Consider the following 72,089-nt stretch of genomic DNA (forward strand, 5'->3'; position numbering starts at 1 on the left):
CAAAAATTTCCACCATCTATAATGATTAAGAGGAATCTAGAGAAACGTAGAAAAATTTCCCTTTTTGAAAATAAAATCCAATTTGTAAACTCTAAAATTAATCATATCACTAATGTCACAACAATACCATATAAACATATTCAAATCAAAGAGATACAGGCTAAAAGTAATCTTACCTCAAGAATCAAGACAAAGGAACTAGGTTTTGGAGGAACTTTCCGTAAAATCCAAATCCAATTTGTAGAATCCAAGATCTCCAAGTGAACTTCACTTTTTGCAAGAGCCTTTAGCTTGAATCTTAGTGTAATAAGAGATTTTTAGAGAGATATAGCTAGGGTTTTAGGGGAGAGAGAGAGAGAGAGAAGAGAAGAGAAAAAAGAAAAGAAAAGTGAAAAGAATGATATAAAAAGCAACTTTTTAAGTTGTTGAAATTGTGCAGACCGCTCGAGCGGTCTTTTCACCACTCAAGCGATGAACTTAAACTCTCAACATATCAGCCTATAAAACAAGATTCTAGGAGACCCCTCTTCTTCGCTCGAGCATTCCTCCTTTCCACCTAACCCGCAAAACCAGCTACTGGAAGTCTCACATCTCCGCTCAAGCGATCTCTTCACCACTCGAGCGGTCACTTGGAATGAATTGTTACAATAGCATTGCTGCTATTGGTAGAGTGAACAACCATTTTTATAATGGTAAATTTAGACCTATCAGAAGGAAACACAATAATGTGAGATCCTATTTGAGTAATGGCATTATAAATGTAAATTATGTAAAATCTTGTGATAATATTGTGGATCCACTAACCAAGGCCTTGGCGAGAGATAGGGTCTGGAATACATTAAGAAGAGGTATGGGTTTGAAGCCTATAAAATCATAAACCATGTATGAGGACACCTAAGCTGGGGACCAGAGATCCTGTAACTAAGTTCAATGGGAAAAACGAATTATATGGTGGTTGTAAGAAATGCACTCTTTAATATATTGTTGTCCATCCCTATAATGTAAGTGTATTTGTCCTATAATGTTAGAGGGTTGAATCTTTATATTCTTAATGAAATTCTGTAGCTCTTGTTGAGTGGGGTGTGTAAATTATGGAAGTGGGGCCGCTTTCAATGCAAACAAGGCTTATTCTCAAATATACTTATGAAAACTGGGACTAGCACAAGGTCGTAATGTGTTGGTTGTTTAAAGCTCATGTCAACACCTGGATTATTATGTGTGAGTAGTGGTACTTTATTTCCCCTAAACAGTGATAGTTCAAGTCAGAGACCACTACTGACTTTGGAGTAGAGGTTGATGTTTCACTAATAAAGGTTCAATGCAGAGCACACCTTTATGATACATACTAGTCTATCTTTGTTTGGTAATCTCTCTTGTCCTTATTAATATTAAAATGAGTGGGGGATTGTTGGACCATTTTAATATTATTTTTTTTTCATTATTTGTTTTATTTTGTGACCTTTTATCTTGTCCATGAATGAGAATTATTGGACAGTCATGGGCAATGGTGGTGAGTTAGTATTTGGAGGTTATGAGACTCTTCCTTTTCTGTAGTTTAATGAATCCTTATTTTTTGGTGTACTTTGTGAGGTCCATGTAGCCTATAAATTGTTCCTCTCTCATCTACTCATTTCTACACCAACATTTTCTAGAGATTACTAGCCAAAGAAGGGTGTTTTTCTTGGTGGAGCTTTGGGTTCACCATCTTGTGCAGAGTTGGCCTGAACTATACAACATGTGGTCGGGTTGTTGTATCTTGGAGGGGACAAATCAAAATTTAGTGACTGCTGCATTGGTGTTTGGATCCTTTCTACCACAGTAAGCTTGATCTCCTTAAATAAAACAAGATATCCGTGTCTCAGCGTAATCTATTTGTAACTCATTTTCTTTGTATTATTTATCGATAAAATATAATTTTTCTAGTATTTTTACCAACCACAATTATCAAAATATCACATAATCTTACTAAAATATATGTACTAAGTTAAGAAAACCCCTACCTCAGGAGTTAAGAGTGGAAAGGAAGAAAACGCAAAATTTCAAGTTCGCCAGAATTTTGATCATTTTGGTCAAAATGATGATCTTAACAGGCTTTTTTTCACTTTCTTCCAAAGAACTAGAGTCAAATTCCTTTTTGATTTGCTTGGATTGTAGAATTTATGAGGGTTAGTGTATATTTTAGAGAGAAAGAAGAGAAAAGAGATTTAAAGAGAGAAGGTGAAAAGAAATGAAAGAGAAAGAGAGAAGATCAACCAAAAGAAATGAGAGAAACATGAATGTGGGACCCCTCTACCGTACATACAGTTTATTGCAGAAGGTTTTCACCTAATGCCTCGCTTCACCACGCGTGCGGAGCCCTTCACCCCACACACGAACACCCTCACCGCAAGTTCGGAGCTCTTACTTAGAACCCACATATTCACTGCACTAAACCGCATGTGTGGGCTCTACTTGTTGCACGTGTGGGAATGCTTGGTGGTCCAAACTTTCACCAAGGCATTACCACACCTCACCATTTCGTCTTTACGCCCAAACCTCAAAAATCTGACTCACCAAAACATTAAGAATTAAGACATGGCTCTAACCACAATTACTAAACATTCATCAATGCGCAAGGGCTCCAAAAACGAGATGATAAGTCAGAAAATACAACTTCAAGTCAGATTAAGACCACAATAGAGGTCTGTTGCAACCTTCTTTTTTATCTCAGCCATTTGGTGGAGGGAATGGGCCTTGAATGGTTGCAAAATGTCCTTCTGTCAAAGGGCACCCTTAAATATAGGTATTCTTGGGGAGATTTGAACCCTGACCATTGGATGAATAGATAATAGAGGCTCTTAAAGCTCAAATGGATGCCATTTGTCCCACCTTCTATAGTTTAATAAACACACACACACACACACACACACACACACACATAATAGATGGATAGGCGTATCCCTAGAAAATATAAATCACATTAGTCATGGGATGTGATCCCCCATGATTACTCTCTATCCGTTAAACCTAGGGACGGTTGAGCAGTCTCAAAAGGTTTGATACAATGCTTCATTTTACATCACAATTTCCCACATTTTACCCTTCTACTAGTTGTCAAATTTGGTCCATACAATATCCATTTTTAATTTTATTTGATTTGCTATTTTATTTCTTCATTGGAATAGAATTTGTGGAAAGACTTATTTAGTTAGACTTGCTTTAACTCCCATATTTGTTTGGACTTGTAAGAGAACTATTTAACTGTTAGGAATTGACCTTCCTAGCCAAGATCGGTGAGACATGAAATAACAAACAAAGAAGAAAAAACGAATCAAGAAATCACACACACATGAACACAAGGATTTACGTGGTTTACCCCAGAATAGGGCTACGTCCACGGCTGTTGTAGTTTTCACTATGATAAAAAAAAATACAACTCTCTTAACCTAAAAAAGGCACCCCCACAAATTAGGATTACACGGAAGCAACATGAGAATTACGAAAGTACCCAAAAATACCCCCTGGACCCCTCCCCCCTTTGGGGGGAGGCCCCCCCAAACTCCCATTAGACCCAGTGTTTGAGTGAACAGTAGAATTGAGTGAACAGTACTTATTAGGGTCCACTGACCCAACAATCTCCCACTTGGAACCTGATAACACAAGCTCTTCATCATCTTTATCACATAGAGGAACGTCGTAACAACTCGATCTTCCTGCATCAATCTTGAAGGCCAACTGAAGTTGCACACAACTTCAATTTGTCAATGGTGACTGTCTTGGTCAACATATTTGTTGGATTCTTACTGCCTTGGATCTTCTGAAAAGACAAGACTCCATCATCTACAAGTGAACGAATGAAATGGTATCGCAGCTGAATATGTTTCGTCCTAGAATGAAAAGCTAATTCTTTACAAGATGAATAGCACCCTGAGTGTCACTATGCAAAATACTCATTTTTTGCATCTTACCCAACTCTGCTAGGAAATTCTGTAACCAAGTCATCTCCTTCTCAGCTTCCGTAATAGCAACATACTCAGCCTTTGTTGTAGAAAGGACCACAATCTTCTGTAACTGTGAAATTCAACTCACTGTTGTACCACCCAATGTGTAAACATAATCAGTAATACTCTTTTTGTTATCCATATCACTAGCCAAGTCTGCATCAACATAACCATATAACCTGTTGTCGATTCGTTTGAACAAAGTGCAATGCCTGTAGTACCACACAAGTATCTAAGGATCCATTTCATTGCCCCCAAATGCTACTTGCCTGGATTACTCATGTACCTACTAACCACTCCCACTGCATGTGCAATGTCTGGTCTAGTACAAACCATAACATACATTATGCTACCGATAGCTGAAGCATATGGAACACGTTCCATGTAAGCCTACTCTTCTTCGATCTTCAAAGACTGCTCTTTGGTAAGTCTGAAGTGGCTAGCGAATGGAGTGCTCACTGGTTTTGCATCATCTATGCTAAACCGCTTGAGAACTTTCTTGACATACTTAGCCTGTGACAACTTCAAAGCACCATTTACCTTGTCCCTGTGAATCCTCATACCAAGGATTTTAAGATCCTTTATCTCAAATTGGTTGGACAAAAGTTTCTTCAATCTTGTTATCTCTTCAATGCTAGATCCTACGATAAGCATATCATCAACATATAAGAGCAAAATAATATAACTTTTGTCAAACCTCTTGAAATAACAGCAATGATCTGCTTGACATCTTGTAAAACCGCTGCTACACATAAACCCATCAAACTTCTTGTACCATTACCTTGGGGCCTGTTTCAAACCATACAAGCTTTTTCGAAGTTTGCATACAAACTCCTCTTTGCCACATGCCAAGAAACCTTATGGTTGGTTCATATAAATTTCCTCCTCCAAATGACCATGGAGAAAAGCCGTCTTCACATCCATCTGCTCAAGATACAAATCTTCAGCAGCCACAATTCCTAGCACCAATCTGATAGTGGTCAACTTCACAACTAAAGACAAACATTCAGTGTAGTCAACCCCTTCCTTTTATTGAAATCCCTTTGCAACCAATCTAGACTTGTAGCGTTTGCTTCCATCCTGTTCCTGTTTGACCCTGTAAACCCATTTGTTGTGCAAAGCTTTCTTATCTACTAGTAATTCAGTCAACTCCCATGTCTGGTTTGCCATGAGTGAATCCATTTCATCTTGCATAGCTGACTCTCACTTAATTGAATCATCAACCTGCAAAGCCTCGTCATAACTTTCGAGTTCACCCTCATCAGACAACAACAAATAATGTAAAGATGGAGACCAAAACTGTGTAGGTTTAAACTCTCTTTTTGACCGTCTCAACTTAGGAGTAAGAGTATGTGGCTCAGTTTGTGGAATAAGATTTTCAGGATTATTCTAAATCCTACTATTCAAATCACTCTCACTAATCTCCTCTAACTCAACATGCTTATGACAAGTAACAGATTCAGATTCAGATGCAAACTTATCCCTATCTTTATACATTACTTTCTCATTAAATATGACATCTCTACTTCTGATTATTTTCTGATTTTTATCATCCCAAAACCGATAACCAAATTGATCAATGCCATACCCAATAAAAGTACATTTAATAGATTTCAGATCAAGTTTACTTCTATCAACAGAATCTATATACACATATGAAACACAACCAAATACCTTCAAAAAAGAAAGATTTACCTCTTTACCACTCTAAGCTTCTTCTGGCAACTCTCCATCCAATAGAACAGATGGACCATAGTTAATCAGATATGCTACAGTGTTAATTGCATCTGCCCAAAACATCTTTGGTAATCCGGCATGTATCCTCATACTTCTAGCACATTCATTCAAAGTTCTATTCATGCATTCTACAACACCATTCTGTTAAGGTGTCTTTTGAACAGTGTTCTCCATTCTAATTCCACTTTCTACACAATATTTCTTGAACTCATTGTCCTCAGATTCCCCTTCATTATCTGATCTCAAGCACTTAATTTTCAAATCTGTTTCAGTCTTTACCAAGGCTTTCCACTTGTTAAAAGTAGTATAAACTTCATATTTATGTTTCAAAAAATAAATCCATATCTTTCTCGTTGAGTCATCGACAAAGGTAACATAGTATGATGATCCTCCAAGAAATGAAACTGGTGCAAGTCCCCACATATCTGTATGAACCAACTCCAACTTTTCTGACTTTGGTTTCCTATCATCCTTTGAAAAACTTACCCTCTTTTGTTTGCCAAAGATGCAATCCTCACAAAAGTCAATGTCCACCAATTTCAAATCTAACAGTTTCCCCTTAGATACAAGTACCTTCATCCATTTTTGACTCATATGCCCAAGCCTTTGGTGCCATAGATTTGATTCTTCCTTCTCACCTGCAACTACTACTGCATCCCTATTATTCGTAGTCATGTAAAGGATGCTTTCTCTTTGACCACAAGCAACAACCATGGCTCCTTTGGTGATTTTCCATAAACTATCCATGAAAGTTATAACATGACCTTCATCAACAAGTTGTCAAATAGAAATTAAGTTTCTTTTCAAACCAGGCACATGTCTAACATTTTGTATCTTCCAAACAGATCCGTTTGGCAACCTAATTATTACATCCCCGTTACCCACAATCTTCAAAGGTTTATCATCAACCAGATAAACCTTCCCGAAATCACCACCAGTGTAATGCTCCATGATTTCGCTCTGTGAATTAGAATGGAATGATGCCCTAGAATCTAAAATCCAAGATTCAAGAGGGCTGTCAATACTCAAGATCAAAGCATCATAAATCTCCTTCGTTGCAGCATTAGCAAACTTCTAATTTTGATCACCTTTGTTCTTATTCAATGTCGGACAATCTCCTTTTAGATGTCCCTTCTTTCTACAGTTCCAGCAACTCCGTCCCTCTCCAGTTCTTGACTTGCTTCTGTGTTTGGATTTTGATCTATTGCAGTTCGTGTTTTGTAGACACCCCATTTTTGATTGCCCTTAAGACTTGGGCGCCACCGATTGATCACCTTATGATGAATTTATACGCTTGTCAAATGCTCGATTTCCTTAGCAGGAAGCCTCAGATTTGAGCCTCAATAAGCCTACAAACCTTGCACCATTTTTGGACCAAAAATGGCAGTTTTCCAAGCCTAACCAAGCCTGACCACCCAGGGGCTTGTAGACCACTTGGTGGCCAGTCAACCACAAATGAGTGTACATCCACCTAATGGCCGACCGACTACTTGTGTCAAAAAACCAGATATTTTTTCCAGTTGTGCCAGTTGTCTCCATAGGTGCATGCACTGCACCAGCTGTTCCTATGTTGATATTTTCGAGAGCCTAACACGTGTTTCTATATATACTTGACCCCCTCTCATAAAACTAGGTTAGAAAATTTTGGTGAAGCAAAATTCTTGGAAAAAAAATCTCTATTTTCCTTGCAACCTATACACATCGATAAACACCTCACCTAGGCTCCTTAAACCAAACTTCTTGGGGGTTCTTGGCTAAGGTTATTGAGCTCTTGAGGGTGAGAAAGTGGTGGTTTATAACTCAAGGTATTATCCCTCTTCAAGAGGTATAATTCCAAGCTTCTTTCCCTTATTTATTTACCATCATTTATTGTTGTTTTTGTACTATTTTTCATCTGTGTTCATGGGTTGAAACTTGTTGTTTAAGGCCATTAAAGGTAGAGTGGTTGACCACCCTTCCATGAACCTTGCTTCCTAGGCTTTTACCCTTGTGTTTCCTATCTTTTCATCAACTTTTTTTGAGCTTTTTACCACTGAATTTCAGAGTCCAAAAAATGGAGGGGTTAACCTCCCCTCCTTGTGCTTGTTTCCTAGCTTAATTTCCTCAATATTGCACCTTACCTTTTCAAGCCTTTCCATGTGAATTTCAGTGCTTTTTTTTTTCTTTTTTTCTTTTTTTAGTATTTTAGACCATACATTTCATTCATGCTTCGTATAGTATGCTTGTAGTGTAATGGTCCTCATGGGTTTGGTGTTCTAGGCATTAGACATTAACCTATTTCAGTTGATAGCATTTATTTAGTGCTTTCCATACTTGTGTTCACCTCTAATCACCTTTGCAAACTCCCTCTTTTCTTGGTTTTTTCTTTGCTTTGAGAGTTGTTTCAAATGGGTATTATTTAAGCTTGAGGTAGAGATCCTTGTGCTTAATGGTTTAATCTCTTCAGAAGTTCATTACCAAAGTCATGACATCTCTCTCATGCCCAAAACAATCATTTGTTTGACACTTTCCTCCATTAGTGGACTTAATCTGCATTATTGGACTAAAATGCTTAATGAATGGAAAGGTAATTATAAGGGGTAATCAATTGGACTAAGAGGTAACAAGATAATAAAATGGTTTGGGGTTCAATCGAACATTAATTGACCCCATTGAGTCTTGAGTCGTTTCATACTTGTTAGTGATGAAAACGGTTCAAGAGTCGATGTCAACCACTTCCCTTGATCAATACCATAATAGAGAGGAGGTTGTGAGTCTTTTTCTTGTCATATATTGAGATTGTATCCCTTGGTTCTTAAGTCATCGCATAATAAAATTGCGTTGATTGATGGCCCGCGAATCAAGCCTACCCCTCATTTGACCTGTTTGATGATAAGGAGAGACAGGGTGGACAAACATCTCCTGAAAATACTCTGTTTGTGCTCTATTTCTTATCTGTTACAGCAGGGTAGTACCAAACATTAGTGGCCACCCGGCCACCTTTACTGTATGGCTGTCCACTTCTTCTGGCCGACTGGCCACCTTCTTCAGCCAAGCAATGTCTATTTTTCTGCAGAACAAAGCAGAGGCTAAGGGGAAAAAATAGTGCAATTTTCTAACTGTGTAACAGAGGCATTCTGGCAGCAGAACAGAGAGCATTTTCGGGTGAAAATCTGCATCCATGCATGAACCATCTCTCGTTTCTTGAGGCCCGTTAAAATAATGCTTAAAGTAGTGGACTTGTAATAATTAATTCTTTAGTTAATTAATTCCATTTGTAACTAATTAGTTAGTTTCATTCTAATTTGTATTAATTAGTTAGAATAGTTAGTTCTTGTTTTATAGTGTACTTAATTAATTAACTAGAGTAGTTAGTTAATTTGTGGCGTTGTAATAATTAGCTTAGTTAGCTAGGACATTTATTCGGATCCTCTTGTGCGAGGGCCAATATGTAATAATGCGTGTATTTCTTCCAACCTCACGTCTTTCTCCATTTTATTTATTTGCTTATAATGGATAGTTTAGAGCACCACATGTCGTTTAGCATTTCTCATGATTTGCATCCATTGTCTTGCATGCATTAGGCTCGGCGCATCATTCTAACTCACATTGTTATTTATTACTTTTTTGAAAACGTGCTCAAACCGCATGCTATCAAATTGATCCACATGCCATGTTAGTAGCCAAGCCAATTTAAATTACACATCGCATGTGTTGCATTAGTTAGGAGCATGCATGTTTTCTAATTTTTTTGTTTTGTTTGGCTTGCCTTAGAGTACTAGGTGAGCACTTATTGCTTTAGCATATTGCATGCGTGTAATTGTTTCCATATCTAGCATATTCTCCATGAGGCTAATTGCTTAATTGATATACCTGTTTGAATGCATGTGGATGAAGGCTAATTGCTTAAGTTGGGATAATTTGAGTAATGTACATATGAGATCACCTTTTCAAGTGGTACATATTCAAAACAATTTTCAAACAAACATGAAATCAAAGTGTTCCAAATTTTGCAAATTAATCTATACTTATGTGCGTCACATAGTAATGTTAGCCTAATAATCAAAACAAGAGCATATAATGTAAATAAGAATCACATCATGATTAGTAGAGGTCGATCTTTGATCGGGCGAGTGGGGTGCTCAATTCATGACCTTTCCCTCTCATACCAAAGTTTCCAAGCCGAGACACTTTGGTGATAACGGATAAGTGGCCTTTGGCACGAGTCTCGAGTTTCCTAAATTTCCCAAAAACAATTAGGTGACGACTCTATAATCTAGCATAGTAATCCATTTCTGGCTTTTTTTATTCAAAATCGATTTTCCAAATGATTTGTCGGATTTGGACTCATTTGTGTTTATCTATTTCGCATTGTACTTGTGAAATCAAATTCAGAACCACGGGAGTCCGAACTGTAGGGCTATCATATCCAAAAGGAGCATGAAAAACAAGCTACAGGTTTCTTCCTACTGATCTTCCTCTGGCTTCTGTATTCAGGGCAGAACCTGATGTTTCCCGTAATTCTCTCCTACGAATTTCTTCACTTAAAATTAAATCTCGAATATCATTGTAATTCAAATTTTCTTTTCCCGAAGAATTACTCATTGTCGTTACAATACCATTCCAACTTTCTGGCAAACTAGATAGAATAATCAAAGCGCTAACCTCATCCTCAAATTCGATAGATACATAACTCAATTGTGTTACCATAATATTGAATTTGTTTTTATGCTCAACCACCAAAGCACCTTCTATCATCCTCAGATTAAACAATCTATGAATCAAATAAACTTTATTTGAGGCAAAGGGTTTTTCGTACATGTTTGAGAGTGCTGCCGTGAGACCCATTGTAGTCTTCTCTGTTGCTATGTTAAATGCAACGTTACGAGACAATGTTAGCCGAATAACACCTAGTGCTTGGCGATCAAAAAGAGTCCACTCATTATCCTTCATATTTTCTGGTTTCGTCCTTGAAAGGGGCTCAGACAATTTTTTTTGATACAAATAGTCTTCAATCTGCATCTTCCAAAGTCCGAAATCGGTGCCATTGAATTTATCGATTCTAACCTTTTCGTCTGTAGCTATCGCTCTCACTCGAACCAATGCTCTGATACCAATTGTTAGGAATTAACCATTCCTAACCAAGATCGGTGAGACACGAAATAACAAACAATGAAGAAAAAATGAATCAAACAAATCACACACACAAGAACACAAGGATTTGCATGGTTCACCACATAATATGGCTACGTCTAAGTATCGATCCACAGGAACAAATGGGAAATTAAACTAATTTAATTGTTAAATTCTTAAATTACTTTTGATAAAAAGATTGAGGAATCATAAACTAGTAATAACTAAATTAAACTAAGAGATTAAACTAGCAATTATAAATAAAATTAGAATTGTTGATTTTTGGAAAAAAAAACCTAGGGTAATGAGTCCACCACTAGTTGCATAAATAAGGCTTTAATTTGAGATTCAATTATGTTACGGTTCGAACTAAATAATACTTCGCAACTACAAGCTCGAAGCATTTATCAAGAAAATTAACACGTTCAATGTATAGGCACGAACCATCTCAAGTAGTACGAGTCGTTCGCTCTAAACTAGGGTAGCAACATGACTCGTCTCTCGTAGTATGGCTTGTCTCATACCTTAAACATGAAAGAGTAGAAAACTATTGCATGGAAAGCATTCAACAATCACAGAAAGCTGAATACTCGAAGAAATAATGGAATATATATTTGAAACTTCTTAAACACCATACAATTTGTTCAAACCACTACATAAAAGAAAACCAAAAAGAAATCTATTTACATGGCTAGGGTTTCATCAAAACCCTAGAAAGATGAGCCTAGCCAGTCATTGAGGAGTGGAAAGAAGTGAAAGAAGAAGAACCATCCATGGAATAGTAAGCTTGAGAACCCTTTCTTCCAAACCCTAGCCTCTTCTCTATCTTGGAATTTTTTAGAACCCTCTTCCAGTCTCTTTTTCTTCTCTTTATACCTCTGTTGTCTTTCATACAGGTTTAAAACAGTAGCATGGTTTCCGAGGTATGCGGGAAAAGCCCTCGACACGTGCTGGAAGCTTAGGCCTTGTTTGGCTACGAGGTAAAGGCCGCATGTACGGGGATGGGAATCTGCACATGCGGGAAGCAATTTTATGCTCATTTTCTACTCATTTTAAGATATCCTAATTAACGGCCTCAATGTTGCACAATTCGACCTTAATTAACGGCTACTACAGTTTTCACTATGATTAGAAAAAATACAATTCTCTTAACCTAAAAGAGGTGCCCCCTCATCTATTTATATGTATAGAATTAGGGTTACATGGAAGCAACTTGGGAATTACGAAAGTACCCCCTCCCATTTGGGGAGAGGCCCCCCCAACCCCCCATTGGACCCAGTGTTTGAGTGAACAGTAGGGTTGAGTGAACAGTACGTATCAGGGTCCACTGACCCAACATTAACTTAGTTTGTACATCCTAAAGCTTTGAATTTAGTTTTTCCTAATTAGCTTTGGATTGAATTGAAAATTATTTAGCTATACATATGTGGAGACTCTCAGTTTTTTATAGGACTTTTTAGTTCATTGAGAGTCCACAAGGAGGGCTTATTAGAAGGCCTTCAGGTCATCAATGGAATTTTTGAAATTCCTTACAATCTCTCTTTTGAGAGAGGACATTGACTTTTTTGAAGGTATTGTAGGAGGTTTCTCCTTACTTGATAATCCTTCATTGATTCACATGCATTGGTCTTGTTACATGTTCGTTTGTTTGAAATAGATCTTGAATCATTGTTTGGCAGTCTACAACAGATCTTGGTGGAGTTTTGACATCCTTGACGACCTTTTAGAAGTATTGTTTGGAAGTCTTCCACAGATTCTTGGCGGCTTATTCAAAGTCTTGATTTGGTGAGATTTGTTCTCTCATTATTGATGAGTTAGATAATTTGAGTTTTGTTATTTTCTATCTTTCTCATTGCTTGGGGTCTATTGTTATGTTTAACTAGATCTATTGGTGTCTCCTAGTAAGAACTTATTTTCTTGGTGTCTCTTAGTTAAAACTTTGAGTTTGTGAAATAGGATTTCGGTTTGGTTAGACAACTTGTATTTAGGCGCTGAAAGTTGTAAGAGATTATTATGTCACCATTGTAGCTCTTTGGAACAATTATTCCTTTTGCTAATGGATTTTTCTCTTTACCCGCGGAGGTAGACTTAAGTCGTATTACATAAATCTTGGTATCATGTGACTGTTTCTATCTCTTTGATTTGCATAACTTATATGGTTCTTCTTCTCCATATTCAAAACTATCAACGATCTTAATTCGGTTAAATTTCTAGGGACACTCAGCACAATAGTCTAAATCTTGGATTTGATAAGCGTTTTGAAAAGGAAAAAAAATAAAATAAAAATAAAAGTGAATAAAATAGAAACTAGGTTTTTACAATAATTTCCTTCTGTTTTTTCTTTTCTCTTTACAAATTCCTTCAAAAATCCAAATACAAATACAACATAAAATGATTATTTATTGACAAAATAGGCAACCTGGTGCAGAGTGTTTGGCCATAGAGTTCCTGGAACTCATGAACAAACAAGCCAAAGGCAAAAAGTACTAGACAACATGAGATGACATGTGCTCGGAATGACGTACAAATAGGTATATGAAAAATGACGTCAGGATCAATACCCATCGTTTTTCCATTGTGTGCAATGGATTTTGGCCAAATTCCATTGTTTAGGCCCCCAATTTTGCAATTTTGCCATTTTAGGAAATATTTTTTCTTTAAATACTTAGTCTAAGCAATTCTATTTGAGGTTAAGTTTTTTTCAGTGCGTTTATTTTTTACTATATTTTCAAGATTTGAGCTTAACTCAAAACTTTCTATTTTTGGCAAGTTTCATATTCTCTTTGATTTAGGCTTGATTAGTGAGTATTGTCTTTTAAATTTATTTCCTATTGTAGTTAGGCCTTTTCTTTCACTATAAACTAGCCATCACCCGTGTTACACACTAATTAAAATAATTAATTAAAAATTATTTCAAAATTAAATAATAATAAAATCTTTGTTTATAATATAAAATAACATAATTTAGCATTAATTAATTCTCATGCAAAAATTATATTTACAATAAATATACATATATTTCATCTTAATGAATTTTATAATTTTAGTTTGTCAATTTATCAATTACCTCATTATCCATTTCGTAAAATTCAATCACCATATCTATTTCATAAAATTTAATCAATCAAAATTAGTTTAAATAAAAAAAATTAAATTGAATTTTTTTTAATTTAAAAAATAAAAAATAAAAAAAAATAAAAAAAGAATAAAAAGTGAGTACTAGTAAATGATTCATATCTTTGAATCACTCCTCAAATAAGACTTGATCTCACCAGACATAACCTTTAAAATAGTTCTCCTAATATCAACTAACCATATTCAATCATTTTTCAAGAGAGTGGGCCAATTCAACATTTTTAGTGCTTTAAGTGAACTTTTTTTATTTGGTGCCAAAACTATATACTATTAAATAAATTTTTATTTTTTAAACATCCTTGAGATTTCTATTTAATATAGATCTCTCTTCACATCTGAAAAATTACACTTACCTCCCCTGTCAAATTAAAACAACATATTTGCCTCTTAGCCTTTATACATATAAAATAATAAAATAATGAAGATATTTTGTTCATGTCATTTCAAAGAAAATGATAATCATCTTCTTTAGTTTAACTCACACAAAAAATGAGTTTTTTTTTTTTACTTTACTTTTCATTTTTTTTACTGAATTTTTTTAATATTTTAAACATTTTTTTTTATTTTTTAGATATACCTAATCTAGATATACTTAAGAAGTAAGGAAAATTACACCCAAAAAAAAATCCACCAAGATTTGGCCTGTTTTTCACATTAAACCCCAACATTTTAATTTTAACAATTTAAACCTTGAATTTTTAATCGTATCCCAATGTTGACCCTCCGTTTATTTCTGTTAACTTTTTACACTTATTTGATACGCGTGTCATTTTTTGATTCGTCCATATATAATTATTACATTTATTTTATTTCTAAATTACCTTCTTCTTCTCTCTCTCTCTCTCATCCAGAATGAACGATCACTGACCTCCGGATGCCCCATCGCTAACCTCTGCTGTGACACCCCAAACCCGGGTATGACCGGCTGTGGCCTACAGGGACTTAACCCAAGGCACACGTAAGCCTATACAAAAATCCAAAATCACAAAGAATAAATGTGACGATAGCCCATAAATAAATAAATCAAAACTCAAACCAGTAACAAGTCACAAGTAAAAATGGTAAAACCAGCCATAACCAACTTTCCAAAATATATACTAAATGGAACACAAACCGCCCATAAAATAAAATAATTCTAACTAAAATCTAGCCACAATGTATGCACAAAATCGACATAACAAACTAAAATAAAATAATGAATGTCCTAGAGGTCCATGCAATTGAGTCCCTGCTACGCCATGAGTCCACTCTAAGTCCTTCTAACACCTGAAAATGATAAACAACTAAGTCAGCTTATAGTTCAGTGAGTAGCCTCATGGATAGTAAATACAGTTTTGAAAACAGGGTTCAATTCTAAAATAAGATTTATATATATATATATATCACAAAAACTAGATTGGCATACAGTTTGGTAAAGAGAATCTATTTCAAAAAGAAGGTTCCACAATTCAACAGTTAAAATACTCATGTCTCCCAAAAACATGATAAATGGCATTTTCCACTTAAAACAAATTACAACAGGAACACCAATAATTTTCTCGGTACCAAGAAATAACAAGTAACATGCCACACAGTTCTCAAGACTATAAGTCCCGTTGGATCCAATACCGAACTAAGAGTCATCCTCAGGGTGGCAACCCAGGCCTTTTCTCTAAGACGATCCGATTTAAGGTCACCTATCCTAACCTATGTCTTTTCCTTACAATCGTTGAGCACTAGAGTCATCACGGTCCAACCCGAATATGTTCCCTAGTGGCCAGAATCACCATACACAGTGGAATAATTTCCCTGGACTAAAACACACAGATGGTGCCAATAATCAATACACATCAATTTCACAAAATATGGTAATTCACGATTATAAACATGAGAGAAAAAAAAATAGTTTACAGTATGCCAAGTTCACACATGTTTCAGAAATAATTTAATTCCATTGATAATATAATAATTTACCAAAAAAGTTTAGTCCTGAAACAACAATTTAATTTTCCAACAGTTCAGGGTAGGGGAACATTTATAAAAATATGTAGCATGAAACTACTCACCTGGAAACATAATAATGTAATCCTCGAATAGAGTATAAAAGTCCAACTAGTGCCCTGAACCAAGTATGACAGCTACACGTCACTACTAATTTAAAAATACTAAAGAATAGGAACTAAGTAACCTCAAACTAAGCGCACTAACACGGCTCAACCCAACTCACCGTTACTCTTAAATATTACCTAAGTTTATGTTCTTCAAGGTCTAAAATCACCCAAGATATGAGTTCAAATCAAAACTTAAATAAAAGTAACTTTACGATAAAACAGAATTTTAAACAAGCTTTCACAATTTATTCGCTAACTTTGAAAATTACAAAATCCACTCCACGCAATTCGAAAAATTCCAAAACACTCCGGATATTAACTAATATATCCTAAGTTTCAAACATACTTGGTTTTACTTGATTTTCTTATCAAAATAATTATCTACAATTAATTATATCTAAATAGGTTGTTTTCTGCAGCACTTTAAAGAAATTAATAGTTCTCTTAGTATACACGAGAAATCAATGCAAAGCCAAAAATGTAAGAAACCAGACTTGTAACCGGTTCTAATGACACTAATTTGATAATTTTTGAATTTATACCCAAACAGAACGACACTTTCGAAGTTACTGTTTTAAACTAGTTTTCTGGAGAGATTGAACGCACCAGTTAATATAGATTTCAACCCCCAAAAATTATGAAAAAATTCAGATATGCAATTCAATATGTAATTAGTCTCTGTAAAAATTTCAATTCAAAATTCATTCGTTTGATTTGGTTTCTCAATTTTTAAAGTTTGTGATATTGTGCAGAATTTTTATCCAATGACTTTAGCTCCTTAATTCGCTTTAAAATTTTGCATGATAATAATATACATAAAACACTATCTCAATCAGCCAAACCGTTCCTTTTTCTTCCAACAACTCACAACATCCACAAGCACCATAACTATGTAAACAAAATATTATAATACAACAAGAATATATTGATTATTACCTTAGAGAGTTGTTGAGACACAAGGGTGCTGGAAATTTCTCTCTCTCTCTCTCTCTCTCTCTCTCTCTCTCTCTCTCTCTCTCTCTCTCTCTCTCTCTCTCGTGGCTGCTATATGTTGAAAGTGTTGTGGAAAACAATTATAATAAGGGTTAGGGTTTTTGTTAGGAAAACTAGGGTTGTTTTTATATATCTAAACAAAAGGTTTTAAATTATTATCTATTTATATTATTTTATGTTCTCTCCATTAATTTAAATAAAATACCAATATTATTAGATCAAAATATGCTTACTAATTTGTCACTTAATTTTTTTATTTTATTTTTTTAAAATAATAAATCTTGCCTCTAAATTAAAAACTTTCACAATAAATTTATTTTAGGTTTTAAAATTAATTAAAAGACATTCCAAATATTTAATTTGCACTTTAGAATTCACCACTAAAATATTTGAGATTGTAATATTATTATTATTATTTAATTATTTACTTAATTTTTATATTTGGGTTCTCACATTCTCTCCCCCTAAAAGAAAAGATTTGTCCTCGAAATTAACCTGAGTAAATCATAAGAATAGATGTGGGTACTTCTCGTGCATCTCATCCTTGCATTCCCAAGTTGCCTCTTCAACTAGATGATTACACCACGGTACCTTAACCAATTTAATGGCCTTTGTACGCAACATTTTCTCTTTTGAATCCAAAATCTGAACAGGCATCTCCTCATACAAAAAATCCTCTCTAATCTGAAGTGGCTCATAATCTATCACACGCGATGGACTGTGCACATATTTCCTCAGCATAGACACGTGAAACACATTATGCACTCTTGCCAACCTAGGAGGTAGAGCAACACGGTACGCAACCTCACCAACCTTCTCCAATACCTCAAATAAACCAATGTATCTAGGACTCAACTTTCCTTTCTTTCCAAACCTAATGACTCATTTCCATGGTGATACTTTCAAGAATACCATATCCCCCACATGAAACTTTAAATCTCTCCTACGATGATCAGCATAACTTTTTTTTTTCTACTCTAAGCAATCAATAATCTCTCTGATGGTGATAGTTTTTTGTGTAGTATCCTCCACTAAATCAAGTCCCAACATTTGCCTCTCACCAAGCTCATACCAACACAAATTTAACCGAGTACCCATAGCCGACTGCAACGCATTCCAAAACTTAGACACAAAATGAGGGTCCTGATCTGACACTATTGACACAGGTGCACCATGCAGCCTAATAATCTCCTTCACATACAACTGTGCAAATCGAGCTAGAGAATGGTTCATCCGAATTGCAATAAAATGTGCTGACTTGGTTAATCTATCAACAACTTCCCAAACTGCATCGTGATTACTACTAGTACGAGGTAATCCACACACGAAGCCCATGGTAACATGATCCCACTTCCACTCTGGTATAGGTAAGGGTTGTAGTTTCCCGCTAGTTTCTAATCTTCTACTTTAACCTGTTGACACACCATACACTGAGCCACAAATTCTACAATATCTCCCTTCATATCATTCCACCAAAAATGTTCATGAAGATCCCGATACATCTTAGTGCTTCCAGGATGAATGCTGTAACTAGAACTATGTGCCTTCATCATAATCTCCTTCCTCAAAGCACCACCAACAAGAACACAAATCGGCTACGGAATCTAAGCAACCCATCATCACTAACCATAAAGTCTACATGCTTACCCTCTGCCATCTCTCCTTTAATACGCTTACATTGGGGGTCAATCTCCTGAGCTAAACGAATCTGTTCTTTCAAGGTCAGCTGAACTGTCAATTGACTACAATAAGCCCTATCACCAAGTGTAACAACCTCAAGCCTCAAACGTCTTATGTCTTCCACCAAACAACTCTCAATAGACAAAGCAGCTACATCTCCAACTGCGACCTTCCTACTCAAGGCATCTACCACCACATTTGCCTTCCCCGGATGATACAAAATATTCACATCGTAATCTTTTAGCAACTTAAGCCATCTTCTTTGCCTCAAATTTAGTTCATTTTGTGTGAAAATATACTTCAAACTCTTATGATCAGTGTAAATCTCACATGACTCTCCACACAAATAATGCCACCAAATCTTAATAGTGAAAATCACTGCTGCTAACTCTAAGTCGTGCGTAGGATAATTTCTCTCATGTATTTTCAACTGTCGTGACTCATAAGCAATCACCTTCCCATGCTGCATAAGAACACATCCTAAACTCTGTCGTGAAACATCACTATAAATCACAAAACCACCTCCATCTGCTGGTAAAGCAAGGATTGGAGCTGATGTCAATATCTATTTAAACTCTTGGAAGCTATGCTCACAATTATCATTCCACTCAAACTTTACCCCTTTCTTGGTGAGATTGGTAAGTGGCAAAGCAATACGGGAGAATCATTCCACAAATCGTCTGTAATAACCAGTAAGCCCTAAAAAGCTACGCACCTCTGTCATAGAAGTAGGTCATGGCCAATCAACAATTGTTGCCACCTTTGTGCTATCCACAGATACCCCATCTTTACTCACCATATGACCCAAAAAGGATACCCTGCTCAACGAGAATTCACACTTCTTAAATTTTGCATACAATCTCTTCTCTTTAAGGATATGCAATACTACCCTCAAATGCTGCTCATGCTCCTCATTACTCCTCAAATAAATTAGGATGTCATCAACAAACACTACCACAAATTTATCCAACTGGGGTTTAAATACTTTGTTCATCAAATCCATGAATGCGGCTGGTGCATTTGTGAGACCAAAAGGCATCACCAAGAACTTATAATGCCCATAACGGGGTTCTAAAAGTTATCTTAGGAATATCCTCATTCCTTAGCTTCAATTGGTGATATTCTGACCTCAAGTCAATCTTAGAGAATACCTAAGCTCCCTGAAATCGGTCAAATAGGTCATTAATACATGGCAAAGGATACCTATTCCTCACTATGACTTTGATCAATTCCCTATAGTCAATACACAACCTTATAGACCAATCCTTCTTCTTCACAAACAACACAGGTGCTTCCTAAGGTGAAACACTAGGCTTAATTAAACCTTTGTCTAACAACTCATGTAACTGAGTTTGTAACTCTCTCAACTCCAACGGTGCCATTCTATATGGTGCTTTAGAGATAGGTGCTGTATTGGGGACCAAGTTAATGGAAAATTCTAACTCACTATATGGAGGAAAACCAAGTACATCCTCTAAACAAACATAAACAAATTTCCTCATTACAAGCAACTCCTCTGACTTCTGCTCTGGCTGTTCGGTACTCACCACACAAGCTAAGTAACCATGACACCATTTTCTCAACATTCGGTTAGCTTAAAGGAAAGAGATAAAAACAGATAGAAGACTTTTTCTTATCTCGTTGAAAGAAAAAACTCATATTGCCCCGGCATAGCAAAAACTACCCTCTTTCTAAAACAATCAACAAAGACATGATGTTTTGTCAACCAATCCATCTCCAAAATCACATTTTGTCTCTAAAGAAAACAAATTGACTGGAAAAATCCTTCCATCCAAGTTTACCAAACACGATCTAAAGACATCTCCCAATACTACTGTTTCTCCGAATGGATTAGATGCGGTAATACAAACATCAAAGGCTCACGAAGAATAGACAATCCGTCTAAATATCTAGGTGTCAAATCTTAACCTTCAAAATGAAATCAAGAAAAGCTCAACACAAGCTTAAAGAAAACTAACTTAACCATACACCACTAAGGACTATAGGGACTTGGACCACGTCTAAATGATGAAATGCAAGATACGTAACTCGATAAACTATATAGCTCTGATACCACAATTATCACACCCCAAACCCGGATATGACCGGCCGTGGCCCACAGGGACTTAACCCAAGGCACACATAAACCTATACATAAACCCAAAATCACAAAGAATAAATGTGACGATAGCCCAAAAATAAATAAATCAAAACTCAAACCAGTGACAAGTCACAAGTAAAAATGGTAAAACCAGCCATAACCAACTTTCGAAAATATATATTAAATGGAACACAAACCGCCCATAAAATAAAATAATTCTAACTAAAATCTAACCACAATGTATGCACAAAATCGACATAACAAACTAAAACAAAATAATGAATGTCCTAGAGGTCCATCCAATTGAGTCCCTGCTATGCCATGAGTCCACTCTAAGTCCTTCTAACACCTGGAAACGATAAACAACTAAGTCAGCTGATAGCTCAGTGAGTAGCAACATGAATAGTAAATACAGTTTTGAAAACAAGGTTCAATTCCAAAATAAGATATATATATATATATATATCACAGAAACTAGATTGGCATACAGTTTGGTAAAGAGAATCTGTTTCAAAAAAAAGGTTCCACAGTTCAACAGTTAAAATACTCATGTCTCCCAAGAACATAATAAATGACATTTTTCACTTAAAACAAATTACAACAGGAACACCAATAATTTTTTGGGTACCCAGAAATAACAAGTAATATGCCACACAGTTCTCAAGGCTATAAGCCCCGTTGGATCTAATACCGAACTAAGAGTCATCCTCAAGGTGGCAACCCAGGCCTTTTCTCTAAGACGATCCGATTGAAGGTCACCTAACCTAACCTAGGTCTTTTCCTTACAATCGTTGATCACTAGAGTCATCACGGCCCAACCCGGATTTATTCCCTAGTGGCCAGAGTCACCATACACAGTGGAATAATTTCCCTGGACTAAAACACACAGATGGTCCCAATAATCAATACACATCAGTTTCACAAAACATGATAGTTTACCATTATAAACATGAAACCAAAACAAATAGTTTACAGTATGCCAAGTTCACACATGTTTCAAAAATAATTTAATTCCATTGATAATATAATAATTTACTAAAACAATAATTTAATTTTCCAACACTTCAGGGTAGGGAAACATTTATAAAAATATGTAGCATGAAACTACTCACTTGGAAACGGAATAATGTAATCCTCAAATAGAGTAATAATGCAATTCAATATGTAATTAATCTACTGTAAAAATTTCAATTCAAAATTCATTCGTTTGATATGGTTTCTCGATTTTTAAAGTTTGTGATATTGTGCAGAATTTTTATCCAACGACTTTAGCTCCTTAATTCACTTTAAAATTTTGCATGATAATAATATACACAAAACACTATCTCAATCAGCCAAACCATTCCTTTTTCTTCCAACAACTCACAACATCCACAAGCACCATAACTATGTAAACAACATATTATAATAGAACAAGAATAGATTGATTATTACCTTAGAGAGTTGTTGAGACACAAGGGTGCTGGAAATTTCTTTCTCTGCCTCTCTTCTCTCTCTCTCTCTTTCTCTCTCTCTCTCTCTCCCTCCCGTGGCTGCTATATGTTGAAAGTATTGTGGAAAACAATTATAATAAGGGTTAGGGTTTTTGTTAGGAAAACTAGGGTTGTTTTTATATATCTAAACAAAAGGTTTTAAATTATTATCTCTTTATATTATTTTATTTTATCTCTATTAATTTAAATAAAATACCAATGTTACTATATCAAAATATGCTTACTAATTTGTCACTTAATTAATTAATTAATTAATTTATTTATTTTTAAATAATAAATCTAGCCTCTAAATTAAAGACTTTCACGATAAATTTATTTTAGGTTTTAAAATTAATTAGAAGACCTTCCAAATATTTAATTTGCACTTTAGGATTCACCACCAAAATATTTGAGATTGTAATATTATTATTATTTAATTATTTACTTAATTTTTATATTCGGGTTCTCACATCCACCCATTCGCAGACCTTCACGCCGTTCGCTGACCTCCATCCACACCACCCCTATGCTACCACAACATCTCTCTCTCCTCTCTCTCTCTCTCAGCTCTCAATCACCTTTTTTTCTCAAATCCATATCAGAGCTCTCTGATCAAACTAGTTCGCCAGAGTGGTGGGGCACGCCAGAGTAAGAAAGCAAGGGAGAAAAAAAGCCGAAGAAAAGCACTACCAAAACCCTTTCCTTCTTCCTCAAAACCCTAAGACTCTATAATCCCTTTCTTTCTTCCCCAAAACCCTTAGACTCCATAATCGTTTGATCATTTGATTTGGAATTAGAGGAAAAGCTCTTTCGGCGCTTGTGGTGGTGGGGATGATTGTAGGGAATCGGAGGTATGGGTGGTGGTTGAGAAGTGCACGGCAGAAGAGGGAGGGATTTGCCTATGGCGTCTCTGATGATGGAATTGTGGTGGTCGATGGTTCGTCCACCGCCTCCGCTACCGCTGAGATAAATGATGGAGGAGGACAGCAATGATGAAAGAGAGAGAGAAAGAGAGTGGGAGGGACTTATGTGGGGTTGCGGGTGGCCGTGCGATGTGGTAATCGGTAGTGGGGATCGACGAATGACGGCGGCGACAACTAGAGAGAGAGAGAGAGAGAGATGATAGAAAAAAAAATGGGACTGATTGATGACAGAGGGACAAGAAGACAGGGTGGGAAGAGAAAAGATGGTGAGAAGAGAGACAATGTTGGAATAATTTTGGAATAAAATAATTATAATAATTATGGATGAATCAAAAAGTGACACGTGTATCAAATAAGTGTAAAATGTTAATAGAAACAAATGGTAACAGACGGAGGGTCAACATTGGGATATAGTTAAAAATTCAAAGTTTAAATTCTTAAAATTAAAATGTTGGGATTTAATGTGAAAAACAAGTCAAACCCTAGGGATTTTTTTTTTTTTTTTTTTGTAATTTTTCTTAAGAAGTATAATATTTTGTGATTTTTTTTTTTAAATTCAGCAAATACAAAAAAAAATTAAGAATACAAAAATTCAATACATTTTCTTATTTTGTTGTATTCAATGGGTTTTTTTGAAGTTGTTTGTACAAATTTTATACTTTTTAAATATATCTAAATTAAATTGATCTAATCTAGATATAATGGAGGAAATAAAAATGAAAAATTATATTCATATATAAAAATTTATACAAAAAATATTATAAAAATGTTGTAATAGTGATATTGTTATAAATATAAATCATGTTTATATGTGTTTTGTTTTAATATGAAAGATCATCATTAAACTAAATCATTGTATTTGAAAATTCTATATAAAATTTATATTTATATATCATCACTTAATAAGAATATGTTTAGGTAGAATTTAATGATGGAAAATTATAAAATGTAGTCATGATGATAGGAAGAAAAAATGATAGGAAAAAGGACAAGATGATCGTTTAGTAAATCTTAGGGCATGACATCAACAATCCAGAAGGCAATATGTAATGAAATTACAAACCTTAGGGAGAAAAATGTAATTTTTAAATATGAAAGAAGATCTGTATTAAATAAAAATTTCAAGGAGTGTTAGTGTAATTTACCCTTAAAATAATTATTTCTCGGTATAAATTTATCCCATTAAAGCTATAAAAAAATCTAGAGTAGACCCACAAAAAAAAAAAAAAGGTGCCGTCCACTTACTTTAGGCTTGAGCGGAGTGCTTGGGCCGATTTTCCAACCTATCATGTGATTTATTTTATTATTTCATCCTTAAAGTTGTGTTTCGAGTGTAAATTTAGCTGCCGATAGAGTACCATATGACATGTCACATGGTGCCTTCAATCAATCACAAATATTATGGCTTTTCATGTTGTCTCATCATCACCCAACACATAAATGTAGTCTCCACTCTCTCAACTAATGAGAAAAGAAAAAGGTACCACATGGCACCTACCCGATTTGCACCCAAAAATTTCTCAGGATATATGCAGAAAAAGAAAAAAGATATATAAAATATAGTTATATTTCATTCACATTTTATTTATTTTTTTGTTTTCTTTTTTAAATTCATATTCAAATCTATAATCCAAACACAATATAAAAAGAACAAAAAAAAAAACAAACACTAAAGTATATATATAAGATTAAATATTGGACTAAATAGCTTAGATATTTTGGGTTAAAAGGACATTTATTTGTCCAAAAGTATATATATATCTGTTCAAAATTTACTTATCTATCAATCTGTTCAAATGTCACTTATCTATACACGTGTAAACTATCTGTCGAACTATCTATTCAAATGTCTCACTAGTTGTACACCCATCACCTATCTATTCACATATATGTTCAATATTGCCATCCACGTCACTGTCAACAACTGCTGCTACTGACAGTGATTTTTCGATGATTTTTCTATGCATATCATCACCGAAAAAAGATTAAATATTGGACTAAATAACATAGGAACATTTTCACCAATTAACCCAAAAAAAGAAAAAGTTGAAATAAATACCAAATATTAAAGGGCACAGCTTGTCGCAATGTTGTTTGAATATGTAAGGCTCACTACGGGTCGTGTCTCAATGATCTGAACAGTTCATTTTTTAAACCACAACGTTTAGATCATCAACACAAAAATTATGTCAATCTAATAACTGTAGTCATGTTAGTTTAACACATTTGGTTCTCAAAAAATGGATAGTCTAGTTTTTAAATAATATTTGTAGTTGAACTTTTTGTAAATAAATGCCATAAACTAATCTGACTCTAGTTATCTAATCGGCCTAATTGTTTCATAAGTGATATACACATTATAATCTAAAAAATAAGCAATTTAAATTATCAAAATAAAACTTATAATGAATCCCACAAATCTAAACAGTATGGTGTTGTCAACTGCCCAATATTAAACTACAAATCACACGCAAATATCAAATTATAGCATTTGGTAACGTTTATGTTTTTTTATTTATATTTACAAAAATTTTATAAACTGGTTTTTGTTTATTTTTAGAAAAACATAAATTACAAATGCGTTTGGTTTGAACAAAATTTTGAAAAATTTTAAAAACATAAAATAAAAAATATGTTTGTTCAGGCCTAAAATATTTATATTTATTTTTTATTATTTATGACAATGTGATCATACACATTATAATTGAAAAAAAAAATTAATGAAAAAAATTATTTGAAAAAAAAAATTAATTGAAAAAAAATTTGTTAGTCCAAATTTTAAAATTCTATTTAAAAACCAACGTAAACTCACTTTTTGAGTTTACTTTTTTTCCTCAAATTCATAAACTGAGACAACCATTTATAAACCAAAAAAATTATCAAACAAGTTTCTATGACAATTTTTTTAATTTTTATAAATATAAACTGAAAACTAAAAACGAAATGGTTACCAAACAAGCCGTTATAAGTGTTCAAATACAAACAAATGTCCCTTATTTGGGTACGGCCTATTCTTATAGTTTTCTTTAAGCTCCAGCGAAGTGCTTGGCCAATTTTCCAACCATCATGTAATTATTTTATTAAAAGTAAATTATATCATTAGATCTTGTAATTTAAGCGAAATATTTCTTTAATCTTTATAATTTTAATTGAACAATTTAAACTTACACTTTCAATTTTGTTACAATATAGTCTCCCATCATGCGTTGTTAATATTTTGAACGTAAAATTATCACGTGCAAAACTAGATAGCTTGTAGTCTTTTTCCATTCAAAATTCTAATGATAAGTGACAATAAAACTCCATTGCAAACAAAATTAGAATTGTAGAGTTTAAAATGTTCAAATTAAAACTATGATGATTGAATTGAAACTTTAGTCCAATTAGAGGGATTAATAGTATAATTTATTCATTTTACTATTTCACTCATTTTGGGTGTTCAACTTTAGCTTTCATAACTTTGTTTTCAATTTTTTATGTAGTTATATAGGGTGTCATTTGTTCTTACAAATTTATTTAGGCTCATGCCAGTTCCAACACATTGTGACAATCGACACCATATATTATACATAAACATATAGTTCACCATATCCAAACAAACAACATTAACATTTTGCTTTGTGTGTTTTAGTTTTTTTGTTTTTTTAATCAGCAAAGAATATATTTCATTAATAGGAGAAAGAATATAATGAAAGCCAATACCTTTAGTACAAAACACAAAACCTAGTGAGAAGATTGCATCATTGCCAACAAGGTATATCTCAATTAGATTGGCACATACAACGCGGCCAATCATTTTTTTGATAATTTGATATCCGACCCAATATATCAACTAATATAGGGACCAATCATATGCACCACCCAAGAAAACAACCAAAGAGGAAACATCGACGAGTTGGTAAGAAACCAACCCCAAACAAGAAAAGAAAAATAGAGCTATTGCTAAGAGACAAGATCAACTTAAGATGTGATTTAAGTTAAAAATACAGTCATTGATAGAGAGAATTAGTCCCATCTTTACTCTTCACCCAAGTTGCAACCTTAAACTTGATTAGATCAATTAAAGCATCCCAAACAATAGTTTTGTTTGGTGCAATGGATTGGAGATTAAAAACTAATAATTCAAAAATAAAAATCAAAAGTACCCCTCGCTCAGCATTTAGATTTTAGTTTTTTTTTTCAACTTATTTAAATTATTTTTGCCTAATAAACTACAGACAAAATCTGCACCAAATAGTCTAGCGAGACTCTCAGAATAAAGAAGCTGTGAACAACTTAAATAAACTGCACCAAACAGCCTCAATGCATTCTGCATTAAAGTGATGATTATTTCAAGTAACCAAATGGACCAGAAAATTGAGAAAGGAATGACCTCCCATAAATGATCTAAGGTTTCCAGTTTTAGAGCCACAAAAGATGCAAAAACCAGACATGCGAAGATCAATAGAGGTAAAATTAGACAACAAATCCATTGTCTTGACTCTACCATGCCAAACTAGCCAATCGATAAATTGAATTCTTGTTCGGAGGAGCTACAGTATTCCAAATTAATTTCAATGTATTATCACAAGAACCCAAGGATGCAGCAAAAGTGTTGTAGAGTGAGTGAACCTTGAAAACACCATAAGGATGAAGATTCCAGGATAGCTTATCTGGGTCTCCCGTGAGCGGAGGAAAAGATGATTCAAGATACTGCAGAAGTCTACAGCATTCAGCCTCATCCCTGGCAAGCAATCTTCTTCTACATGGGAGAGACCATTCAACTATGCTGTCCTTGACAGCTTCAGGATCAACAACACAACTTTCTTTTGTTATTTGTTGATAGTTCACTACAACAAAATGCACATTTGGTGATCAAAATTGGCGACTAAAAAAAATTTAGTCGCCAAAAGTTGTGGAATTGGCGACTGACATTTTTTTTAGTCGCCAAAAGTAAAATATTTAGCTACTAATTTTTTTTAGTCGGGGTATATTCATTATTGGTGACTAAAAAAAAATTTAGTCGCTAAAAATGCCAGAATTGGCAACAAAAAAAAACTTAGTCGCTGTATATTGACTTTGGCTACTAAAATATTTAGTCGCCGAGTGGGAAATAAAAAAATTATTTTTTCTCTTTGGCGACTAAAGTCTTAGTCGCCAAAATCTTACTTTCAGCGACAAAAAAAAAATTAGTCACCGTATATTGACTTTTGGCTACTAAAATATTTAGTCGCCGAATGGAAAATAAAAATATTATTTTTCCTCTTTGGCGACTAAAGTTTTAGTAGCCAAAAACTTACTTTCAGCGACAAAAAATTATTTTAGTCGCCAAATATATATATATATATATTTTTTATCTTTGGTAACTTATCTTCAACGACTAAAATTTAGTCGCGGATGTGTTCAAAAAATTTCTGGGAAATATTTCATATTGGCGCCTAAATTTTTGCCCAAATCTATTACTTCTTCACACGCAGTTCTTTCTCTCTTGCTGTCCCTCTGTCTCTCTCTGTCACACAGAGAATTTGTAGGGTTTGTTTGAGTAATGGAGATCATTGATACTCAAAGCCTTTCGAACTTGGATCTCAATTCCAAACCACCATTCTCTTACAACTCCATCAAGATTTGCTCCCACGCTGCTTCCCAACAACTATCTCCGGCGATCGTCCCAAGTGTATCAATAATTCCGTTTATAAATATTTTTGGGGAAATTGCAATTCAATTGAAAGATCAAAAATAAATTGCAAATGCATGGTAAACTTATCAACTTTAATAATTGAAGTGATAAACTTTTCATGATTTTGCAATTTTTTTTTGGGTCTTTCCACTGATTTGCAATTTCCCCAATATTTTTCTGTAGAAATTTGGCTGTTTATTTCTCCCTCTAAAGTAAATTGTCCCAGAACGTGATTGCTTTGGTAGGCATTTTTTGATTTGGAACTTGGCTAAATTATCTGGTAGATGTTTTAATTAATTTGTTTATTTATCAAAATAAAAAAAAAATTATCTGATAGATGTAAATACTGAAATTTAAACTAACTGTTCGTATTGGCATTGAACCTATAGTTTTTTGATAGTGTGATTTTGCAAATAGGGATATAATTGCATATCTATGAGTACATTCCAGCTTTGGAAATTTTCTAATTGTTTTATTTGTATGTGAATGTCTATTCAGCCACCGCTTATACGGCCATCAGATAACCAGATAAGCTTGGCTGACTTTGATGCAATTAAAGTCATTGGAAAGGGAAATGGTGGAATTGTGCGATTAGTGCAACACAAATGGACTGGTCAATTTTTTGCTTTAAAGGTACTTTACAACTTCCATACTAAACCTGCACTCCTAGTCGTTAGAATCTTACAATTCATGATATGTATCTTTCGATTCAGTTGGTTTGAATCTTTTCGCTGAATTTTATATTTGTAACAAATCTTTGCAGAATTGTGTGTGAATCTTACGACTAACAATTTGGGTACAATTCATGTGATTTGGTAGTCTTTCATATTCAAGAATTGAATCTATCCAAATGTTGCATGAATATTATGAGTCATGATTCAGTGACCTTTCAATTTCAACAACCACAAAAAAATTCTTTATTTTATTTTTTATTATTTTTTTCTCCTCCTAAATAAATCTCCCAAAGTTTGAGTTCATTAGTTCTAATAAAATATAGTACTACTACTTGCCTCTTCCTCTTTTCAATACTATAGGAGATCTATAATACTCTCATTTTTAAGAGACTGAAACTCCTTTGATGTTTGCCTTTAATTCCAAGTAAAAATAATGTTTTTCACATGTTCTAACATGTAAGGAGATTTTTTTTTTTTTTTTTATGTCAATATAAGAAACTAAAAAAATAATTCTTGCTATGAGCCAGTTACTAGCATGATGCAAGTATACAATACAATGCTACAATGCTTTTTTTTATTTTTATTTTTAAGATGAAACAATACATTTCAAGTAGGGTAAAGTATACTATTCTCTCTTGAGATTTAGAGAAAACGCAAGTCCCATAGTTTTAACATAATTATACTTACCTCCCTTTTAGTAAGGTTAAATGGATTTGAACTAAAACAAATGGTATGAAGACACAAGGATAAATAAGAAAAAATATACATTTAAGTGTTAAACAAATGACCACAACATTTTTCTATTCATTTGACTAACGAATTATTGATGAAAAGGGGGCTAAGTGCTATATAAATTAAAAGCCTATGTTACATCGAAGTGGGTACGGGTGTCGGATGCGGGTGCGGGTCTAGAGGTTGGACTTATCAAATATCAAATTTAAGGGTGCACGGGCTCGGCGAAAAAAAGTCATTTATATATATATTTTTTTGGGCTCGGCAAAAAAAAATCATTTTTATGTGAGATAAAATGGTACTATATGTCACATTTAACGTCAAAAAGGTATTTATACCAATTATAAAACAAATGATACATGTAAGATGGTGTTAAATACAAATATATGAGAAGTGCCTACCATTGTCCGAGTGTTGGGTGTCCGACACGGGTATTTGATTTATCTTGAAGAGCTCATGTAACATAAAAGAGCTCAATGTAATTATGTTAAAATTGTAAGACTCGTATTTTCTCCAAACCTCAGGGTCAGTGTAATTTACCATTTCAACTTTTCAATTATGATAATTGTGACCATAAAGGTTTGGGTGGTGTAACTCAAATGAAACTAACTAACTGAACTATTAAGACTCTCTTTGATTGAGCTTTCAAATTTTGTTTTTTAATTTTGTATTTTCCTTGTAAAAATAATTAGAAACCATTTTGATAAACATGAACACCAAAAAAGATATTTTAAACTTTTTAAAAATCATTTCCACCCCAAAACAGAGAAAACCTTATGAAAATAATGAGTGTTTTTTTGTACTTTTCATTTTTTTTTCTTTTTTTACCAAACTAGTTTTGAAGTTTTGTAAAAAACCAGATTTTGAAAAATCAAAACAAATAGTGCTTAAATGTCTTAATGTTTTTAGTTAGTTCATGAATTGTATTTTTCATGAGAAGGAAAAACTAATTTTTTTTTTGATCAGCAAAGAAAAAATTTCATTAACAACATGAAATTAAAGGTACAGGAAGATGACATGCATCGAGAGAGATTCGGAAAGTACAAATACCCCTACTACTGCTACTCGCATCCATACAACCAACCCCTTGGCTTCACGAATTTTTAAAAAAAATAAAAATAAAAAAGTTAAGAAGGACTTAACAGAAAATAAAAAAAAAAACAAAAAAAAAAAACATGAATCCGCACGAAAAACTAATTGTATTGCACAAATATAGAAAAGCAACATCATTCATATTGACAGGAAAATTAAACTTAATATGGGTTAGGAAATTAAAAGACTTCATCCTTTAGGGTTTAATTATTGCTCTAATCGTTTGACAGAGTGGAATAGAGAAATGGGATTCATATGGAGGGACCATGGTTGAAGATTAATTACTTGGCTTCATTTTGGGTTTTGTTTTTTTTTTTTTTTTTTTGGATCTCTACATTCCACTTTTATTTATTTATTTATATTATTTTTTTAACCTTAACATGCCAACATGTGTTTTTATTTGTTTTTTAACTTGTCGCTAAATCTTAGAATTCACTATTCAGTTCAATTCATTATTCATAGAAGAGGATTTTGATTCACGATTTAACAACTATGCCTGCACTCCAAAAAAAATCTACTGTTAATGAGAGAGAATTAAAAGTCTACTGTTCTATCCTGGTTTCCTGGTCCAGTGATCTGCTCAACATTCAGATTTCAGTCATATCACATTGGTTTCATTATCAAGCATTTTACAGCAGGTAAGAGATAGAATAGTAAACAAGAAAGCGGTACACAAAAAGGAAAGGACACAAACTGTTGCTTCCAAACTCTGGCCTAGTGGAAGCTTGTATTAGCTTATTTCTTGGCTACTCCGATAAGATGCTGATAACATGTGTTTGTGCTTAAAGTAAACCTACGTGGGTTGATTTGGTAACTGGTATTGGTTTGTGTAGGCAGCTAATATGTTCTACTGAGGGCTGAACGTGGTTCCAACTCTTTTAATCCATTTTTGGAAACTGGACATAAAACTAATGACTGAAAATTTGTTGCGTACATAAATTGTACTTTGTATCACTAGCAATTTATCTTCGAAGTTGATTATGTAATAGTTTTCCCCCCTCTATAGTTGCATCAATCACTACTTAGGCTGAGCAACCTCTGTCATACTTACTCCATGTCTTGATTGCCTCAAATGATAAAGGAACCTAAAATGCACATATGATTATGCATTGGTAGAGAATACTCTGGCACTCATGTTTTTTAATTTAGCTGGCAAGACGACATTAATTGCAACACTTTCTCAATCAATTTATTGATGCACAATGGTTACATTGTTTGGTTAATTGACTTATTTTTCCTAGGTATGATCACTTCTTTACTGCAAACACTTTTTATTTAGAAAATTATGATGGTCTACCTACATTGTAAATGTAGATATCTTATTCACTGCTGGAAAATCGACTTTTAGCGGCGTTTTAAAAACGCCGCTATAAGTATTAAAAACGTCGCTAATTCTTTTTGTGACGTTTAATACCAAACGCCGACGACGCGGCCGTCGCTATAGCTTTATGGCGTTTGAAAAACGTCGTTATATTGTTATAGGCGGCGTTTTTAAAAACGCCGCCAAAAGTCCTACCTAATTGTACTGTGACGTCACTATGACATTTAGCGACGTTTTGAAAACGCCGTTAAAGACATTTATACATTTTAAAAATCTAACCGTTGGGGTGGGATATAGTGACGTTCAAAAAACGCCGCCATAGCCTTTATTTTCATTTTTTTTATTTTTAACGTTGTGCTAATTTTATATGGTTGAAAAAATACCTGTCATAAACAATTATTAAGAACTAATAATTGATGTTTATTAAAATAATAAATAAACTAAGTTTGAAAACAAAATTAAAAATAAAATAATGAAGCTCTTGACATGTTATTATACCGATTAATAACATGATTACACTCTCATCTATCCATCACATAACACATTTGGTATAAAGTTCAAAAAAAAAATTATAAATAAATAATAATAGTAGAAGAAGAAGAAGAAGAAATCTGATGCACCAACATTGTATTCAAGCAATCAATATTTTCTTTTTCCTTTTTGAAGACCCATCAAGTAGAGTAGAAAACTATGAAGAATCAATCAACATGCAAGAACCGTCCTTTCGGTTACCTTACAAACCTTAGCTTGTTAGAACATTAACTACATCTACAAAATATGATAGCAACTATTCAATACAAAAGTTTCTAAAGCCATATTTTAGATAAGTAAAGAGTTTATAGCCAACCCCTTGTATTTTAACAACCTCTCTCCAATGAACTTGTCGGGTCGCCGGGGGGGGGGGGCATACCTCAACTATAATACAAACTGCAGACCATCTTCTGTTTTTAAGAGTTAGTAATGTATCATATTTCTCCACTTGTCCTTCAAATCAACCTAAACAAAAGAAGCCCTTATGTTAACATAAAGAAAAATAATATTAAAGCAGAAAAAAGGCACAACCATAAAAAATTCTCACCTCGGTTCTCTCTTCAAATATGTCACGATCTGAATTTAAGATGAGCTTCTAGTTCCCTCTACCAAACCTTCAAAACAAATAAATACAAATGAGTGAGGAGCTTTACATTATCCTAGAAGATATCATTGATTATTTAATTCTCTCAGTTGACATGAAAACAGTAAAAAAAAATAACGTCCAATTAGTACACATTAATGTGTGTTTGTAAGGGGAAAAAGTTGACATGAAAACAGTCCTCGAAGAAGAAGACGACAGAACTTTCTACCCCAATGGTTAACTCATATCCCTTAGGGTGGTAAAACTGGTGCAGCATTTCAGGGTCAAACACATGCACATATAAAAAAGAAGATAGATCAGTTAAAATAAGGTTGAAAAGTACATATATAATAATTATTATTATTTTATTAAAAAAACAGATCTTATTAAAAGTAGCCCCAAATAGATAGCTGATATAACCTGAAGTCTTCCAGCTGTGTCCACTGTGACCACATCCATATTCTTCCTTTTGGCCTCTTCTAGACCTTGCCTAGCTATTTCTGCAGGTTTAACACCAGTTCCTGCTGCATAAACAGGCACATCCACCTGTCCCAAGCTTATCATTGAATATGAGAATGAATTACGTGATCATGAATTTGAATCAAACATGAACGGTAACAAAGCAGAAAAACATAATAAATACAGAATATCATCTGGTTTCAACCATGTTGATCGGCTTTGATCCAAGAACCCCACTTTTATACCTAGTAAACCATATTGCCGCCTAAACCCATTTTTCCTGTTCAACACTTATTGACTACATAAAGACAACACATATGAAAGCCTTAGATATATCATGTAACAATAGAGCTAAGTGACTCCAATGATAATATTCAAGTGTTATAGGAAAATCCAGATTTAGCATCAACGAAATGCTTACTTACCAAATAAATGGAAAGGAAAAACACATAAATAAAGAGTGTAAAAGAAGAGGATGAGAATTTAAATGAGTGTATTTCTTCATAGATCGATAACTGGATAAATTAACAATTCCATGAGCTGGAGTGATGTGATGATAAGTTTCTGCCAGTTGATGTCATGATAATTGAAATACCTGGCGGGGACCAAAGCCTATGGCCGAGAACTTATCTTTCATTTCCTGAACACTTTGCTTTCACCCACAGGGGAACCCTCCCTTCTGGACCTGGCTCTTGAGCATCTGACCTCCCAAATTGCTTGTCAAACAAGCCCCACTGTAGTTACAAAAAGCAATTGTATCCATTACATCCACGTCCCCTAATAATTTTGAAATAACTGATCACAAAATTGGACACAAAATATATATGGCCGAATATAGTTTTTCAAAAGTGGATCTCATTAACAAATCATGTAAATTCTTTGACCAGTTTCTGTGTTCGTAGCAAATTTGATAATTTGAGTTAAGCGAGGTAAAGCATAATGGATACCACATATGAAATGTGTATACACAGAGACTCCACATAAATACACAGAGACTCCATGTGCAATTGTGCACACACTATAGTCTATTCATCTACCATAAATTTGATGATGAACATATTGGTAAAAACAAATGATTTATAGAGTACACTCCACATAAATACGATTACTGATTCCAGAGTATCTGAGCAAGTTAATGGCCATGTAGGTAGTGTACAGGACAAACTTGGTGATAAGTATGACATGCAACCTGCAAATTGGATGAGATCAGCAAATGAAATAGGACCACCCTTGGAATATGAATCTATTTCCTTCTTTGCTTCCTCTAATAAATTCATTGCGGCGGAGAGCCCCTTATTCTCTGGTCTGCTAATCTCTGAGCTTCAAGCAAGAAAATATAATTGACAAGAAAAAAATAATAAAAAAAACATCAAGGTAACATTTCAGCATTGACTTAAAAACTTCTAACCGAAAAAATAAGAAGCAAGGAGTGAAAACAGTTCAGCCAAAAGACGCAAATAAAAGGAAACTCTGATGCCTAAACCAACTAAATCCAGGATCCAAAACCTCAATACAATTTTGACAATTTAACATAATTTTCATATTCCATAACCTTTTTTTACCACATTTAATACATCTGCTTATCATCGACACTGAAATAATAGGGTCATTTTGTGAATTGGCATTAAAATCCCTAAAAAATAAGCCGGAACAAAACATAATAGATGAATCATCTTTGGTTTGGTGAAAATCTTCACTGTACATGAAATACCAATCCTAATTTTTGATAGAATGCAGAATTTCATTCTTTTACTTTATTCTTTAATACTACATACTTATGCGTGGTAATGCTATATGTTAGAAGTACCTGAAACGTGCAGATCCATTTGGGCCACCAGATTTTGTGGCCTGCAAAACTCAATTAGAATCATATGAGCTTTCTTGATATGTAATGTTTAGGAATAATATAAATTTCTACTTTCATCTCAAACTGTCAACAAGTAAAACTCTTTCTCACCTTATCATAAGTCATAGCATCATTCATCGCCAAAGTCAATAAGGATGGAACAAGATCTGGGTTTGCCTGAAATCGGCACATCAAGAATCAATGAAGCATTGTAGGTTTTAAATATGTAAAATCAGGTCTAAATATGCATTACATTAAGATCAATTTCATTAAGCATGATGGCGGGATTTACCTTTATAGCTGTAAAAAGGGTCCCCTTCACACTTGCTGTCAAAGAAAATATGTTAATTCAATAGACACCGTCAATGTTAAATGTACATAACTATTTGGTATCATTTTCATTTTTCATGTTTTCAGAAACAAAAGCAATGAAAAGTTCAAAGTCATCCATCACTTCCAAAATTTTTCTAAAATTTGAAAACAACTATTTGGTGCTTTCCTAAAACTGGGTTGCTTTCAGAACTTTTTTTTTCTGGAAACACTTTACCTAACAAGTTTTCTGTGTTTTTTGAAAAATGAAAACAAAGAATAGAAAACAAAAATGATACCAACAGTTTGGAGTACTTACACTGAAACTCAGAACGCTGTCTGCGCTGTATTAGATCAGCAGCATTAGCCTCTTCAACAAATGAGCCTGAGCTTGCTATTATTTCCTAGGAAGAGACAACAACTGGCAGAAACTTATCATCACATCACTCCAATTCATGGAATTGTTAATTTATCCAGATATCGATCAATGCAAAGTTCGAAAGTAATTTGGCTGGTAGCTTCGGAAGAATGCAGTACTCATTCTGTTTGTAGATTAAACTTTTGTTATGCTGATGCTTTAGTTTTATGACAAAAAACTTGATTCTGCAAAAGTGAATCTACTCACTGATTCTGAGGGATAATCAGTTGGTGCATACCCAGCTCTGAAATAGATGACTGCAATTGCTTGACCACCACTGCAGGAGCAAAGGCTTTCAACTGGTTAAAGTAATAACTTACAAATAAAAACATCAGATTGTAATCCAACAAATTTAAAACCCAAAAAAAAAAAAAAAAAAAAAAAAATGAAATATTTTAAGCCACAAAGCTACGTACACGAGAAGGGTTCCATCAGGTAGAAGCTCCGCTTGCTCATCAATTTCTGCCAATGTTTTCCGAATAGTTGTAACAGCATGTGTGTTACAAAGTTAAGGTAAAATAAATAAAATAAAATAAAACACTAAAAATATGTGAATAAACCTGCTGTCTCTGCAGATTTGCAACCACTAGGGTGGCGTCCTTACGGGCCTATTAAAAATAATCTTTTCATAATAAGCAACAACAATTAAGAAAATTAAACAAAACACAGAAGTATGAGTGAGAAAAAAATATTCATTAACTCAACCATGAAGAAAATAGACAAACAAATTAATGAAGCTAATTCTATTCTGCAACTTGACATAGTTACCAACCAATTAGATGATATTTCATACTCAATGGAGATCAACGGTCCTCGCTTTTAAAACACACACATAAATTTAATTGGATTTATTAAGCAATTTTCACTCTGCTAAGATGTAATGAAAGGCTGAAGTTACTAAATTTACACTAAATTACACTGACATCAACTGAAAGAGTCCATAATTACCTTAGTCTTGGTGAAGAGATTGCTTTTCTCCTTCAAGAAAGGTGATGTCAAATATGATTGGGAATTAAGGGGTAAGTTGGATGATTTGCTGAATAAACAAGAATTATATTGGGCCCAGAGGTCGAAGCAGCAATGGCTTGCTAATGGAGATCGAAATTATAAATTTTTTCATAGGATGGTAACATGGCGGAAACAACGAAATAGAATTGCTTGTCTACAGCTTGAGGATGGATCTATTATCACGGATTAGGAACAAATTCTACACCAGTTTGTCCAACATTTTACCACTCTATTCAATGCTAATATTGCATCAACCTCAACTCTGGACCAATGTTTTCATTCTGGTGATTCTGTTAATTTTAATGTGTTGAATGCTGTCAAATTCCATCTTTCTGTTACACATAAATCTTTGCTAGATAAGCCTTTTATTGGTTTTGAGATCACTAACTCCCTTTTTCAAATGGGAAAACTTAAAGCTCCCGAGCCTCCAGTCTTACATCTTGGGTTCAAATAATATTTGCTGAGGAATTTCAATCAGTCGGAATTCACCTCCAGTCTTACATCTTCTTTTCATTGATGATATTTTCATTTTTATGGAGTTTTGTCCAGAGGAGGTTTGGTGTCTTCATCGGTTTTTATAATATTTTTGTGATGCGTCAGGCTTGGAATATGGATAAGAGGAGGTTGCTCAACAAAGGTAAAAAAAGCATGGAAAGCAGCACCTTTGTGTCTGATGTGGTGCATTTGGAGGGAAAGAAATCAGCACATTTGATGATGTAGAGAAAAGATATATACTCTTATAATGGCACTGTTACACTGTTTTCATTTATAGTGGAGTTATCGTTTGTTGATGTTGTAAAGTTTCTTTTTTTTTCTCCTAGTATCTTGTGCCCCTTTTTTGGCAACTTTAGAGAAATTATTTGCTTAGAAAAAAATCCTAGTTTTCTGATTGTGAGCAATCAGTTTGTATGTATGCTTATCATAGAAACCCAATTTGAGAATTTACTAGAAAAAACACATAATAATATTCCGTGAGATGTCATTTTTGCACAACCCTAGCAAATCATTTTTGCACAACCCTAGCAACAGAGCCACCAATTTTAGATGTCATTTTTGCACAACCCTAGCAAATCATTGACAGATTCATACTCAATATCTCTCACAAAGAAAAAGGTAATACTTTGCCTTATGCAATAGAATTCCTTTAAAACCTAGCAAGCTGTGTACTGTATAGAACCTGTTTACAGAGAACCACAATAGTCCAGACTGCAATTTGCACAACTACAGGATACTAAACCCAAATCCTACCTGGAAATGTCGAGTCTGGTTGACTGAAAAGATCAAGATAACGTTTTCCACAGAGTCAAAAGCCTCATTCAGTTTAGCCTCATTGCTCCGTTGAGTTGCCCATACTCCTTGTTCTACCGATAATTCCAAATTTTCACGATTGCAACTTTTGACAATAAAATACCTATAGTTCATGTATGAAATGGAAGTAGATTAGAAAGAAATTCTTAGAGAAAGCAATATAAAAGAACAGGAGATGATATGTATAGGAGATATATTATAAGTAATGCAGCCTGAAAATTCCATACGTAGGACAGACAGATAGACAAGGCTAGATTGTTTACAGTCAAAATACTTCTAAAATTTCAAATAAATACCCACCAGGAACAATGGCTTTTAACTTCTTACCCTGACATTAATATCTGAATCAACACAACCCTCATGTATCGTGGCCTCAGATTGATTATAGGACACCAATGCAGGTACGTTAATGGCAGATTGCAGATTAGCATTAAGATAATGACAATTCAGGACACAAAAATTTCGAATTTGAATCAACTTAAACTTAGCTACAACGCTGAGAAAGATATCAAGTCTGCTTGAAACTTTCTTAGACAGGAAACTAACAAAAATTGCAGAAACGTCAGTGGATGCAAATGAGTATTGTTTCCCAACCTAATTTATTCATCAGAATGTAGTCCCAAAACTAATAAATCATCTACCAAATGAGAAGCCAATATATTGTTGTCTTTTTGGTCCTTCAAATTCTTGCTAAACATGCTTTAAAAGCTATTTTTTCAGCTTTATTGAGTAAATTTGTCGCTTCTTTTTGAATGCACTGAAAAACTCAATGCACTCGTATCTAGGTGAAGGGTAATTTAACTATATAAGCAAGGCTTGGAATATGGAAAAATCTAGCTAAGCCCAATAAATATTCATCGTGTGAGTAAGCCTAGCCTCTACTTGGGGGCAAATTTGGATTTCAATACCACTAAAAAATATGAGGTATTTAGGGCCTTGATTAAAAAAATTCATAAAACGTTTCAGCACTGGAAATGTGGTCTTCTTAATATGGCAGGCCAGTGTACTTTGGCTCGATATGTTCCTCAGTCTATTCCCATTTGCTTTTTCTCTTTTTTTAAGATTCCTAAGTATGTTTTAGACAAGTTATCTTCAATTATCCAGCAGGTTTTTTGCGGTTCGTATGGTAGTAAAGGTTTTTGTTGGCAGAATTGAAATAAGATTTGTTTACCTCTTCCTTGGAGAGACCTAGGGTTGAGGAATCTTGGCTATCTTAATCAAGCTCTGTTAGCAAAACAAGCTCTGTTAGATTATCAATCACTGAAACAGAGCAATACTATCACATTGCAGAATCAAAACTTGGCAACAACCAAATCAACAAAACAGAAGAGAGTTATAATACATATATATATACATATATATATATATATATAGAATCACTGAACCAACACAAACAAAACAGAATCACCGAATCAGATTTACGATAGTCATATAAAGAGAGAGAAGGGGTAGATCCGAACCTTTCTACCTTCTCTCAATGCCTTGATCTCCGCATAACAGATAGACCTTCGCAATCGAGAGAGAGACCTTCGAAATCGAGAGAGAGCGCGCTTTGAAATCAAAATCGAAATCGCCGAGATGTCATTCTGAGATGAATCACCGAGATTCGATCGATCGATCCGTTGAGAGAGAGCTTGAGAGAGAGCGATCCGTTGAGATATCGATCGATTGATATTCTGAGCTGAATCACTGCTATTGGAAGTATTTGAGAGAGAGAGAGAGAGCGAGCCGTCCACAGATCAGGAGAGGGTTGAGTGAGTGAGAGCTTAGGAAGAGGGTGTAGAAGAGTGAGTCAGCGGCCGGCCCATTTAGGGAGATAGGGTTTAGAGATTTGAAGGCGCTTTTGAACGCCTCCTATCATTAAAACGGTGCCGTTTTCATTTAACAAAAGGCGACGTTTGCAAAACGCCGTTAAATATTATAAAACAGTGACGTTCAGAAAAACGCCATTAAATAAATGCCGTTAAAACCTACATTTCCTGTAGTGATTTCTTCGTGTTATCATGTTGCCTGCCTTACTTTCTTTTGGTCTGGCTTGAAAGTCTGATGCTCTATGGGTGTATCTTCATCTGTATTCCCTTCACCATGTGCTATGATGTTTTCCACTCCTTGGGAAGGTCACTTCTGATCAATTCTCTTAACGTTTAGGTTATTCAAATGAATATTGAAGAGTCTGCTCGAAAGCAGATTGCCCAGGAATTGAAAATTAATCAGTCATCACAATGTCCATATGTTGTTGTCTGTTACCAGTCTTTTCTATGATAATGGTGCAATTTCTATAATCTTGGAATACATGGATGGTGGATCACTGGCAAATTTTTTAAAAAAGGTCAAAAATATTCCAGAGTCATCTTTCTGCCATCTGTTATCAGGTGCGGCGTATTGTATTGATATTTTCATTAAAGAATGACTAATTACGTACATGTTTAAAAACTCTTTACATGATCCTTTTCTTGATTTTACCCTTGTCTTATCTTCATCATGAAAAGCACATTATTCACAGCGACTTAAAACCCTCTAATTTGTTAGTAAACCATAGAGGGGAAGTCAAGATTACTGACTTTGGTGTGAGAGCAATATTGCAAGGCACTGCTGGACAGGCCAATACTTTTGTTGGCACATACAACTATATGTCTGTGAGTACTTGTGGATAAGTATACTTCTTTTTCATTACTTGGTTGAGAGTTAACAACACATTTTATTGAATTTATTATGCTTGTATTGTACTTAAACAACTGTTCATGTTCAATTCTGTATTGTAGCCAGAAAGAATCTGTGGAAGCAAATATGGCTCTAGAAGCGACATTTGGAGCTTGGGGTTAGTTTTGCTCGAGTGTGCCACAGGTCATTTTCCATATTCTCCACCACAGCAAGGTGAAGGATGGACCAACATTTATGAGCTTATGGAAACCATTGTTGACCAACCTCCGCCTTGACAAATAGGATAAGAAACATATGAACCTTAGTAAATTTTAAGAAACATATGGCCTGCACGGACAGCTTCCCCATGACAAATAGGATAAGTCATGGAAAATTCCCTGTAAGGATAAGTCATAGAAAATTCCCTTAAAAAGGGCGTTTCGGGGCGAAAATTGAAAACAACCCTTGAACAACCGTGTGGCTGACACGGACAGCTTCCCCATGTTAAATAGGACTTGTTACAACTGACGGAATGTAATTCGAACCCATAGGTAGAGAGTTAGAGCCGAATACGTTCAAAACTTAGTCGGAAAAGGCCATTTCGGAGGCGAATATTCAAAACAGCCCCCGAACGACTGTGTGGCTCACACGGACAATTTTTCCATGACAAATAGGACTTGTGACAACTGACAAAACATCATTCGGACCCATAGGTAGAGAGTTAGAGCCGAATACGGCTTAATCTTACTCGAAAAAGAGCTTTTTGGGGGCAAAAATTCATAACAGCCCCCGAAGTTATGAATTGTGTGTTTATTGTCCAATAGTTATGTCTACCTCTACAAACTTATAGAATAAATTTGAAATTTACTTTAGTTGTTTGGAAGCCCTGTGAATTTGAAATTGTTTCCTAGTATTTGATATTCTTTCATGTTGAATTATTCTCTTTCTCTCTCTGTCTCCCCCAAATTCTCCCTCAGTGAGCACTGAGACATTTATGAGTGTGGATAATTTAAAATTGACTGAAAAGGGTCATACAATTCACCCTCATGTGGATCTCTTGATGTCTCTCTCTAATAGGTCACAACTTTTCCAAAGTTTAGAACCTTCTGCAGAGTGATAAGGTACAAGGGGTTTTAACAATATTGTGGTGTGGTGTGATGATGTTGCATGGTTTAGGGTAGCTTACAACACTTATGATCATGGAAGAAAATAGTTCAACAAGTTCTATGAAAACAAAATAACATTTACGCACATATGTTATTAAGTTGAACTGTAACACCATCAACCATTACACTTTGTGTACTTATGAATTACAACAATGATTTTAGAATTTATACCAAACAAAACCAGAATTTATACACCATAACTTAGTCTGGACCCGTAGGTTGGGAGTTAGAGCCGAATATGCTCAAAACCTAGTCGAAAAAGGGCGTTTCGGGGGTGAAAAATCAAAACTGCCCCCGAATGACCATGTGGCTCACACGGATAGCTACACCATGAAAAATAGGACTTGTGAGAATTGACGGAATGTAACTCAGACCCGTCGGTTGGGAGTTAGAGCCGAATACGCCCTAAACTTAGTCAAAAAATGGTGTTTCAGGACGAAAAATCAAAATAGCCCCCGAACCACTATGTGACTCACACAGACAGTTCCCCTATGACAAATAGGACTTGTGAGAATTGACGGAACGTAATTCAGACACGTAGATTGAGAGTTAGAGCCGAATACCCCCTAAACTTAGTTGAAAAGGGCGTTTCGCGGGCAAAAAATCAAAACAGCCCCCGAACCACCGTGTGACACACACGGACAGTTCCCCCATCACAAATAGGACTTGTGAGAATTGACAGAACGTAATTCGGACTTGTAGGTTAAGAGTTAGAGTCGAATACCCCCTAAATTTAGTCGCAAAGGGCGTTTCGGGGGAAAAAATCAAAACAGCCCACGAACGATCGTGTGTCTTAGACGAACAGTTCCCCCATGACAAATAGAACTTGTGAGAATTGACGAAACGTAATTCTGAAGCGTAGGTTGGGAGTTAGAGCCGAATACGCCTTAAACTTAGTCGAAAAAGGGCATTTCGGGGGCAAAAAATCAAAACAACCCCCGAACGACCATGTGTCTCACAGAGATTGCTTAGTTTGGACAAATAGGACTTGTAAGAATTGACGGAATGTAATTCAGACTCGTAGGTTGAGAGTTAAAGCCGAATACGCCCTAAACTTAATCGAAAAATAGGCGTTTCGGGGGCGAAAAATCAAAACAGCCCCCGAACCACCGTGTGGCTCATACAGACAGTTTCCTCATCACAAATAGGACTTAAGAGAATTGACGGAACGTAATTCGGACCTGTAGGTTGGGAGTTAGAGCCAAATACGTCCTAAACTTAGTCGAAAAATGGCGTTTCGGGAGCGAAAAATCAAAACAGCCCCCGAACCACCTTGTGAATCACACAACCAGTTCCCCCATAACAAATACTACTTGTGGGAGTTAACAGAACGTAATTCGGACCCGTAGTGTGAGAACCCGAATATAAAAATTAAGTAAATAATTAAATAATAATATTACAATCTCAAATATTTTGGTGGTGAATTCTGAGGTGCAAATTAAATATTATTGGAGGATCTTTTAATTAATTTTAAACCTAAAATAAATTTATGGTGAAAGTCATTGATTTAGAAGCAAGATTTATTATTAAAAAAAAAAAAATTGGAGAAGAGGGTGTGACTTGAACTCTAGACCACATAATTAATAAGTTAGGCTCTTACCATTTGAGTTGCATGTAACTTATATATGTATTTTGTATATTTATCTATCTATTTGACCTAAGTGTGCCCACAACAAGTATAAAATAAAATAAACACAAACCCTTACTCTTGTTATAATTGTTTTTCACAACACTAGCAGCCCTAGCAGCCGTGGGTTTCTGAAGGAAAGAGAGGGGTTTTTCAATCATCAAGATTATTGTTGTAGCCAAGAAGGAGAGCTTTGGGTGTGTTGTGCTGTGTGGCCTCCTAGGTTTTCTTCTCTTCTTTCTTTGTTCTTTATCCTAATAATGTTGTTATTTAATTCATTGATGGAGAGATTGTAGGTGTATGTATTTTGTGTATATATATATGCTGTTAAGAAATCTGAGGAGTAAAATTGATGTATAAAGAATGAGTGTAATTCTTAGTTAAAAAAAATTCTGCACAGAATCGCAAACTTTAAAAATCAAGAAACCATATCAAACGGATGAATTTTAATCTGAAATTTTTGCAGTAGATCAATTACATATTGAATTGCATATCTGAATTTGTTTATAATTTTTGGGAGTCAAAATCCATATAAATTGAGGTATTCAAATCTGTCCAGGAAACCAGTCCGAAACAGTAAATTCGGGAGTGTTGTTCTCTTTGGGTATAAATCCAAAAATTATGAAATTAGTGTCATTAGAACCGGTTATGAGTCTAGTTTCGTACGTTTTTATCCTTGCATTGATTTCTCGTGTATATTAAGAGAACCGTCAAATTTTTTAAAGTGCTGCAGAAAACAACCTGTTTGGATATAATAAATTGTAGGAAATTATTTTGATAAGCAAATCAAGTGAAACCAATTGGGTTTGAAACTTAGGATATATTAGATCATATCTGGAGGTTATTGGAATTTTTCGAATAGCGTGGAGTGGGTTTTGTAATTTTCAAAGTTAGCGAATAGGTTGGGAAGGTTTGTTTGAAATTCTGTTTTATCTTAAAGTCACAATTAAGTAAGTTTTGACCGGAACCCATGTCTTGGGTGATTTTAAACCTTGAAGAACATGAACTTAGGTAATATTTAAGAGTAACGGTGAGTTGGGTTGAGCCGTGTTAGTGCGCTTTAGTTTGAGGTTACTTAGTTCCTATTTTTTTTAGTATTTTTAAATTAGTTGTGACGTGTAGTTTTTAGACTTGGTTCAGAGCACTAGTTGGACTTTTACACTCTATACGAGGATTATATTATTTCGTTTTCAGGTGAGTAGTTTCATGCTACGTATTTTTATAAATGTTCCCCTACCCTGAACTGTTGGAAAATTAAATTGTTGTTTTAAGACTAAATTGTTTTGATAAATTATTATATTATCAATGGAATCAAATTATTTCTAAAACACGTGTGAACTTGGCATACTGTAAACTATTTGTTTTGGTCTCATGTTTATAATGATGAACTACCATGTTTTGCAAAACTGATGTGTATTGATTATTGGGACCATGTGTGTATTTAGTCCAGGGAAATTATTCCACTGTGTGTGGTGACTCTGGCCACTAGGGAACAGATCCGGGTTGGGCCGTGATGACTCTAGTGCTCAACGATTGTAAGGAAAAGACCTTTAAAAACAACTAGGTAACCTTCAATCGGATCGTCTTTGAGAAAAGGCCCAGGTGCCACCATGAGGATGACTCTTAGTTTGGTATTGGATCCAACGGGACTTATAGCCTGAGAATTGTGTGGCAGATTATTTGTTTGTATTGGTGCCCAGAAAATTATTGGTGTTCATGTTATAATCTGTTTTAAGTGGAAAATGTCGTTTATCATGTTCTTGCGAGACATGAGTATTTTAAGTGTTGAACTGTGTAACCTTCTTTTTGAAACAGATTGTATTTACCAAACTGTATGCCGATCTAGTTTCTGTGATATATATATATATATATATCTTATTTTGGAATTGAACCCTGCTTTCAAAACTGTATTTACTATCCATGTTGCTACTCACTGAGCTATCAGCTGACTTAGTTGTTTACCATTTCCAGGTGTTAGAAGGACTTAGAGTGGACTCATGGCGTAGCGGGGACTCAATTGCATGGACCTCTAGGGCATTCCTTTAGTTTAGAGTGTTATGTCAAGTTTGTGCATATTTATATTTATTCTTATCGAAGTTCATTTAGGATTATTTTTGATATGTGGGTTGTTTATATCCCATAAGTTTGGATGGTTTTTGATTACGGTTGATTTTGCCGTTTATAATTGTGACATGTCTGGATTGAGTTTTGGTTATTTATTATTGGACTATTGTTCAGTTGTTCGATGTGATTGGATTCGTGTTTAGGCTTACGTGTGCCTTGGGCTAAGTCCCTGTGGGCCACGGCCGGTCAGGCCCGGATTTGGGGTGTGACACGTAAGTTGGGAGTTAGAGCCGAATACGCCCTAAACTTAGTCGACAAAGAGCGTTTCGGGGGTGAAAAATCAAAATAGCCCCTGAACGACCGTGTGTCTTAGACGGACAGCGCCCCCATGACAAATAGGACTTGTGAGAATTGACGGAACGTAATTCGGACCCGTAGGTTGGGAGTTAGAGCCGAACACCCCCTAAACTTAGTCGGAAAAGGGCGTTTCGAGGGCAAAAAATAAAAGTAGCCCCCGAACAACCGTGTGGCTCACACGGATAGCTTTGTCATGACAAATAGTGAAAAATCTAGAAATCCCCTAGATGTTGATTTGTGATTATGTATCAATTTTAAGCAGAATATAACAATTCCAATCAAACAATCAAACAATCAAGACAAAGAGACACAACGATTTTAACGTGGAAAAAACCACAATTGGACACCTCCAACTGTGATCAAAAAAACCATGGGCAACAGCCACAAGACAATCCACTAAGAAGAATTAAAGGAATTACACAGGTATACTCTCAATTACCTAGCGAATCCACAACGCCTAATTGAACCAACCTTTATGTGCCTCTTCCAACCCCATCTTCACCACGGAATTGTCTTTCTGATGAGCCACTCCGGATTCCACCACAGCTTCAGGCTCGAATTCTTCAGAATCCACAACTGAAGAATAACTCTCTCTTTTGTGTATAACAAACAAACCTTTGATGTACTCTCTTTAGATCATGAGTTGAATACTCAATAAAAACATCAAAGAAAACTCCCAAAGTATCCCCAGATATAAACCCTAGAAACCAAAAAAGAAGATCTGGAGCAGTTCACCTTTAAAATCTGACCCAATATGCGAATTTATAGAATCTGTCCCGCGATCTCCGCTCGAGCTCAACACAGCCCGCTCGAGCGGACTGACCAAAAACTGCGTGCGAATAAACTGAGATGCGCTCGAGCGTAGGAGCATACGCTCGAGCGTAAAATCACACCTTCCAGTATTTGTACAGGCGACTGCAGAGATGCTGAGAGCTTCCAATCCTCGCTCGAGCGTCCCTTTCCCCGCTCGAGCGGGAAGGCCAAAACTGGAAAAACTGGAAAAAATAACATGATCGAACAGGCAACTTGGAATGCATTTTTGCTTCGGGGGCGCTGCCCCTCGACCCCGCCGTGGCGCTGCCCCGGACCCGCCAAGGGGCGCTGCCCCCTGGACCCCCGCGAGCTGACCGGGCAGCTCGATCCCCGTCATAATCAGCGAAGTGGCAATCTTGAAAGCTTTATCATCACAAACTTCTCTGAAATGCTTGATTCGGGTTGGATTCGCATCTAACAACTCATAGCCTCACTAAAATAAAAATGCGAATAAAATTACAACTTAAAGGAGTTTTGTCAAACGGGATTGCCAAGAAATAAAACCTAACAATCTCCCCCTTTGGCAATGCCGTGACAAAACACACCTAACAAATAAAATCCTAAACACCCCAACCCATTACAGCCAACAAAAGCCAACTTCTTTCTCAAGGTCATGATCTGCAAAACAGCTATTAGTGCCACAATCTCCAAAACAACTATTAGTCCCACAAGAGTATACAAAAAAGCAAGAGACATATGACACGATTATCTTGAAACATGAGATGGAAAACATGAATAGATGAAAACTAAGACTCATGAACAACTACTCTTAAACAACAAAAGTAAGATCATAAACCACACAAGCAATGATATGACGATGTAAATACCATGAACATACAAGACGGGCAAATAGGGCATAGCAACAAGCAAAACAAATAGCCAATCTCCCTTATCAAACATAACAAAGTGTTCATGCTAAACAACTCTTGCAATGAAAAACCAAACTCACTTACCAACCCAAATCAAGATGAACCAAACTCCCCCTCACTAAAAGCAACCACAAACACTGAAAAACAGTGAACAAGAAGAGAATGATAAAAAAAAATATGGTGGAGCAAGTAAGGAATTTCAGATTAGTACCTTAAAACACATAAGATTATCCAAGAAGCACCATTACAAGAAAACACAATGTGTACAGTCTGTAGAAGATTCCTCATGCAAGAAAGTGATGCACTATGTGAAAAGCATAGATCCCATGATAAAAAGTGTGTGTGTGACGCTTGGAGTTCGACAAACACTAGATTCAATCCTAGTAGTGATATGAAAGCTGGACCTCCGACAAGAGAATCTTAAGCACGACAAAGGAAAGTCAAACCACTAGGAATCAAGGGGTATTTGGTGAGTAAAGGCGGAGGCTCCCCCTCAATCAATGAATCTTTTTCCTTTTTTTTTTTTTTCACACACTTTTTCTTTTCTTACTTTTTCACATTTTTTCTTTTCTTTCTTGTGCATATTTTTCCTTTTTTCTTTTCCTTTTTCTTTTTCTTTTTTTTTTTTTTCTTTTTCTTTTGCACAATCATTGGTGGCTGACACGCTCAAGAGTATGGAAACCGAACCAGAGAAGCATGGATATAATAAGGATGGCCTGGTTGGTGACTCTGAGGTAGCCTTTTCCTCATGGCTGGACTACAAAGAATTAAGGGGAAAGCCATGGAGATGCAAAAGGATGGTAGGTGGTTAAGAGACTCAACATCACCCAAGATATGCTAGTATAGGTCAATTCCTCTAGAAACACAAAAGATCAATGACAGAAGTCCATAAAAAAAATAATCACTAGGGCGGAAGACTCCAGAATTTGCTAATCCAAGAATGTGTACAGAATGAGACATACTAATCAAAGAACACACACTCCAAAATGAGTAAGGACCACAGAAAGCACACACATATTAACATGTAATGGATTTTCTCATCAATTCCAATATGTACCAAGGACCACTCAAAAATTTCAAGCTTGCAAAACCATACTAAGAAAATCTTTTTGGAATTTTTCTTTTTTTTTTTTTTTTTTTTTTTCTTAACCAAAGCAAGACAAAAAAACAAACAAGCACACATTAAAAGACCCGAAAAAAACACACAAAAACCTATAAACTAAAACGATCAAACAAATTAACACAAGTCAACTTTTCTCACCCAAATCTTTTTGGTCTTAACAAAATCAGGTCTAGCGGTCTTGGTAAGTGTCGTGGTGTAGTGAACACCCGCATGAATCTTGGTATTCCGCCTAGACATGTAAGTCGAATTTCTACCCTTCTGAGGCACTCTCCCATGCAACTTATAACAATAAGGGCGAATATGACCATGCATACCACAATGATGACAAATAAAAACAGGGTGTACCTTCTTTTCTTTTACCTTACCAACTCTAGGGAGTTTGAGAAGTCTTTCATCTTGTTGAATCTTTTGTCCTCCCTTTCCTTGAGTTCTTGTATCATAAGATGAGGAAGCAATCTGTTTTTGCTCTTTCTTACCACCAAAGCCAATACCACTCTTGTCACAACTCATTTGTTGAGACCCAATGATATCCTCCAAAGTCTTTGATCCTTTGTTCCAAAGACCAATTGTAGCCATAGCACACTTGAGCTCTTCCTCTTTCTTGATCATTAGTTCTTCCAAAGCAACTTGTGACATCTCGAGAGATTCAATCTTTTCTTCATACATGGCATGGGTTTGCAGTAGCTCATTCCTCTCTGTCTCACAAGTCAACAATTTTGCACAAAGAACTTGTCGATCATCAGCTACCTTGATGGCATTAATCCTGGCCTCGGAAATCTCCTCCTTAAGTTTGACATTCTCACATTCACATGCTTTGAGTTTCTTTGTGAGTTTGTCATTCAATTTGAATAACTTAAGAGACTCCTTATACAACTTTTCATAGGCTTGCTCAAGCTCTTCATGATCGCTTTCCGAGGATTCATCATCAGTGCTATTCTCAACTGACCTCTTTGGAGAATCGGTTTGTCCTTCAGCTTCAGAAACCGCCATGAAAGCGAGAAATTGTTTATGACCCTCTTCGCCTTGACCTTCATTGTCACTTTCATCTTCATCAGATTCAGATTCATCATCCCAAGTGATGGCAAGGGCTTTCTTCTTCTTCAAACGAGTGGGGCATTCTTGAGCAAAATGGCCAAATCCTTGGCATTCATAGCATTGGAGTCTTTCAGAGTTTCCTTGTATCCTTCCTTTCTCCTTCTTGGCTATAGAATTAATTTTGAGTTTATCTTTGCCTTTAGATTTATGAGAATGAGTAGATTCCAAAAGATTAGGATTCTTTTTCAAAAAAGATTTTTTAAATTGTTTAACAAAAGCAGCCATAATCTTGGAATCAATATCACAATCCTCATCAGAATCCTCTCTAACTTTATGAGCACTACTAAAAGCAATATCTTTTTGTTTCTTTTTGAAATTCCTATGTGCTTCATAAGTTTGAAGGTTTCCAACCAACTGATCCAGCTTGAGGTTGTCAACATCTTGAGCCTCCTCAATAGCCGTAACTTTTGGTTGGAACCGATCGGGCAAGGATCTCAAAATTTTTCCCACAACTTTGGATTCTGGAATTTTTTCACCTAAATTGAAGCTGGAATTTACAATGTCACTCAACTTCGCATAAAATTCATCAAAGGTCTCACTATCTTTCATTGAAAGGTTTTCGAAACTAGATGTGAGCCTTTGAAGTTTTGAGCGTTTAACAGAAGGAGTGCCCTCATGAATAGTTTGTAAGATATCCCAAGCCTCTTTTGCGACTTCACAATTACAAATACGACTAAATTCTTCAGGTGTGACGGCGCAAAAGAGAGAATTGATAGCTTTACTATTCCAGCTACTATTTTGGTAATCAGTTGTGTCCCACTGATCAATTGGTTTGGGGATTGTAACTCCATCAACAGAAATTGTTGGTTCAGTCCACCCATTCATGACGGATTGCCAAACTTTTTCATCAATAGATTTTAAAAAAGATCTCATCCGAGCTTTCCAAAAAGGATAATTGGATCCGTCAAGTAGGGGTGGTCGAACCATAGAATTTCCTTCACGAATTGTATCCATTATCACAAATCAAACAAGATCTCGTTCTAAAAGAAAATATTTTTTTTAAAAAAAAATAGAACGACCCGCTCTGATACCAATTGAAAAATCTAGAAATCCCCTAGATGTTGATTTGTGATTATGTATCAATTTTAAGCAGAATATAACAATTCCAATCAAACAATCAAACAATCAAGACAAAGAGACACAACGATTTTAACGTGGAAAAAACCACAATTGGACACCTCCAACTGTGATCAAAAAAAACCACGGGCAACAGCCACAAGACAATCCACTAAGAAGAATTAAAGGAATTACACAGGTATACTCTCAATTACCTAGCGAATCCACAACGCCTAATTGAACCAACCTTTATGTGCCTCTTCCAACCCCATCTTCACCACGGAATTGTCTTTCTGATGAGCCACTCCGGATTCCACCACAGCTTCAGGCTCGAATTCTTCAGAATCCACAACTGAAGAATAACTCTCTCTTTTGTGTATAACAAACAAACCTTTGATGTACTCTCTTTAGATCATGAGTTGAATACTCAATAAAAACATCAAAGAAAACTCCCAAAGTATCCCCAGATATAAACCCTAGAAACCAAAAAAGAAGATCTGGAGCAGTTCACCTTTAAAATCTGACCCAATATGCGAATTTATAGAATCTGTCCCGCGATCTCCGCTCGAGCTCAACACAGCCCGCTCGAGCGGACTGACCAAAAACTGCGTGCGAATAAACTGAGATGCGCTCGAGCGTAGGAGCATACGCTCGAGCGTAAAATCACACCTTCCAGTATTTGTACAGGCGACTGCAGAGATGCTGAGAGCTTCCAATCCTCGCTCGAGCGTCCCTTTCCCCGCTCGAGCGGGAAGGCCAAAACTGGAAAAACTGGAAAAAATAACATGATCGAACAGGCAACTTGGAATGCATTTTTGCTTCGGGGGCGCTGCCCCTCGACCCCGCCGTGGCGCTGCCCCGGACCCGCCAAGGGGCGCTGCCCCCTGGACCCCCGCGAGCTGACCGGGCAGCTCGATCCCCGTCATAATCAGCGAAGTGGCAATCTTGAAAGCTTTATCATCACAAACTTCTCTGAAATGCTTGATTCGGGTTGGATTCGCATCTAACAACTCATAGCCTCACTAAAATAAAAATGCGAATAAAATTACAACTTAAAGGAGTTTTGTCAAACGGGATTGCCAAGAAATAAAACCTAACAAATAGGACTTTTGAGAACTGACGAAATGTAATTCTGACCTGTAGGTAGAGAGTTAGAGCCGAATACGTCCAAAACTTAGTCGAAAAAGGGCATTTCGAGGGCAAAAATTCAAAACAACCTCCGAACGATCGTGTGGCTCACACGGATAGCTTCGCCATGAAAAATAGGATTGGTGAGATCTGACGGAATGTAATTCGGACCCGTAGGTTTGGAGTTAGAGCTGAAAACGCCCTAAACTTACTCGAAAAAGGGCTTTCCGAGGGCGAAAATTCATAACAGCCCCCGAATATGCCTTACACTTAGTCGAAAAACTTGCAACACTTAGTTAAAAAAGCAACAACTTTATTAAAATAACATCTGCATATTCTAATAATTGCCTTTATATATTTCTAGAATGAAGAAATTACATATTACATTGTTTGTGCAATTGATTGGAATAAATATATTGCATGATACATATATATATACTTTCTTTTATTTCCAAGAAGACATTTCTCGATTGTTCTACCTTAAATGCATGTTAGAACATGTTCCATATGGCTGACTGAATTGATATCTTGTAACCAATTCTAGCGTTTCATTTTTTGTTTTTCTTTGTAGATGGTCATGTTGCGTGGACTTGTGGATAATCCATATTGGTGTATGGAGAAGAATTTTCCCTTTTGTGTAGAACTAATATAATACTTTTGTCGTCCTCAGCTTTTGTGTAGTTCATTATTACTGATACAGAAAACTTTTGGCAATCAACAGATAATGACTGTCGTGGTACATAGATCACATTCTATCGTGGTACATATATATCATTTGTCAGCATACATATAGGACGTTTTGTCATGGTCCATAGAAAACTTTTGTCGTGGTACATATATCACCTTTTGTTGTGGTATAGATTACGATGGTAATTTGTACCATGCCAAATGGTAATTTCGCTTGGTAGTAAATGTATTTTTTTGTATACGGAGGGTTTTGATTTTTATATGACATATTTTGTATGGAATTATTATTTTAGTTTGGACAATAGTTGATTTGTATGGACTTTGATATTTAATGTTATTTATTTTTGGTATATGGATGCAGATTGTGGAATGATTGATAGTATGTATCATTTTGTTTTTATACGTATTACAGGTTGCATTGTATATAGACAGATCGTGGAGAAATTATAATTTCGCGATAAAACATAATATCATGTTTTTGGCGACTAAATAATTAGTAGCTAAAAAGAAATTGGGAAAAAACATTTGGCGACTAAAAGTTTTGTAGCCAAAAAAAAAAAAAAAAATTTGGCGACTAAAAATTTTGTAGCAAAAAAAAAAGTTATTTAGTGACTAAAAGTTTAGTAGCCAAAAAATAAAAATAGACATTTGGCAACTAAAACTTTAGTAGCCAAAAGAAAATCAAACATTTGGCGACTAAAATATTCATAGCTAAAAACAAAAACTAAATTATAAACACACTTTTGCCAACTAAATTTTAGTAGCAAAAAATGTAGAACTTTAGGCGACCAAATATTTAGTAGCCAAAAGAGAACTCTTTGCTGACTAATCATTTAGTAGCCAAAGATGGGGACTTTCGGCGACTAAATTTTTAGTAGTGAAAAAATAACACTTTGCCAACTAAAGTTTTAATAGCTAAAAAGGGGGGACTTTAGGCGACTACAAGTTTGGTCGCCGAAAAATGTCTAATTTAATTTAATGTCCAATCTTTTGACAACTAAATATTTAGTCGGCAAATAAATACATTTGGTGACTAAAATAATTTTAGTCGCCAATTAGCTTTCCCGACTACTCTTCCGCTATTAATTTTGCGACCAAAAAATTTAGTCGCTAAAGCCCTTCAGTTACTAAAAATTAACTTTTGGCGACTAAAAATTTAGTCGTCAAAAGTGATTTTTTTTTTGCAGTGGTTACTACAATTGCTGGTCTGAGTATGGGAGATGGGGCCTCATCAGGTGTGTGGATGCCTGCTTGGACAACTGGTGTCCTGAAAGCGTGTCCTCAGGTCCAGTGTACCACGTGCATGGGTCTGTCTAGATTTATCCACCTGTTACTGAACAGACACATAGTCAGTATGATATTTCCAAAATACACAGAATAATTACTCCTAGATTTACGTAGAAATTTGGCACTCAATAACAAAGAAAGCTTATCGACTGCATAAATAAACAAAAAAAAATGCTATTCAATCTGAATTTTAACTTAGAAAATATACCAGATTAGAATGTACAGTAAAGATTTAAATTTTGTATGTTGATTCACACATTTCATATTCCAGATACTTTTCTAAATAAAAATTGTGAGTACATAACATTGTTGTTATCTAAATATTTGAAGTATATATATATTGGACACACTTGACACTTTCAAAACAAAACTACCAACCCACAAATGACTCCATGAGTTTAAAAAAACCTGCTGCTAAGAAACAAGCAATGGAATTCTTGAAATAATCATTAAGATCCTACTTAAAGAGGTTTTCTTCCAAAAAAAAAAAAACAGAATAAATTGTTATTTTTTCACCTTAATGAATGTCATCTATACATTACACATGTAGGACCAATCTTATGCAGAAATATTATTATGTCTCATTATTTTCAATGTATGGGTGAATCATGCATGTACAAATGATGTTTGTTGTGTGGATAAATGAATAAACAGTGAAATTCATTGTCTGATATATAATTCTCCAAAAATAAATCTCAAATAATGAGTTTCTTAACACTTTCCTTTTGGTTGTAATTCAAATAACTAAAGTAATCATGAGAATAAATCAAAGGAAAATTACTAAAGTATTCTTGAGAATTGCTCTAAGTATCATGAGAATGGGTCAAAAATGTCCACAGTGAGAAGCGTACAAAAAACAAAAACAAAAACAAAAAAGAACTGCCAAAATATCCACTAGAAAATGTTATTGAGTTCTCACCTGCAGGGTAAGACAACCAGCAATGGCTTCTTCGGTTGTTTTTCTTGTTCTTCTTCCTCTCTTTCCAGCTGTTTTTGCCATCAGCAAATCTGATTGTAATATTGATTTGACGAACTCAACATTGTTAGCACAAAGAGGCATTAATAGTTCATGGGTTTCACCTTCAGGTGATTTTACCTTTGGATTTCAACAAGTCGAGCCCTCAAATAATGAAAATATCTTCTTCCTGCTAGCCATCTGGTTCGACCAAATACCAGATAAAACTATAGTTTGGCCTGCAAATGGTGTTCTAGTAAGGGAAGGATCAAAAGTAACAGTAACCACAGAAGGGGGGCTTCAGCTCTTCGACCAAGAAAGCGACGTGATATGGAATACTGCAATGCAACCAACCTTACCAGCTCCAGACCCAGTTGTGCTGCTATGCTTGATACTGGGAACTTTGTACTTCTCGATGGATATTCTAGTTGGGAGAGTTTCAAAGAACCACATGACACAATCTTACCAGGACAAATATTGGGCACCAATGACAAGCTTTTGTCTCGCTATCACATACAAATTACACTAACGGACAATTCCAGCTCCGTATGCAGGACGATGGCAATCTAGTGATGTATGCTGTATCGATACCTATGCCAACCCAAGTCATCTACAGGCCTTATTGGGCTAGAGGAACTTTGAAAGCCAATTCCAAATCTCGGCTGATCTTTGATCAGACTGGTGGATACGTTTATGTGAAACAAGGGATTTCGGATGTATACAACTTTACGAGAAACAACATGGGTTCGAAACAAGATTTCTATCATATGGCAAGGATAGACTTCGATGGAGTCTTCAGACTATATAATGAACCGAGAAAACGAAGTTGCAGCTTGTCCTGGTCAGTTGTGCAGCACATTCCTAATGATGTTTGCTCTCTAATCCAAGGGAAACTTTGCAGCAGCGCATGTGCATATAACAGCTATTGTACTGCTGATACAAATGGCAAGGCCCGATGTTTATGCCCAGAAGGCTATTCTCTCGTAGATCCATTTAACATCCAAAAAGGCTGCAAACCGAATTTTCAACTGCCCAATTGCCAAGAAGTTGGATGGGAGACGAAGCCAGAGATGATTGAGTTTAAAGAGTTAAACAACACGCACTGGACATTAGGGGATTATGATGTACAGCGTGGACCTAAGGCAAACAAAATGACGTGCAGCCAATTTTGCCTTGATGACTGTTTTTGTGCTGCTTCTGTTTATGTTTTTGGTGAGAATTTGTGTTATAAGAAGAACTTTCCTCTTTCCCATGGAACAAAAACCAAAAATGTGAATATAACCACTCTGATAAAGGTAACGCAGGGAAATTTGAGTTCAATTAAGAAATATCAGTCCACCTTGATCCTCGTTGGATCAATAATCCTTGGCAGCTCTTTATTTTTTAATTTCCTTCTGCTGTTAGGCATTTCAGTTTCTGCTTTCATTTCATATCAGAAGAGACTGCTAAATATGCAGTCAAGTTCAAACACTTCCGCAATGAATGTGATAAGCAATAGACACTGTTAATATATATGTGATATATGTTCCTATATATATTAGGTATTGTTTTCCTAAATAAATTTGGGAATAGCCAGAGTTAGGTTTCTAGTAAGATACTATTTCTCAGCCTATATATACAAACCTTCTATTGTTTAAGACAATTCAATACAATTCATTCAATACAATATATATTATTTTCTCTCTCTCTCTCTCTCTCTCTCTCTCTCTCTCTCTCTCTCTACTATTTTAACATGGTATTAGAGCTAGGTTAACAACCTAGTAATTTCGCTTCACCGGCGAGCGGCAACCTCGCCTTGGCCGCCCGCCGGACCTCAACCTATTCCGCTATCATGTTTTCTTTTCAGTATCGCTTCGTGGTGATCTCTTCCTCTTTCCGCTGATTTATTCCTACCCCAAATATCTCTATCATATTTTTTTTTTTTTTTATCTTTTTACTCGTAATACATTTTTTTTTTCCCCTCCACTCTATCTTTCTCTCTACTTCAACCTCAAATCGGTTTCTATCTTCAAACTTATTTAAGTTTAAGGGGGGATATTATACCTATATCATGGTGAGCATGGTTATACACTATGCGAACCACCCAAGCCTCCCCCTTTGGCGCACCACCCAAGTTGCCTCCTCTGGCGCATAATCCAAGCTGCCCTTTTCTGGCGCACAACCCAAGCCACCCCTTTTGGCACACAATCCAAGCCGCCCCCTGGTGCACTCAGTCATCATCTGTTTGCCATCATTGTTCAATACCACGTCATAAGTTATGTGTGTACTACGTTTGCCGGTTCAACATCCAGTTCTCTACATTGGTCCGATATGACCCCTTTAAACTGTCCCAACATTGATTCCAGTTAGCTCCTACATCGATCCGACATGACCCCTTCAAACTGTCCCGACATTGATTATGGTTAGCTCCTGTATCTGTTCGGCATGACCCCTTTAAACTGTCCCGACATTGATTCTGGTTAGCTTCTACATCGGTCTGGCATGACCCCTTCAAACTGTCCCGACATTGATTTTGGTTAACCAATCTCCACAACGGTCCGACATGACCTCTTTAAACTGTCATGGCATTAGTTTCAACTAGTTCCTACAATGGTCTGACACAACCATAAACTGTCTTTCATCATTAATTCCAGCCAGTTTCTACATTGGTTCGGCACGACCTTAAATTGTCTTGGCATTAGTTTCAGTTAGTTCCTACAATGGTCCAACACAACCATAAGCTGTCTCCCAACTTTAGTTCCGGCCTCTAATCTAGTTTCAGCCAGTTCCTATAATGGTCCAACACGACCATAAACTGTCTCCTGGCTTTAGTTCTGACCTCTGATCTATTTCAAGTGCCCTTGCGCTCTTATTCAGATTTTGAAACTTATTTGCCTTTTAATTTATTTAGTTTTATTTCATGTTTTAGTTTCTCTCTCCAAACTCAAAATGTTTATCCTCCTTGAGTTTGAGGGAGGATGTTAATGTATATATGGTATATATTCCTATATATATTAGATATTGATTTCCTAGATATATTAGGTATTGCCATAGTTAGGTCTTTTATAGGATACTCTTTCTGATAGTTAGATTTCTGGTAGGATACTCTTTCTCAGCCTATATATACAGGCCTTCTATCATTCAATATAATTCATTCAATACAATACATATTATTTTCTCTCTCTACCATTCTAACAGATACAAAGAGCTTGAAGAAGCAACCCGTGGCTTCAAACAGAAACTAGGAAGCGGTGCTTTTGGCACAGTTTATAAAAGGGTCTTACCATCAGATCATAGAAGGTTTTCCATGGTCAAAAAGTTGGATAAGGTGGTACAAGAAGAAGAGAAAGAATTCAAAACAGAAGTAAGTGTAATTGCCAAACTCACCATAAAAATTTAGTCTGATTGCTTGGTTATTGCGATGAGGGAGAGCACCAGCTATGGGTATATGAATACATGAGCAACGGCTCCTTGGCAAGCCTTCTGTTTGGGGTCTCTAGGCCCAATTGGAACCAAAGAGTACCGATTGGATTTGGAATTGCAAGGGGGCTAATGTACTTACATGAAGAATGCAGCACCCAAATCATCCATTGCAATATAAAGGCTCAAAACATACTATTGGACGAGTACTTCACACCCAGGATATTAGACTTCGGATTGGCAAAGCTTTTGCTAGCTGAACAAACTCGAACTGCACGCACAGGCATAAGAGGGACAATTGGGTACTTTGCTCCTGAATGGTTTAGGAAAGCTTCCATCACGGTTAAGGTAGATGTTTACAGTTTGGGGATGTTTTTACTTGAGATCATTTGTTGCAAGTCAAGTGTTTAATTTGGCATTGTGAATCAGGAGCAGGCATTGGTAGATTGGCCCTATGATTGTTACTGCAAAGAAAGCTGGACAAGTTGGTCAAAAATGATGAGGAAGCAAGGAGTGACATTAAGATAGAGAGACTAGTGATGTTTGCGATTTGGTGCACTCAAGATGATCCTTCAATCAGGCCTTCAATGAGAAAGATCACACAAATGTTGGAGGGAGTACTTGAAGTTTCAATTCCTCCACGACCTTCAATATTTAGTACATCTTGATTCTTGTTATAGAGTTCATTTCATGTTATTTTTTTAAAGTTTCTTTTTTTTTTTTTTTGGTGGCTTTAAAGATTGAGTTAACTTCTATCAAGTAACTATGTTAAGTAGGAATTTTGTTAGGATTTTTTAAGCCTATAAATAAACTCTATCATTGCCAAATACCAATTTGGCCTCCAAGAAATGAAATATATTTTGAATTGATTCTTCAATGTTCTCTCTCCTTTCCTTTTTCATTTCTCATCTCCTTCTCCTCTCTAATGTATGTTTTCTCTTTAATATCTTGTTCTTGATCCTCACAATCTCTCATTTATAAAGTATGCCTTGTGCAACAAAAAGAAGTGTAGAAAATTTTGTGAGGCTTGAGGCAGAAATAAATGAATTGAGCATGTTTGCAAATTTGCTACCTACAAATCTTTACAAAATGACACAGGAAACACAGCTGCACCGACTAGAAAGATTTTTACTATAAATAGCCCATCGAAGGGGAATCTGAGTAGAGCGTGAGTGATAGTAACAATTAATAATCATCACTCGTGTGAGGTATCCCTCACACCTTTGGGCAATATCTCAAGTGTTCATGCCTTCTCTGTTTATTTGGAGATAGTGTTTGATTATACCACCATTGGGTGGAGATAGTTTATGAGTACCCACGACTAAGTGGACAGATTTCGTGTGCCTATAATTAGTATATAACTAAAAGGACCGTTTCGGACACAACTATGAAGTTAAAATTGTGAAATTCTAAATGATTTTTAAAGATTAACGGACTTAACATTCTAAATGAGATAGTTTGTGAATATGTGTTAGATTTTTCAATTGATAATTCTTGTACATATTATATCATTTCTCTTGAAAAGGTTTTGTTTGCTTTGTTTTGGTCTTGTTTAATGAAAAACAAGAATTCCTAGACAAATTTTCCATGGATGATCTCCAAGACCTATGCAATTTATGTTTTTCTTTTCATTTAAGAGAGATTTGTGAGGTTTCTTTCTTGTAACATTTTTATTCTTCTCCTCCCTTACTCGGATATGTAATATTCAAATGTTGTAATAACTCCCCGCCCCACTTCTTTCTATCTCGTTCTTTTACTCGCTTTCCTTATCTGTAAATATGTAGTATATTTTGCTTGTTATCATATTCATGCTTTTGCATCCATGTTTCATGCCTTAAAATCCGGCTAAATTTGCATCTATGGGTTTAATTGATTATAATGTGATTTTATGCGCGACCTCATGTTCTTGAGATGATTCACATGTCATAGATTAAAAGCTGGATCTTTAGTTACATTTCATGAGTGAATTGCATTAGGATCTTGAATATAGGATCATGCATATATTTACTAACATTGTTTTGTAATTATTGGCGAGACATCGGTAAATATGTAAGCTTTTGTACTTTAGCATTCCGCTTGTTGTAGCTTGACTTTTCGTGCTCTTTTCGGATGATGATAAGCCCTACAGTTCAGACTCCTGTGGTTCTGAATCTGATTCCATAAGTGCAATGTGAAATAGATAAAAACAAAAGAGTCCAAATCCGGAAAATCTTTTGGAAAATCAATTTTGAATCAAAATGCCAAAAATGGACTACTTTGTCAGATACAGAGTCGCCACCTAAATATTTTTGAAAAATTTAGGAAACCCGAGACTCGTGCCAAACACCACTTATTCGTTATCACCAAAAGTGTCTCGGCTAAGAAACTTAGGTACGAAAAGGAAAGATCATGAATTGAGCACCCCAGTTGTCCGATCAAAAATCGGCCTCTATTAATCATGGTGTGATTCTTATTTACATAATATGATCTTGCTCCGATTTTTTAGGCTATCTTACCATGTGATGCACACATGTATAAACTAATTTGCAAAAATTAGAACATTTTGATTTTATGTTTATTTGAAAATTGTTTTAACTATGTACCACTTGAAACAGTGATATTATAGGTACATGCATCAAGACATCCCAATTCAAGCAATTACCCTTCATCCACAGGCAAAGAGTCATATCAATTAAGCACTTAATCTCATGGAAAGCATGCTTGATATGACATGGCAGCAATCACACACATGCAATATGCTAAAACAATAAATGCTCACCTAGTACTCCAAGGCAAGCCAAAAGAGAGAAATAGTTAGAAAAATGCATGCTCCTAACTAATGCAATATGACTAATGCATCACATACAACATGCAATTACTAGGCTCGGCTGCTAATATGACATATGAATCAATTTGATGGCATGTGGTCTAAACACGTATTCATAGAATGTAAGCAATAACAATGCGTTGTTAGAATGAGAAACCGAGCTTCATGCATACAAGATAAATGGATGCAAACATGAGAGATGCTAAAAGAAACATGATGTGCTAATCTAACCATCATAAGCAAGTAAATAAAAGGAAGAAAGACGTGGGGTTGGAAAACATACACATTATTACAATTGTATACTCGCGCAGGAGGGTCCGAATAAATTAACTATGCTAAGCTAATTAACTTCGAAGTACTAACTATTACAAATCAAATAAACTAACTATGCTAGCTAGTTATTATAACATCACAATGAATTAACTAACTATTCTAAATTGGAACTAACTAATTAATTACACTAATTAATTAATGTACAAATCAGAACTAACTAATTGATTACAACACGAATACATGAATAACTAAGCTAAGTGCCCTAACTACTCAGCCCCGAAAAGTGAGGAATGTTTATGCGTGCACGCAGATTTCCACTCGAAAAACCCACTGTTCTGCTGCCAAAATACCTCTGTTGCACAGTTAGAAAATTTCACTATTTTTTACCTCAACCTCTGCTTTGTTCTGTACCAAAAAAGGTACTGCTTGGTTTGACAAAAGTAGCTGGCAGGCCAGAAGTGGTGGCCGGGCGGCCACTAAAAGTAGCCTGTCCTCCATAAAAAGTAGTTTATCGGCCACTGTTGCCTGGTTCCTCCTGCTGCAACAAGCCACTAATGCCTGGTTCCTCCTGCTGCAACAGAAAGCATACACAGCACAAACAAAGTGTTCTTAGGGGATGTTTGTCCACCCTACCTTTCCTTATCTTCAAACAGGTCAAAGGAGGGGTAGCCTTGATTCGCAAGCCATCAATCGACACAATTTCATTGCGTGATGACTTATGAACCAAGGGATACAATTTCAATAAGTGCACAATAAAAGACTCTCAAAACCTCCTCCCTATCATGGATTGATCAAGGGAAGTGGTTGACCTTAGAAACTTGGACCATTTCATCACTAGCAAGTATGAAATGTCCCAAGTTGCCATGTGTTCAATTACCGTCCGATTGAACACCAAATTGCATTATTATCTTGCATCTCTTTTAGTCCCAATTTTATTACTTCATTTTAATTACCATACATTCCTTAGTTCATTAAGTCCAATATTGTTCTTTAAGTCCTCTAATGGAAAGAAGTATCAAACAAAGAGTTGTTTTGGGCATGAGAGAGACATCATGCCGTTGGTAATGAACCCCCAAAGGGATTAAACCATTAAGCACAATGCCTCAATCTCAAGCTTAAATAAGCAATTGTTTGAAACAACTTTCAAAACAAAGAAAAAGCCAAGAAAAGAGGGAGGTTGCAGAGGTGATTAGAGATGAGCACATGTATGAAAAGCAAGAAATAAACACTATCAACTCAAATAGGTTGGTGGCTAAAGTCTAAATGACCAATCCTATGAGGACCGTTACACTACAAGCCTACAATACAAAGCATGGATAGAACAAACACATAAAAAAAAATAGTCCTAAAATAGGCTACAACAGTACTGGAATTGAAGTCAAAACAGCTAAAATAGTAAGCTACAACATGGAGCAAGTTAAGCTAGTAAGCAAGCACAAGGAGTAGAGGCTACCCCCTTCATTTTTGGGACTTCAAAACATGGTTTTAGCCTCTGAAAAACCTCTGAGATTCTGTAGTAAAAAGTTCAAAAAAAAGTTGACAAAAAGGTAGGAAACACAAGGGTAAAGGCTTAAGAAGTTAGGCGCAAAGAAGGGTGATCCACCCCTTTACCCTTAATGGCCTTAAACTACAAGTTCCAACCCAAAAATTCAGGGTAAAAAACAGTCCAAAAAAAGTAGGAAAGATGGCAAATAAAGAAGGAAAACAAGCCAAGAATTATACCTCTTGAAGAGGGATACCCTTTTTAAGTCACAAACCAACAATTACACACCCTCAAAAGCCAAAGGCAAGCTCAAAAACACCTCAGCACAAATACCACAACGTTTGGTTTAGATTGTATAGGCAAAGAGTAAAGAACTTGCAAGAGAGAGAGAGAATTGTAAAGAGAGAAATTATTTTTGCTCCAAAATTTCTAATCCTCTCAAATGTGAGAGAGGGTCTTCTATTTATAGAAAAACGTAAGACCAGCTCAGAAATATCTATACAGACACGTATGGACTGGTGCATGCATCTGTGGAAACAGCTGGCACAGCTGGCAAACAGATCTGAAAAAACACACAAGTGGCCGACAACCCACCTTAGTAGCTACAGTCCACACTAGTGGGTCTGCAGGTCCCAAGATGTTTAGGCTTGAAAAACTATTGTTTTGGTCCAAAAACAAGGCAAGAGGTGTGTAGGGTTTTGAGGCTCAAAGCTAAGACATTCTACTGAGGACTTCGAGCATTTGACAAGCATATACAAATTCATCATTGGGTGCGCAGTTGGTGGCACCCAAATCGTAAGGGCGGTTAAAAAAGGGGTGTCTACAGTTGGCCCTCTTAGACAGAGCTCAGAGTCATGAAATGACGTGAGTGAATGTCAAAGTCCGAAGATGACCCATGTTGACAAGGCCGTAAGACTTGGGCAAACAATCAATACATAAAATAACTTGGTTGCGCTCGCAAGCTGCCTACGTCTCCCTTTGCAAAGAATCAAACCAACGTAGTTCTGGGGAAAGATGCAAATGATATGCACAAAAATTAATACTTTAAAAAGCTGGACTCACACGCTTCGCGAAGCCGGCTACTTTGAAAATCCATGATCATGCAAGATGATGCAATAAGCAATAACAAGATAACAACATATGAAGGAGCTTCAAGCTTAAAACCAAAATAGGTTCCACGCAAAAAGAACTAAAACACACTCACACCAAAGCGTGAGATGAGGAAAGAAAACACCACTCAGGGTCGCATTTCACACTTCCTTAGATACTTTAATCACACTAAAATTGTGAGAAAATGAGAGAACCACTCAGGGTCGCGTTTCACGCGTCCTAAGATACTCTAATCACACTGAAATCGTAAGAAGAGGAGAAAAACTACTCAAGGTCGCGTTTCACGATTCCTGAGATAAGAGCAAAACTGCTCAGGGTCGCGTTTCATGCGTCATGAGATAAGAGAAAAACCACTCAGAGTCGTGTTTCACGCATCCTGAGATAAGAGCAAAACCGCTCAGGGTCGTGTTTCACGCATCTTGAGATAAGAGCAAAATTGCTCAGGGTCGTGTTTCATGCATCCTGAGATAAAAGCAATAGATGCAAAGAGGAATGAGATTGTACGATAGATGCACAAAATGAGCGTGTGTAATAGATGCACAGAGTGAAAAAGTGCGATAAATGCACAGAGTGAAAAAGTGCGATAAATGCACAAAGTGAACAAGTGCGATAGATGCACAGAGTGAAAAAAAGCGATAAATGCACAAAGTGAACAAGTGCGATAGATGCACAAAGTGAAAAAGTGTGATAGATGCATAGAATGAAAAAGTGCGATAAATGCACAAAGTGAGCGAGATTGAAAAGAAAAATCAATGTAGTGACAACACATGTTCTTTGCAAGATTATAGATAACCGACAGGCTATTAATTGAAAGCATGTTCTATGCAAGCAAAAGCATGTTCAAAATGCAAGCATGTTCTATGTAAGATGGCAAGCATGTGAGAGTGCATGTCTGTATGCAAAAGAATGTAACAAATATGTAACTTGACAAGACGAGCAAAAGCGATGGCGACAACAACCTCCGACTTACCTCCTGGAGACTTTGCACAATGCTCAAAAGGATTGTAGACGTCCCCGAACGTCCCGGGAGGGAATCCCATTTTGTTCATTAGGGCTTACTACAGTTTGGACTCAATGTCACGGTCCTGTATCTAATCTCGCGGAGTGCAATGCAAGACCGATGAATCATCAAAGAGTCCAAATCCGGCAAATCGTTTTGAAAAATTGATTTTTTAGAAAGAAGTGCCAAACATGGACTGTTTTGCTAGATACAGAGTCGCCACCTAAATATTTTATTTTGGGGGAATTTAGGAAACCCTGACTCGTGCCTAAAGCCACGTGTCCGTCATCACCAAAGTTGCCTCGGCTCGGGAACTTGGGTACGATTGGGAAAGGTCACTTCGTGAGCACCCCCGCTCGCCCGATCAAAGATCGACCTCTACTAACCGTGATATCGAGTTTTAAAAACATTATGTGCTCTTATTCCAGTTTATTAGCCTAGAATTACTATGTGATGCGCGCAGCATACAAGTATAAGCTGGATTGCCTAAGTTGAAACAAAGCATCGCATATCCGTTTATTTTTAAAATGGATTGAAGTTTGCTACTCACAAGTAGGCTAAAACACGGGTTTCGACGAATAATTCCAATTCAAGCAACGCAACCTTCACCCACAGGCATTCAGGCAGTTATATCACATAAGCACATAGCCTCATGGCAAGCATGCTATCATGGCAGTCACTCACACGCATGCAAGAATGCTAAAGCATAAACACTTACCGAGTACTCCGAACCAAAGAAAGAAGCTAATTAGAAATCATGCATGAATCCTAACTATGCTGAAATGCCTAATGCAACACACGCAAAAATGCAACTAAGATAGGCTCGGCTATTCTAAAAATGGCATATGAAATGCAACAATTGATACACGTATTCAACTCAGAATTGAAATACAATGCAGCTAGCATGATGCGCCGAGCCCGGTGCATGCAAAACAGATGAATGGATGCAAACATACGAGCATAAGGATGCTAATTTAATCGTGCCCTAAAACTAACCATCATAAGCTGGTAAATAAAAAGGAGAAAGACGTGGGGTTGGAAGACATACATCACATACACGCACACTTATTACAACATTGCCCGCCTCGGAGGGTCCGAATAAATAATGCACAACCGAATGAATAACGAACTACAGCTAATTATTACACGACATTTAACTAATTAACAAACTAGCTAAGTAAGCATGTAAAGTAAATGAATGTGATTGCCTCGGCTCTGTTTTGGATGACAATGGATGCATGCATGCTCGAGTCGCCTCGTCGAGAAATCCATCGCGATGCTTCATCCCGCCTTTGTGTGCAATTTATTTCAGAAACTTGCACGAAGCTCCAAGAGACTGAAACTCCACTCTGGGAAGTTGTGGGAGGGCTGCCGACAAGCCAATGGCATGGGAGACCACCTGCCAACCACCCCTTTGTGGTGGAGACCAAAAGAGGTGGTCGGCCTGCCAGAAAAGCTAGTCGGCCGACCAGTTTCTGCCTCTTGTTCCTGGTTTTCTGCAACACAAAGCAAGAGAGAGGCATAGTAAGGTATTTTCAACAAATGTGTGCACGACCACTCTCCCATCATTGCACAAGCTCAAAGGAGTGTAGTCCTTGACCCTCGAGCCACCAATCACGCATCTCGATGCATGATGGCTGAGGAGTCGAATTGCACGACTCAATGTGAAATGAATGCACATATAAACACAACAAGGCCTAAACTCCATCATGGGTAATCTGGAGTGTCGGCGACCAGAAATTGAGACACGTTTCGTCACTTTGAGTATGAAACGCCCCTCGTTTCCCGTGTTTGGACTAATCCTACTCCAAACACAATACAATGAGATGGCATACACAATGCGACTAACATGCAACCCTAAATGCAATGCAACCTAATCATGCTGGCATGCGAGGGATAATATGCACACATGCAACCTAGCATACGCAATGCTATGGACTAAAATGGCATACACAATGCACATGAGCTATATGACATACACAATGCACACATACGACGATGGACATACACAAAGGCATAATCAAAGCATACACAATGCGATGGTCAAACATGCAACAACATGAATCAAATGGCATACAGAATGCAAGGTGGACTTAAACCAATATGAGTGGACCTCAGCCACGCTCAAATCAGTGGCCATATGATGAAAACGAGACAACCGAAATACATGCAAACATGCACGAATGCAAAGGACCGATCCTAAGGCACAACATGCAACTCTAACAAAGCATGGCAAAGGATGAAATATGGCATACAAACACACATTTCCAGCTCTGAAATATGATGCACCATGGTCCCGAATCATGCAAATATGTCACCCAATGCATGCTAGATGGCCCGATTACTGAAACTAATGAAGCGGATTACACTAGAGGTATACAAAGCAATGCACAAATGACAAAACCAACCCCAAACAGACCCTAGACAAGTCCAAGACAGTGGGAAAATGGCCTAAAATGATGGCTCAACATGCACAAAAATGAAGCTCACGCAATGGCCCAAAAACGAGGCATTTATGCACAACTCTCAATCGCATTTAAAGAGTGAAAATCATGGGAATATGGCATACATATAAGCTCTGAAATATGATGTGCAATGGCCCCAAAACATGAAAACACCTCAGTATACGCTTGCAATGGGCCTCAAAACTCAAAGCTAGGCATGGATATTGTACTACAAGCATGCAAAACAAGCATCATTCGACCATAAGACCCAAAAACAGAGCTAAGGCAGTCCAAAACATGCACAAAATTAGTCTAAGGCATGGCCAAAAAGTGCTAGAATCAAGGGCCAAAACAACATGCAACACAAGCTAGTAAAGGAGATTTGCACTACAAGTATGTGAGGCAATAAAGAGGCTACCAAACTAGCAAAATTTAGAGGTATGACATGCCAAATAATTCCTAAAAACTCATGGAAACATGGTCAATGCATGCAAGAATGATATGTTCCTTTGAAAGGCCCAAAAGAGGGATATTCTACACGTGCAAGATGGACATCCAAAATGGCAAAACCACCTCTGGATAGAGGTTATGAAGGCCCTAAAACTCACTAAAAAGGGCCTGAAATGAGGCTAGGAAGCATGCAAGTAAAGGCTCCTTTGAAAGGCCATGGAGAGGGTTACTCTACACATGCAAGAGGGACACCTAATATGGCAAAACCACCTCTAGACAGAGGTCATGCAGGTCCTAAAACCCACCAAAAATGGCCTGAAACATGCTCAAGAAGTGTGTAAATATAGGCCTCTTTGTTAGGCCAACAATGCTAGTAAACAAGACAAGAGGTGAGAGGGTCACCCCTCTCTGATTTTGGGGCTCAAAATAGTATGTTAGCCACTGAAATCCAATGGATTTTCAGTGGCTAGAAGGCCAAACAAAGCTCACTTCAAAGGCCTGGATGCATGGCTCAAAACAAGGTGAAAACAAGCATGCAAAGGGGTAGATGACCCCCAACAGAAAAATGACCTTAAACAAACTTGTTAAGAATCTCAAAATAAGACTTTTTTCAGTTTACACCAAAGCTCAAATATGCTTTAAAGTATGGCAAAAATAAGGATCAAAATGATGCTAAAAAAGGGAGAAAATGGTAACCCTTGTGGCACAGCAAGAACCAGCAACCTCTGGACCCAAAAACCAGTCCCTTAGCCTCTGAAAATGGCTCCAAGATGCTTATAGTGATGGTGGAGGGGTTAGGTTAGGAGATGGTATGCAAAGGGGTCAAGAGCTCACTCTTTTAGGGCTCAAAGGGAGAGCTACAAAGAGGGATGTATCTATGAGCCTTCACCAAAATATGAACCCTTGCAATGGAGAGGGAGGGCTTCCTTTATAGACCAAGGAGACCAAAGATTCTCCAAGAAGTCAAGAAGCAAGGCCAAAGATCCTCCATACACGTGTATGGAGGATCCAGTCTGTGTCCTTTAGCTGGCACAGCTGGAACCAACTCACAGAGACAAAACTGCAGAGAGCTGGCCGACCAGTTCAAGTGGTCGGCCGACCAAGTAAAAAGGTCCAAGGTGGTCGGCCATCCTCTATGATGAATCCCCAGAAGTTATCTTTCCAATGGCGCCAACCTTGTATTAAAATTCCAGCTGTGCACAAAGTTATGCCTGTTTTGGTGAAGCCGCGCAGATTCGGTCCAATCGGATTGATGCCCTACTTCAACTAACTATATCTCCCCCGTCCAGACTTGGTTTTAGGAGATTCTTGAGTGTAAAATGAAGCCCTGGAAGTCTCCTTTCCAATGGTAATGGCCTCATATCTTAAATCCAAGTGTACAAATGAATAGGCCCGATTCAGCGAGGGCTGCTCGACTCTCTCTTAACGGTTCATTTCCATTTTCTCCCATAACTGGATTTCTCCCCTTTTCTCCTATTTTCCTCAATTTCAAACCCCTAAGAAAGGTGTCTTGAAAGATTTTTCAAAGATTCCATCTCTCTTTCATTCATTTCCACTTTGTCCTGGCTCGGTTTACCGAAAAGCGTGACATTTAACAAAATGTGAGCCTCGAGACATTGTAGGAACTTTATTTCAAAAATATTTCGAAAGAGAGGGTTTTAAGATCTAAAATCTTTTGATCAAAAAATGGGGTGTGAGGTTAGGGTTTGACTCTCCTTTTGCCGAAGAAATCGAACCTTTGCCCTGCTCAACTTTCTCCACCAAGTAAACCATCAATAGTGCCCAAGTCTTAAGGGCGGTCAAAAATGGAGTGTCTACAAGGATACACCTTATTCACCTTTGAAATCGGGGCACATTGGCATACCGGAGTGCCACGGGCATTGGAATGGCGTAACCAGAACACAGTTTCGAGACTAGTCTGGACCGAAAAGAGAACCTCCCATACTCTGTTAGGGCAAAAGAAGAACAAAACTAGTACTAGGCTACAAAAGAGGGTTGTCGGCCACCAGCAGGGCCTGCAGCCACTAATGTAAATTTGGGGGCAGAAATGTCTTTGCCACTCGGGTCTTTTTAAATACTCATCCATACCTCATTTCCTCATAACCCCACACTCGAAATCACTCCCTCTACCTCTCTAGGTGCTTCATCTCTGTAAATTCGTGCTTTATATGCATTTTTCAACACCCCACACAAACTTTATTAGTAAAACACCCTTGATCCTCTACACTTTGAACTGATCATATTTTGTTTTCGATGTTTTTCTTGAGTTTTCACCACTTTAGGCTTGTTCCCCTCGGTTTTCTCTTGGGCTTTGTGAACTTTCCCGGGTTTTGACTTTTTCTCCCATTTTCTCTCCCCTAGGTTTGACTTTTTCCAACTTTTCTCTCTTTTTCTTCAGTTTCTCCATTTTTCACCCACTTTTCAAATGGCAGATGATATTCCTCATGATGACACTCCTCCGGAGGTTATACCTACACTTTCACCCCTAGCTGAGCTTCAGGAGCCAGTAGTTGTCGAGGCTAGCAGGGCGGCGGAAAACATTGTTGCTGACTTCGAGACAACGTTTGTTCCAGGGCCCGAGCCTGAGCCGCTACCACTACGAGTGTGACCCTTTGATCCGGTCACCTCCCATCCTCGCACACACATACTACTGCCTGGAGGCATCAGGCGCTTCAGCGATTTTGTTGATGGCATACCGAAAGAGATTTTGCTGAGGGAGCCAGACTCTCATATTTCCTGCAGCGTTACTGAGGTACGAACTCTATTTTCATGCTTTCCTGCCTTTCCTTTAACTGTATTTCTTGCACTGCCTTTAATCACAATCTTTCATCTAATTCACTCTTTTCTTGCCACATGAGGACTCTCGCTCTTGCAGGGGCTACGGAGCCGTAACCTTATTGATGAGGCCAGCTTCAGCTTATTCTGCACCAGGCGCTCACGGCATATAGCTAGCCAGGCCTTACTCAGAACATTAGTGAAGAGGTGGTGGGACACCACCAACTCCTTCTACTTTTCTTCCACTGGGGAGATAACGATGACCCCGTACGACTTGGTAATGATCACAGGCTTGGGAGTAGGAGGTGATCCGATCCCGTTT

At 36.3% G+C, this 72,089-nt stretch overlaps 2 protein-coding genes, 2 long non-coding RNA genes and 2 pseudogenes across 7 annotated transcripts; 2 read left to right on the forward strand and 4 right to left on the reverse strand.

Moving 5' to 3' along the window:
• The first annotated feature begins 28,747 nt into the window (after positions 1–28,747).
• LOC114270576 (mitogen-activated protein kinase kinase SIPKK-like) lies at positions 28,748–42,096 on the forward strand (annotated as a pseudogene). The gene is made up of 5 exons (XR_014360216.1): positions 28,748–28,876; positions 29,378–29,512; positions 41,309–41,536; positions 41,618–41,796; positions 41,923–42,096. The product of XR_014360216.1 is annotated as a mitogen-activated protein kinase kinase SIPKK-like (transcript).
• Positions 33,300–35,001, reverse strand: LOC114276274 (uncharacterized). 2 transcript variants are annotated; one of them, XR_014361992.1, is made up of 3 exons: positions 34,233–34,369; positions 33,777–33,843; positions 33,300–33,694 (listed from the first exon to the last, which is right to left on the reverse strand). XR_014361992.1 is itself a non-coding variant. In XM_082916053.1 (3 exons), the coding sequence occupies exons 1-3, from the start codon at positions 34,906–34,908 to the stop codon at positions 33,958–33,960; spliced, it is 288 nt and encodes a 95-aa protein (XP_082772179.1). In that variant the 5' UTR covers positions 34,909–35,001; the 3' UTR covers positions 33,789–33,957. The 2 variants fall into 2 exon arrangements, 1 of the variants encoding a protein (XP_082772179.1); XM_082916053.1 differs by lacking the exon at positions 33,300–33,694 and adding an exon at positions 34,867–35,001 and having other exon boundaries at positions 33,789–34,077; positions 34,233–34,358.
• LOC145788936 (thylakoid lumenal 29 kDa protein, chloroplastic-like) lies at positions 34,871–36,827 on the reverse strand (the record flags this gene model as incomplete). The annotated part of the gene is made up of 6 exons (XM_082917334.1): positions 34,871–35,005; positions 35,461–35,591; positions 36,079–36,119; positions 36,229–36,294; positions 36,410–36,444; positions 36,746–36,827. Coding segments are annotated over 6 exons (369 nt in total), but the record flags the coding sequence as incomplete, so codon positions are not given.
• LOC145820439 (uncharacterized) lies at positions 36,834–37,390 on the reverse strand. Its single transcript, XR_014361993.1, has 3 exons — positions 37,261–37,390; positions 37,052–37,121; positions 36,834–36,968 (listed from the first exon to the last, which is right to left on the reverse strand). It is a non-coding gene; the product is annotated as an uncharacterized LOC145820439 (long non-coding RNA).
• Positions 38,851–41,120, reverse strand: LOC145820440 (uncharacterized). 2 transcript variants are annotated; one of them, XR_014361994.1, is made up of 4 exons: positions 40,621–41,120; positions 40,332–40,384; positions 39,101–39,263; positions 38,851–38,915 (listed from the first exon to the last, which is right to left on the reverse strand). It is a non-coding gene; the product is annotated as an uncharacterized LOC145820440 (long non-coding RNA). The 2 variants fall into 2 exon arrangements; XR_014361995.1 differs by lacking the exon at positions 40,332–40,384 and having other exon boundaries at positions 40,621–41,113.
• A 13,917-nt stretch (positions 42,097–56,013) lies between the features above and the next one.
• On the forward strand, positions 56,014–60,440 carry LOC114270572 (G-type lectin S-receptor-like serine/threonine-protein kinase LECRK3; annotated as a pseudogene).
• The last annotated feature ends 11,649 nt before the right edge of the window (positions 60,441–72,089 follow it).

This window comes from Camellia sinensis, chromosome 2, assembly GCF_055761805.1.
Source record: "Camellia sinensis isolate YWXY chromosome 2, ASM5576180v1, whole genome shotgun sequence".
NCBI classification, from domain to species: Eukaryota; Viridiplantae; Streptophyta; class Magnoliopsida; order Ericales; family Theaceae; genus Camellia; species Camellia sinensis.

Bases quoted from the DNA above. Each gene is read 5' to 3' on its own strand.
- LOC114276274 (XM_082916053.1), bottom strand. From the start codon at position 34,908: ATGAAAGATAAGTTCTCGGCCATAGGCTTTGGTCCCCGCCAG. The intron at 34,359-34,866 runs GTATTTCAATTA...AGCTTGGGACAG, and splicing joins TAGGCTTTGGTCCCCGCCAG to GTGGATGTGCCTGTTTATGC. The intron at 34,078-34,232 runs GTTATATCAGCT...ATGCTGCACCAG, and splicing joins ACACAGCTGGAAGACTTCAG to TTTTACCACCCTAAGGGATA.